General features: G+C 43.8%; 1 protein-coding gene across 1 annotated transcript; it reads right to left on the minus strand.

Moving 5' to 3' along the window:
- Positions 1 to 12,608: 12,608 nt before the first annotated feature.
- On the minus strand, positions 12,609 to 59,030 carry LOC147609527 (uncharacterized). Its single transcript, XM_086787929.1, has 11 exons — positions 58,889 to 59,030; positions 41,268 to 41,324; positions 40,300 to 40,441; positions 37,587 to 37,826; positions 35,884 to 36,969; positions 33,488 to 35,386; positions 15,407 to 16,621; positions 15,109 to 15,213; positions 14,492 to 14,581; positions 14,225 to 14,335; positions 12,609 to 14,004 (listed from the first exon to the last, which is right to left on the minus strand). The coding sequence occupies exons 2-11, from the start codon at positions 41,294 to 41,296 to the stop codon at positions 13,153 to 13,155; spliced, it is 5,769 nt and encodes a 1,922-aa protein (XP_086644055.1). The 5' UTR covers positions 41,297 to 41,324; positions 58,889 to 59,030; the 3' UTR covers positions 12,609 to 13,152.
- Positions 59,031 to 72,089: the final 13,059 nt, after the last annotated feature.

Here is a 72,089-nt window from a genome sequence, read left to right on the forward strand (position 1 = left end):
TGCATGCATGTAGGCCTAGTATCTTGATATCTTATCTCTTAAATGCCTAGCTAGAGAAGCATCAAAACCATGAAAGTTGATGTGCTACAGTCACAAATTTGATTGAGATTCAAAAGGCTCAAGTTTTGGAAACAGAGATTTGTAGGTGGTGTCTATGTTGTCTTTATGTTAGAAAAATAGCTTATTTGTCGAGACAGAGAAGCCATCAAGTAATGCTATAAAATTTTAATTTAAAAATTAGCCTTTTTAAAACAAAATTGCAACGCTTTGTTACAAATGGGTTTACATGTTCGAAAAAGTGGCCATTTTCTAAGTTGTTATGAAATTTTGGATGAGCCCTTGCAAATAACAACTCACGGCTCGCGCTATTTTTTTATGACTTGGTGTTCCTACACTCAACCTTAACATAGCATATCTTGGACCATCCACACAATCCACTTCTCGACAACAACTTCACCACTGATTCGGGTGATGTGAGGATGCAGTCATACCATTAAGAAAGGGGATATGTTAATCACTCCCCGTAGGTTAACGTGGTTTTGTAATGCTAAATAGGGACGTGACTAACTTCATGTACAAACTCGCTTTTGACTAGAACTAGTGGTCGAGGACTATTTTAGAGTTTTGTCTAATCTAATGTGAAAGCTAGTCACTTGTATATAAGTTATTTTTGGCATTAAGCAATACAAATTTATTACCTTGTAAAATAGCATCTTGTAATGCTATATAGGGACGTGACTAACTTCATGTACAAACTTGCTTTTGACTAGAACTAGTGGTCAAGGACTATTTTAGAGTTTTGTCTAATCTAATGTGAAAGCTAGTCACTTGTATATAAGTTATTTTTGGCATTAAGCAATACAAATTTATTACCTTGTAAAATAGCATCTTGTAATCTCTTCGCTTCTAGTCTTGATTTCTTGTGCTCTATTGGTGGATCTAGATGGTTGCTTGTGTTTGATTATAGATTAATTTCTCATTATTAGATTCTTCTCCATCCACCTTTTTTTAGAGAGAACTTACCCACGAAGGCTAATCTCGTCTTTCCTCATTTCAGTTGCCTTCTTTCTTCTCTTGTACTTTTTTATCCTTCCTTTTATTTTATTTTATTTTTATGCTTTCTTCTTTTTTACTTTTTTATTCTTCTTTTTATTTCTTAGCTTTCCCATTTTTTAGCCTTGTTTTTATTTTACTTTTTTCTTCTTCCAGACCCCCCTTATTTTAAATTTAAATGAATAAATATAGGAGACCCCCTAGTTCTTTTTTATTCCTACTTTTTTTCCTTTCCTTTTTTAAATATTTTATTTTATTTTTAACCCCTCCTTTTTGCTTTTTTAATACTTTTTTGTTTTCTAATTTCAAAAAAAACTCCTAATCGATTTTTTCCCCTTTCAATACACCCAAAAAAACCATAATTTTTTTATTTTTATCTTTTAATTTTTTTTTCATGTGGTTTTTAATTGGATTCAATTTAATTTTATATATATATATATATATATATATATATATATATATATATATATATATATATATATATGTATGTATGTATGTATGTATGTATGTATGTATGTATGTATATCTCTCTAAAAAAAACAAGGGGCCCTCCTTTTTGGATTACTTTTTTCCAAATTAAATATTTTAAAAATCCCTTTTTTTAATTGTGTAAATATATTATGTAACCCAGAAAAATCATTTTTCAATATATTCTTTAAAAAAAACTACGCCCACGGTATAAAAAAACCCAAAATGCCCAGCCGGACCACTTGTGCCACCACATGTGTCATGTTGCCCCCTGCACCATCCAGCTTCACCCCACAACTTCAACCCTAGATCCAGCCCCTTCAACTTCTGTCGTGCGTAGTACCTCTCCCACTATCGCACATAGGATAGCAAGATGACACATGTTTAATAAAGCACATTCATGATGTAATAGTCATTGTGCAGTGGTACAAGGCTCAAGATTTTACAAGACTAAAAGATATCTGCCACCTAGGACTCTTCACCAACATAAACCCCAGCCTCTTCAACTTCAAGGCACGGACACACCCACCATCGGCAAAGTTACACATCCCCCTATAGGAAAACCACAACGCCAGCATGTCAACCTTAAAGCCGGTGTGCAACCGTAAGTGACCAACTGGCACACTAACATCGACACCAACAATAAGGTGAAACCACCACCGGCAAGAAGCCACCAGTGAGAAGATTACCGTATATGATCCCTACTATCATTCTCGCCCAATGCAATGCCGACATCCATGTCCACTCAGTGTACATGACCACTTCACCCTCCTTATACTGCTTAAATTGGCTCCCCATTGAGTGGGTAGAGCACTCCCCATAAAGGGTAGAGCTGGTACGGCTGGTTATTTGCAAGTACTCTCCCGGAAAGTCCAAGTGCATCCTTCTTTTGGCCAGATGGATTCATACAGCGACGGCCACACTACTTATAATGACAAGTCACATGCCCAGACAATCCAAAACACCTTCCGTGATAACTGCATCACAATTGTGTACTTACCCAAAACCTAAGGGCTTAATCCATTACACACAAGGAACCTTTGTACACATCACGATAAACAATGCCACATCCTTTTGCCACAGGCACTTTCGCACATAGGCCCAAATAGTCCTCCCTACCTTGTGGTCATTTCGGCACCAACCCATGCACCCCTGCCTTCTAATCACCCCCAATGGTCTAAAGTACACCTTATCAATGCACTCCGACATTGGATCCCATTCTTGCATGCAACATCCATGCCTTGTGCCAACACTTTGTATGATTGTCTTCGATCCAATTGTCTTGTCTCGTCTTCATTCATTAAGTCTTGTCTTGCTCAGTCTAGCCCTTTATCCATCCATGAATCACAATTTCAACATATGCATACTCACAAGGACTACTAGCCTTCCATCCACGCTTGGCAAGTTGGGATTTTGTAACGTTATTACCACCGTGTAATCCTCCGTCTTACATAATCACATGGGTATCCCAATCAAAATCCATGATGCCATCTGGATCCATGAACACAAATAACGATCTTTACACAACCGATCAATGCCACACCGTATATCCAAGGTCGATATTTGTTGAGATATCAAGCTCAACTAGTGCTATGTGGCGGACATTGATGACCCACCTGGGTGATAGCTTCCGTACTTATATCAATGGCATGTTTAGTGCGATTATGGTTGATATGCCGTCAATGGATGACAGCCTGTGTGACAGCCACTTTAGAGTACTAGAGTTATGGCATAGTTATAGTGCCAGCTCATATAGTCGGGTTCACACTATAGATCGACCACTTTGTATGTTGTTGTAGGAGAGTACTTTCCCTTTATGTATATACTCTTATCTTTTAGTTATATGGTTGTAGAGAAGAGAAGAAGGTAGAAAGAAATTCAACCATCCATCTCTCTGTGTTGTGTCTTGCACTCTCTTGTGTATTTGTGTGTTTGCTTTGCAAGGAACTCAAGCTCTCTCTCTCCCCCACATTCTCTTTATGGTATCAGAGCCCAATTCATGTGAGAGCTAAGGAGGCAAGCAAGAGGCAAGAACAAGCAAGTAAGGAAGCGGTACATGGTTAAGAGTATAATCATCTTTTTCCCTTCTTGGTTTAGGTATAACACCCCTCAGTAGCTCCGGGAGCTACAGATCTCTAATTGAGGAGCTATCTTCGCATGCTTGGACATGCTTGTGTGGTACTAAGTACTAAAGTTTTGCGGCTGCGTTTCGGTCTCCGTTCTGCAAGGTATTTTTTACAGTTTCGGGAAGTTCTGGTTGAGAACTGTCTCTAGTCGAAATCTGGTTGTTGCAGTGCAACAGTGCATTTTAGAAGTGCAGACAGTGTTTGCACATGTATTGTTGACATTGGGTGTATGTACATGTACTTTGGTCAGATCTGGTGACCTACAAGTTGTGCTGAAGTACCGCTGCAATAGTCACAGAAGATATTGCTGAGTTACATATTGCATATAAAAATTGTATGTTGTAATTTTTTATTGTTGTGCAGGAAAACATGTCTCATACGGAATCAATCGGATTGTCAGTGAGAAGCTGGACAAGAACAACTTCTATGCCTGGAAATTCAGAATGACCAATTTCTTTATGGGTAAAGGATTTTGGGACTATGTCAAAGGAGACAATGAGGAGCCTCTTGAGTTGTCTGAAGAGAATGCCACTCCAACAGACATAAAGGCATTTAAGGATTGAAACCAAGGTGCAAGGAAAGTCATATATTGGCTTTCAATTAGTGTCACAGACACGATGATAGGACACATACAGGATGCCAACACTCCAGCAGTTGCATGGCAAAATCTAGTGCAGATTGTCTAGACCAACACAAAGGCATGGAAATTGCAGCTAAAGCAAGAGTTTCATACTGTGAAAAAGAAAAGCATGTCTATCAATGAGTATGCTTTAAAGATCAAGGGCATTGTTGAATCCCTTGTGTCCAGTGGGAAGATGATGATTTGGTGAGTGTCTATTTGAATGGGCTTGGCAAAGCATACAAGCCATTCAAGACCTCCATTTTGCAGTCAAGGAGAATAATTTAGAGGCAGGGGAACCAAAGAGGCCGAGGTGGTTGGCAAAGAAATCAGAATATAACTAGCATAAAGTGCTATTATTGTAGCAAACCAGAGCATATAGCAAAGGACTGCTATAAAAAGCAGAATGCCATTAAAAGTGAAAAGTTACAACAAGGGAACTATGCATCATCTAGTAAACAGGGAGGTGATGAGACAGAAGTGAGCAGCTAATGTGATCCACATGCTCAGTTAACAGGAGATGTGGATCTCAAGATACATGGTATGTGGATTATGGCGCCTCTAAGCACATGACCAGTCATGCTGAGTGGTTTAGAGACATGCAGAAAATGAAAAAAAGTTATGTAGAAACAGGAAATGATAGTGTGCATCCAATTGTGCATGTTGGTAAAGAGCCATTGTCTATGCAAGATGGCAAAATAAAGTACTTGGCAGATGTACTTCATGTTCCAAATATTACAAAGAATTTGGTTTCTATTGGACAGATGGCTGAGCAAGGTCTCTGCAAGTGAGGTTTAATCCTCAAGGATGTTTTGTAGAAGACTTCAAAAATCAGTGTCGCTTGGTTGCAAAGAGTAACAGAAATGGTAGGATGCTTACCTTGGATTGGAGTTCATGTGAATGTATAGCGCGACTGAAGTCTATGCAGGCCCAAAATATTGTTGTAGGTTTGCCAAAGTTTAAGGTTGATGGTATGCACAAAGTATGTGAAGCATGCCAGCTTGGTAAGCAGGCCAAGCATGCTTTCCCAAATGAAATGCATGTCATTGCAAAGCCATCAGATGTCATACATTCAAATGTATGGGAACTAACCAAGGCTGCAACAATTGCAAGTTGCAGGTATTATGTTACATTCATTGATGACCACACTAGGAAAGTGTGGGTTTACTTTCATGGAGAAAAGTGAGGTGTTTGCTCACTTTCAGAGATTTAAAGCCTTGGTCAAGAAGGAAAAAGGCATGCAAGGTATTATGTTACATTCATTGATGACCACACTACGAAAGTGTGGGTTTACTTCATGAAGGAGAAAAGTGAGGTGTTTGCTCACTTTCAGAGATTTAAAAACTTGGTCAAGAAGGAAAAAGGCATGCAAATAAAATTCCTGAGATCAGATGGTGGGAGAGAATATTTCTCCAATGAGTTCAGTAATTTTCTGAGGAAGCAGGGAATCAAGAGACAGTTTACATGTAGGTACACTCCACAACAGAATGGTGTTATAGAAAGAAAAAACAGGCACATTGCAAAAGTGGCACATACCTTGATAGCTGAAAAGAATATGCCACATTATTTTTGGGCAGAGCAATAGCAATTGTTGTGTACATTATGAACAGGACACCCATTGCAGCTATTCATGGTATGATGCCGGAACAGAAGTTTACAAGCATAAGACCGGATGTGTCTCACTTGAAAGTGTTTGGGTATATTGCATATGTGCATGTTCTTAATAAAGTGAGAACAAAGTTGGATCCAAAGGCAAAGAAATGCATCTTTATTGGTTATGCTATGGAGCAAAAATGTTATAGATGTTATAATCCTACCACTCATGAGATGCGAGTAAGCAAAGATGTTGTCTTTGACAACGAGATGAGTAGGTATGCACCAGTAGATAGTAGTGAAGGCAATAGAAGATGTAGATGTAAGAAGTGCTGATACTGCACCACATGTAGAGCAGTAATCATACGACTTAGTGGACCTGGAGAGTCCTCTAGCAGTGGATCCAATGTTAGCCCATGGTCAGGAAAGTTGAGAACAGATGTAGGTACACATGTATCACGCATAGGGAAGAAAAAGGTAGATTAACCTTTTGTGCCTGATCTATCAGCAGGTCACTCATATGTGGGTGGTGACTCTAGTGGTTGAGCAGAGCCTTGATGAGGAGCTTGGAATTCCATCTATGGTTACTCTTGGTGTAAGGAGAACAAGGGCTGTTTTGAGGACACTTGGCAGTGATCCAGGTGTACGCAGGTCTACGAGCGTTAGGTACCCTATTGACAGGTTAAGATATGATGGATATGCATCCCATCATTATGCTTACATGGTTAAAGCAATACAAGAATTGGAGCTCACTTGTTTTGAGCAGACACTTGAAAATAAGAAATGGGAAGATGCCATGAATGAGGAGATGGTAGCATTGGATTCAAATGCAACATGGAAATTAGTGCCTTTGCCTAAGGAAAAGAAGGCAATTGGATGTAAGTGGGTGTATAAAGTCAAGCATAACGCTGATGGTTTAGTGAGCAGGTATAAGGCAAGATTGGTGGCCAAAGGCTATGCGAGCATTGACTATGAAGAGACATTTAGCATGGTTGCAAGAATGGAAACCATGAGAGCTGTCATTGCTATGGCTGCAGCAAAGGGTTGGATTTTACATCATATGGATGTAAAGAATGCCTTCTTGCATGGTGATTTGCAAGAAGAAGTTTACATGATGCAGCCACCAAGTTATGAGAGTGATGCACACCCATATTTTGTGTGCAGGTTACGCAAAGCCCTGTATAGCTTAAAGCAGGCACCCATAGCATGGCGGCCAAACAAGATCAGGGAGTATATTGTTACCATTGGATTTCAGATATCCAATGCAAATTTTTTACGTGAAAAAGACAGATAGAGGGATCATGCTATTAGTCATCTATCTGGATGACTTGATTATCACTGGTGATAGTGATGTTGACATACAGGATGTTAGGAGGCTTATGAAGAAAAAGTTTGAGATGAAGGATTTGGGTGAGCTGCAATATTTTTTGGGCATAGAGGTGGTGAGATCACCTCATGGCATTCTGTTATTGCAGAGGCAATATGGCTTGGACATGTTGTCCAAGTATGGTACGACAAGCTATAAGCATATTTCAGTGCCATTGGAGTAGAACGCAAAGCTTTCCTCGCAGACACGGGTGAGCTTTTGGAGGACCCCACTATATACAGGTGCATAGTGTGAGTAGCTTGATCTACATGACCATTACTAAGCCTGACTTGAGTTATGATGTTGGACTTGTGAGCCAGTTTATGCAGGGCCCTAGGAAGCCACACTTGGATGTGGCTAGACGGATTCTCAGGTACATAAAGTCCACAGTTGATTGTGGACTTTTCTATGAGGCTGGTATAGAGATACAGCTACATGGGAACATAGATGCTGATTGGGCTAGAGGTGTATGGTTTTATGTTCTCATTTGGGAGTGCTACTATGAGTTGGAGCAACAAGAAGCAGCCAACAGTTGCCTTGTTGAGTACAGAGAGGCAGAGTACATGGGTGGTGCTATGACAGCTTGTGAGGTAGCTTGGTTTCAGAAGCTACTTGGTGATATGGGTGAGCCCGTGGATAGGGAAGTTGTCATTTATTATGACAACATGAGTAGCATACAGTTGGCTAGTAACCCAGTATACCATGCTAGAACGAAGCACATTAAGGTGCATTATCACTTTGTGAGAGAGAAAGTTCTAGCATAGATCTGGTATATGTCAGCACACAGAGGATCAAGTGGCTGACATCTTCATGAAGGCATTGGGCACAAAGAAGCTCCACGGGTTTAGGAGCTTACTTGGAGTGAAGTGTGTGGAGTTGAGCTTGAGGGGAAGTGTTGAGATATCAAGCTCAACTAGTGCTATGGGCGGACATTGATGACCCACCTGGGTGATACCTTCCGCACTTATGTCACTGGCACGGTTGGTGCCATTATGGTTGGTATGCCGCCAGTGGATGACAGGCTGTGTGACAGCCACTTTGGAGTACTAGAGTTATAGCATAGTTATAGCGCCAGCTCATATAGTCGGGTTCACACCACTTTGTATGTTATTGTAGGAGAGTACTTTCCCTTTATGTATGTACTCTTATCTTTTAGTTATATGGTCGTAGAGAAGAGAAGAAGATAGAAGAAACTTGAGTCATCCATCTCTTTCTTGTATCTTGCACTCTCTTGTGTATGTATGTGTTTGCTTGCAAGAAACTCAAGAAGCTCTCACTCTCCCCCACATTCTCTTTACAGTGTCCGGCATTCCCAATTTTCACCCCCAAGTCCTGGAAGCACTTTACTACTTCTCTTCTTTCTGCCAACATTTCCATGCTTCAAGCACCACAATGAAGACCTAGCATGAAGCACCTCTATATTACCTATCCCTTTTCATGCCACCTTGGTAAACTACCTACCATCAGGGCTACCCAAACCTTCCCATCACTTTGCCCTACCTCTGGCTATGGATTGGTCTCGAACCAACCACTTGACCTCGGCCGCCAACTCCATGGCATATCCTAGACCATCCACACCATCCACTTCTCGAAAGTAGCTTCACCATCAACTTGGTTGACATGAGGACGTGGTCATGGGGATATGTAAACACTCCACAAGCTAACATGGCTTTGTCCGCTTGACCTACCTAAGGCGCTTTGCCATCTTACCTGTGCGAGAACGGGCACAACTTTTGTGAGACAGCGTTGGAACATGTAAATCAACCTTACCATGAGCTTAATGTAAACACTCCACAAGCTAACATGGCTTTGTCCGCTTGACCTACCTAAGGCGCTTTGCCATCTTACCTGTGCGAGAACGGACACAACTTTTGTGAGACAGCGTTGGAACATGTAAATCAACCTTACCTGTGCGAGAACGGACACAACTTTTGTAAGACAGTGTTGGAACATGTAAATCAACCTTACCATGAGCTTAAAGAGGAAAAGTCTACAGACTTAGTGTATATACTTGCTTACGACTAGTAATAGAGGCCTGACCATTTTTTAGTTTAGCCGGTCTAGTGTGAAAATTAGTCACGCTTATACGCTAGCTTGTTCGTCATGTCCTCACTCCATTGTCACACCGGAATGCTTCTTGCAAAAGGGATAAAGGGAGAGTAATTAGTGCCTAGATGGAGGCAAGAAGAGATGGTCCTTCGTGATGGTTCTCTCTCACAAAGATGGGGGAAGAAGAAGAGGCTGTTGCAAGAAGAAAACCTACTAGCGCACCCTACAATGGGAAGTTGTAGTTACAACTCAAAGAAAGCAAGATCCAACGACACATGCTTCGACAAGGCTAAGGTAAGCTCTCGACTTGAACAGGATGAATGCATGTGTGTGGAGGGGGAGGGGTGTGTGTGTGTGTGTGTGTGTGTGTGTGTGTGTGTGTGTGTGTGTGTGGTTTCTAAAATATGCATGTGTGTGTGTGGTTTCTAAAATATATTTCACAACAAATAATAAGGCTTCAATTAAAATGGATCATGATCTTTTTTAGGTTATGCATGGGTCCAAATGGTACCTCCTTGCCTAAGCATCACACAGAGCTTCTCTCTCTCTCTCTCTCTCTCTCTCTCTCTCTCTCTCTCTCTCTCTCTCTCTCTATATATATATATATATATATATATATATATATATATACACACACACACACACACACACACACACACACACACACACACACGAGAGAGAGAGAGAGAGAGAGAGAGAGAGAGTGTTGGGAGAGAGAAAATAGCCACGTGTGATGCTTAGGCAATATCCAAATCCATAGGATTTTTTTATAGAGTTTTGGACCATGGCCATGTTGATTTGATCAATCTTCCCCATCATGTACCTCCATTCTTCTAAAATTTTTCCCAAAAAAATCATTGACTGAGATCTCTTGTACTTGCTCAACATTAGTATCTACTCCTTGAGTGAAAAAAGTACCTTCCATATAAATACATTGCATTGTAAACTTTGTACTACCATGTATTAAAACTAAAATTTAATAAAATGAATCCTCACCAGAGAACATAAAAATGTGAACCTAAAATAGCAATACGGTTAGCATTTACTTACATACAAGTAGCATCCCCTCATATACCACCACTCCTCTTGGATGGCACCATCTCATATTTTCTAATATTTGGAAACAATTGACTAAGAGAAGAGATGGCATGGAAGAACTTAAAGTATGCTAACCCACTTTGAGTTAAGTAGAGAGTAAATGGCCAAGGGAATTGAAGAAGAAGGTGGTGGTTTACCTAATGCAACTACAAGATTGACAAGAAAGAAAGATTATTAGGCACATCCTTCACCCTCTTTTACAATTCCCCATCACCCATGTGATATTTATGCCTTCAACACTCTTCCATCAAACATGAAGAGAAGTGATGTGGAATCATTAACAGACTTTCATACCATCTTGGAAACCAAGAATTGCAAATACACATGACGTAGACCAAGAACATACTACAAAACCATTTGGAGGCCAACTAACGTGTACCCCGTTTGCCCCCACCACCAAGGACTACTAGAATCCTAAGGCTCACACATCTACATGCGCTATTGGGAGGGGCTAGTGTTGATAAAAGATTGCCTTTCCACCTAACCAACCATCCCTTCATCTACAAAAACAAGCTTGGGGAAGATGAGGATATGAGAGCTTATATACTTTCATCTTCCACACGTCCTTTGCATGTAAGATTACTAGACACATCCTTCACCCTCTTACAGACCCCTATTACCCATGTGGGATTTGCACCTCCAACATAATACAGGAAATACAGTAAAATTGATATTGAGGATTGTAAATGATGACACTTGAAACAATTAAAAAGAACTCATTCCAAATACAAATCTTTTTTTTTTGGTCTTTTTCTAAACTCTATAATGTTACTTATGGCGAGAGAGGCAAATGTAATCACTTCCAAAAATGAGTCCTTTCATCCTATATAATTAAACATAATTATAAGGTAGGCCTCTACTCTTGTTTTTAGCAACTACTCGTTCTGTTCAAAAAAGCCATTGCAAGGTTCTTAAATGTAAGTACAAAGTGTTTTTGGGTGGCTGTAATTTCTTAATCTTGTCAAAGAAGCTTTAAGTTACCAACCATCAATCAATGTTTGATGGATTAGTTATCATCACAAAATGAATCCACCGACCTCAATGCATAGTTATCCTACACATATCTATAGCATGCAATCCCATGCATTCTCCCTGTTTCATTACAATTCCAATCTACATGATTACTCACTTCTTATCAATCACCTATTTGTACTAAGAACAAAATAGGGAGAGGGAGAGAAAACACAGTGAGGAGACCAATAAAGCCACAGATTCTTCAAATCCCCTTATGACACCTTTCACTTTTTCCTCTCTTTTTGCCGCTATCAGGAATCTTGCAGTCAAAACCGATTTTCATACTAATTTTTGGACAAGCTGATTGATCATCATTGACATTAAAAAATCAGGAGGCCTATCATCAGAAACGTCTGCATTGTTTCCATCTGCCATCGATTTTAAAGGGCAATGGTGGACGTCAAAAAAACCCTTTCCGCAAAACATCTTGGAAATAGGTTATGAGTCCACCCTTTGCCTCCACTTCTCTAAAACAGGAGCATCGTAAGTGATCTCTAAACTCTACTAAGTAGGGAGGGGAAAATCGCCATGTGTGTGCATACAAAGAGAGTTCTATATACTCACATAGCATCTGTTCCAACAGTTGACATGCTCTATTACTTAGAAACCAATACTCTCAATGGGAGCTTCACAATGCCATGATCATCTGGCTTTGTGCTGGTTCTGAACTCTCATTATTTATAGCCTCTCTTACTACTCTATCACCTTCTTCATGTCACCCTCCTCTTCTACCTCTCTCCCATCCTTGACCTCTCAACTCCATCATGATGCCAAAAGCACAACCCTACTTGCACTTCATGCACTCTTAGTAGAGCCTCGCTTCTCACTTTGTATGAAGCCTGCCCTCCCTTAACCACTACCACCACCCCCACACACAACACCACAGATCCGTCATACACGGGGAAATGTATATCCAAATCAGCTATTTATATACACATGCAATCCCACACTAGTGAAATTTTAAAAACTACATATGCTTGGCTATGTCCCCACATTTTAATTTAAACCATCAAATTGTGGTCAAAACATGGCTTTGAGAAAAACCACATCTTTACAGATACCTTAAATATAGTGAGTTTTTTTGGTGCATCTAAGCGGTAAATTATTGAGCATACCTTTAAAACATTGTGTGGATGACTAGTTACCATTGCACGTGGGGTAGCCTTTTTACTGTCATATTAGAATGGTTTTCTCGACTCCATGATAGTATGTATACTCAAAAAGCTGCAAATCATGAACTCCATTATGCATTAAGTGCTATGACATTCCCACTCACATCATGACACGAGTGACTGCACATTCATGCATAATCGAAATTTGTCTAACAGCCCTCCAAAACCCAGCAAGAGAATGTTGGCAGGACTTGAACCCTTACTACCAACAAAACCCACACCAAAGAGGGATTGGCCCACTCCACTGGTTGGGGGTGCCGGGAGAGAGGAGGGGCAGGTTTTCTATTTATTTCTGTTCCTTTTATAGGTGGTGATTGTTCAGGTGTTTCTTTTTGTGCGGATGTGGGGGGGTTCACATCAACAGGCAGAATGCAGGTGCACAGGACTAGCTGGTATTCCCTCTCTCCTTGCATGCATTCAACTATTCCTTGTGCAAATTGTTCACATGTTGTCCATGGTATGGATGTAAGTCCTCTGCAGCCGCCTCCTTTTGACAAAAAGAAAACCGGCAACTCACTGAACTGATCCCCGGTGCCAACCCAAGTCTCATTCCTCCTTATTCATTGCCCAGCAACACTAATACCAAACCCTCTTTCACAGTACGGCAGAGAAGAAATCTTGAGCCATATCAAGGAGACAAGCAGGAAACCGATTCTGCAGCAACAAGTCAGGGCGAAGACACCCATTGGGTTCAGGTGGATCTGCAGATATCAATGCACGATCTGCACTCCCTTGATAATCACAAGGGCCTGCAACAGGTTGCCGTTTGTTGAAAACCAGACCTGTATTAGGATTGCAAATTTTAGCAGAGAAGTCAAAACCGGATCCTTTAACTTTCCGCAATTGAGAAGAGGCATTCTCTGTGCTAGCAGACAAGGTATGCCCTCTAGCATGATTCTTGCTCATGGCACCTCTCCCCCCCATTAATTCTTTGCCAGCAGAGGGCTCCCCTTCAGTTGTAGCACCAGCTTTGGGAGCTGCTTTGCTTAGTCTCCTGCTTGGGGAAGGGACAAAATCGGAATTTGAAGACCTCCCGAAACTCAACCGTGGTACAGCCTGTTGCTGAGTATTAGAATTAATTTCACTATCTGAGCCAGTAGTGTCTTCAATCATCCTCTTTATCTCCTCCTTCACAGGTATACTGTCTTCCACTAGCACAAGTGGAGTTTCTGCTTTCCACTCGTTCAGGGCAGCATTTATTTGAGAGCTCTGGCTCGTGGTAAGATTAAGCTCAATAACTGCTCGAGCATCCTCCACGGTCCTATCCTTGTCTCCCAATACTTCAGTTCTTGAAGACTTGAGCAAAGAAAGCAGCATTTCCATGCTAAGTTCTTCTCTAACCACATCACGATTTTGTTCACTCCCATAACATATTGCCAATAAGGTCCCGACCAACACTGGCATCAACAAAGGATCACTAAAGAACGCAAACGGGAGGTCGCATATCTGCAAGCACAAGTAGTTTCAAAGTCATGCTTTCATACAGTGTAACCACAAGCAAACTGCCTATGCTCCACAAGGTGGAGTACTCCCTGCCTACACCATATGCGGCACCACATCATAATAAGCTGTGAGCAGCAACAGGCTTGGCAAGCTGGCCTACATCTCCATTACATGCACAGGAAGCCAACAACAAATACAGACTCTGAACTGTTGAGAGTATAACCTTATGTAAGATGGTGGGACTTTTGCCCCACCGAAGAACTGCTTGGTTGCCGGGGTGCAATAATGCAAAGTACCCCAGCAATAGAAGCGTTTCTAGCAACAATGATGCCACCTGTAGACCCAAAAAAAAAGTCAAAAATCAAAAGCAAAGTGGAGGATCTGCCCAAAGATCACTTTACACAGAATTAGTCAAATCGTCTTCTTCCTTATCCAGAAATTAAAAAAGAAAGCGTTACACAAAAACATGAAGTACTTCATCCTTCCACACCTGATCCGTAGAGTTATTCCATTTGCATGTACAGTGCGACAGAAGGAAACTGACCAGATGAAAGAACTCCATCTGGAGATCTGGCATAGCCTGCTCATCATAATTATCAGGAGTGGGTCATACAATCAAGTGCAACACATAATATACAGAACACAGAAGAAAAGCATGCAAACATCCATCATGCTTGGTACCGAAAAAATCCTTTTTAATCGAGACAACTTGCCACTTGCACAAACTAAGCATTAGCGCAACAAGGGCATGTCATGACCTCTGCGGTCACACTGTAAGGGTTGTATATTTTAGCTTCAGACAGTACAGATCTTGACAATTCAAGGTGAGAAGGCTCGAGCGCCTTCAATTGTCATGCAGGGTTAAGTTTTAGGTAAGAAGGATCACAGTGGTAGTGGCTCACAGGCTCATCATATAGGTGAGCTTCACACATGACAGCACGGATCTTGACAATTGAAGGTGAGGAGGCTCGCATGGCCATACAGGCTCAAATGGCATTTCTCTAGTTGTCCAAAACAAGCCTCATAATTTTTATCATACTAGTTCACATCCTAAAACGTGAACTCCAACTACTGAAGATATCTGTACTCAGATGATTCAAACCGTACCAATAAGCTCTGGACCAATCCCAAATCCAAACGGGCAAGGTTATTGAGAACCTTCAGAACGCACGTTGCCACTTCCTCAAAGTTAGATGGAAGGACAGCCGCAGCCTGCACAGTTGACAGCCTATCATCAGTATATCAAGAATCATGAAAAAGAGTTGGTACGTTAGCACAAACAAAGGAACAAGAAACATGAAGCATTCATTGGCCTCACAAGTATCATAATGAAGCCTCCTTTGGGCATGGGCATGCATATGTGAGGAAGTACACAAGAACCCATGCGTAAGGAAAATCACAGTACCTGTTCTGGAGTTGAGCGAGGGTTGGTTTGCAATAAAACTGCTGTGAGCACTGATGGAAGACCAACCAGTCCAGTCTCAGTAATTGCAGACACTAGGAAACTGACAGAGCGGCATACAGGCAAAGAGCTTTGCCGCATTTGACCCTTTTCATTACGGAGTTCCATTGTTTTCACTTCAGCACCAGTAACATTTGAAGACTCTTGAGATGATCCATTCGTTTTCCCAACAGCATCTATGCTCTTCTTAACTGTCTCCCCTGTTTTAGAAGCTTCTGCCACACCCTCATGGAGCAATTCTTCCACAGCAAAATTTCCAGGACTAACCTCTGATTTATCAGCTATAATTACTTCTAGAGCAGTACAAGCTCCGTCTTGGCCTTCACCTGCAGCTTGAGGACCTTTATCTTGCTGGTCCTCATTTTCTGATGAAGAATTAGTGTGTTTCTTTGCCTTGATATCTCCTCTTGTATTAAGAGATGGCTTAGCTGATTCCACCAAACCTGCTTCATTCTGAGGTAGCACAATGGTGCTGACGGCACAACCCTGTGCATTACCACCAATGAAAGAAGCCCCTCCAGCCTCTCGCCTTTCAAGCATCATATTGAGTAGAGCATCATAAGGTAATCCAACCGACTTACCTCTAGGACCTGTAAGGGCCTGTAAAAGATTGAGGCCCAAAAGTACAGAAGCCGGAAAGGGGGCCCCTTCTACCTGTGGCCTGTCAAACAAGGAGAACAAGTCGCGGAGATGATGGATGACTTCACAAGCAATGACAAGCTCCACTAGATCATCCTTCATGGAAACCAGCCGCTCATCTGTACCACTGTGGTTCATGATCAGTGTCACACACTCCAGGAGGCCATTAAGGACTTCCCCAACAGCATCCAGTTTCTCATCATTCAGTACCTTATCGGCAGAACCAAAAAGAGAGCCTACATTGGCAGTACCAGTGGTCACACTGACCAAGTCTTGACTGCTGAAGTTTTCTAAAGCTGTAGATAGCATAGGAATTAGAGGGGGCAACAGGTTTCTTGATATGAAATAGCTTCTATTAGCAGGCAGAGCCAGTAAGACCTTAAGTATGCGAAGCAGAGAAAGGGTTGTTTGAGATGCTTCTGCTTTTGAAGAATGGGAAGCAGGAAGCGCTGTGGCAATGAAGTCAACCAGACCTGCCTGCCGTGCTGCATGAAGTTCTGCTTCTTTTCCATCAAAATACTGCATTAAAAACACACACGAACATTAATGAGATTGCACAGATAAAGTCGATATAATGCAGGTTAGTTTTTCTCAAAATTCGAAAATGGATTTGAAAATCAATTTATAATATTCCAGGGGCAGCTAAAGTGGACGAATTCTGAGATTTTACAAATTTGAATAAATAGGTGCTGACTGCATAAACCAGGCCAGACTTAAAACCATATCCTGATGCTTCAAGGGCATTCTAGTAGTTAACCTTTGTCCCATCCCCTCTGCCTTTCCATCTTGGTCTTGGATCTTGGTCTCCATGCAATTGCCCTGTCCCCCACACCACACATGCAATCTCCTTCCTGATCCAAGAATCCTCTTCTAAGGGGTGAACAAAAGTGGGCCCTGCGTCTCCCCCACCCCCCAAAAGAAGTGAGTATGCTTCCCCACTACGCCACACCCGAAAGTAAACAAGCAAGGCAGTTCTACATCAAGGCTGTCGTAGGTGCTCTTCTGACAAGTGGGGCTCAACTTGTAGAAGATTGAGCTGGAGCTTTTGCAAGGCACCAAACAAGCTAGCTGCAAGCACAAAGATGGGGAATCAGGTTGTTGCAGCTCCCCCCCTTTCTTCACTCCCCCCCCCCCCCCCCCCCCCCAAAAAAAAAAAAGGGGAAACTTGTAAGCATTATCAAAATCCAAATTGACAGCCAACTCCTGCTTGGTGACCTCTGCAAAGGCCGAGAATATTCTTATCGTGGACTAAATATCATTTGAGTGTTGTAGATGAGGTTCAAGGTTTAGGGCTGAAGACAGTTTCTGGCCTTCGTCAGGGCTTTGTAAGCAATTGCCCAAAGGGTAAGTCCTCCGGTGTTGGATGTCTCAAGGGTCAACCCCTTTCTTGGGGGCGAGACAAATGAGGCACTCCGAGAGCCTCTCTTTTTTTTCCATAAGGTCTTATTCCATTCCTAGTCACACACGGGAATTTCACCCGGCTACACACACACCCAAGTACCACAAGGGGGTACCACCCTTTCCAAATATTGGCCACTTTATAGGCAGTGGACAAGCCGCGGGAAGAACCCCACAAGTTAGTCGCTCGGCCGATTGGAGTGAACTCCCTGCACAGCTTTGTGGTATAACTGGACGTTGGAAGTTGAGTCACAATCTTTGATGTCCATGGCAACCATCGTCCGTGATCCAGAGCGTGAGCTTGAAGGGCAAGCATTGCACACTATTGTCGCCGCAGGATCTCCGAAGAGGAAGGTGGTGTCAAAATGCACAGCGGAAATGAAGACAACTGCTGTAGAGAGCAAAACGTAGGAGAGAGAGAGAGAGAGAGAGAGAGATATTAAGCGTCTATAAAGACCCAATGGGCCTATGAGACCAAAGTGGTACAATAATGTCCATGGCATATCTCATCATGGAATGGAAAATAAAACAGAATGAAAACATAAATATAGCTATCTCATTGGGGTTATACAAAACTGTCCATGGAAACTCGTCATGGAAAACTAAGAACATAAAAACATGGGACCAACATCAGCTCCGAGTAGATGGTATACCACTCTCCAAAATGTCAAGCATGGGGTGGACAAGTATGGCCGAGAGGTCTCCCTCAGCTATGTCACGTGGAAAGGTAGCTCGATGGCGGTGGAGCATGTCGTGGATCTGGAGCTGATGAGGTGATCATGGTGGCTGACGGGGGGGGGGGGGGGGGGTCAAGGGTGTCGGGCACGCTGGAGTGCAGAGGCTCGGTCAGAGGTAACTTCTCTCGGGCGAGGTAGGTCCAGAGCAGCTCGTAGAGGGTCCACAAGATCCACTATGTCGGTTTCCTCCACCTCCTGGGTTCGGAAGAAACTGGTGATGGTTGGCTGCTGAGGGAGGGGGCGGGGTGGCTGGGGCCTGTGTCTCAAGAAGGTGTCCCTGTGTCTACGGAGCTCAAGCAGGAAGAGGCCCAGGCAACGCTGGTCCTGGAAGTCAATGATCCTGGAGAGTGGACCGAATCCCTCACGAAATAGACAGTGAAACCTCTTGCGGATCTCATAGTATACTGGGCAGCGGCATATGTAATGCTCCTCCGTCTCAACCTCTGTGTGGCATAGTCGGAAGATCCTCTCCTCTCTGGGTGTCAGTACGAGCTTCTCGCCTCTGAAGATGCGCTCAGCTCTACCTGTCTCCACTCTGAGGCGATGGGAAGAAACCCGTATCTGGCCAATCGCAATCCGCATGGCATGGGACATGTGAACACTCGAATAGCCCAGCTGCTGGATAAATCCATCCTCAGTGAGTGTGAGGAAGTGGTCTGTGTAAAAGTGCATCTTCGTGGGGATCTCCCGGGGTGTGATCCATGTGCAATGTGTGTAGAGGCTAAGAAGATCTGACCGGATAACCCAGTTGGTATCCTCGTTAGACAACCGAAAAAAAGGGGAGTCCAAACTGTACTGAAGGGGGGGTAGGCGGTCCATGCAGAGCCCGTATGCTGAGAACCAAGTGGAAACCAGTGCATACCATACTCCAGAGTGCCCCTCAAGTGCTAGCTGTCTGGAGGACTCCACGGCAAGCCTCGGGTACCTGTCGGGATCCATGTGACTGATGCGATGAAGGTACGTGACTATATGGAAGAGTGCCTCCACTATCATCGAGGCTACAGCATATTCTCTGCCTGGATAATCTAGTGTGGGACTGATGGTTTGTTGCGGATCATACAGGAGAACATCATGACCTGGGGCCTCTCAACTCGCTGCCAATCCTCCTCGGATAAATCTGGCCCCCAGAAAGCTGCTCCATACATCAAGGCTAGTGTGACGAGGGTGTCAAAAAGCCAGCCCTTCATCCTAGGCTCCTGGAAATGTGCCTGGAAGCACTGCCGCTCAAGTAAGCTCAAGGCTGCATATCCCCGCGTCACTCTGGCATGTGCTGCGGAAAGCATAGTAAAGCGTGGGCCACCGAAAGTGACACCAAGGTAGACATAGGATGAGAGAATCTCAACAGGATCTCCTCTATATGTGAAGCTCAATCTGGATGTGACGGGGCGGGAGGTATTGAAGACCATTACCTTGGTTTTACCAAGGTTAACAGAGAGGTCCCGCTGAGTGCAAAAGTCATGTAAGGCATCCAGTAAATCCTCTGGTGCCGTGCTCTACCCTCCTCGATGATGGCACGGAGGGTGAAGATGTGGTCAAGGGTAGAGCAGCTCCTTCGAAAGCCAACCTGTCCTAAGGCTCTCCATCTCTGGCTCTCTGCAAATGAACTGAGCTCCGCCTCTAGCACTAATCCATAGAGCTTGGCCAATGTGTGGCCAATCATGATCGTCCTGTAGTTATTAGGATCAAGTGGATCTCCGGCTTTGAGGATGGGGGTGATGGTGTTGGTGTTGGTGGACCGTTGAAATCCTTCACAAAGGGCTCTATTGAACATGTAGGCTAGTAGGGGCGCTAGGGTATCATGGGCATGCGAGATGTACTCGGCAGTGAGTCCCTCATGATCTTGGGCTCGCCCATTGCGTAGTCTACGAATGGCCTTGAGGACCATGCCCTTTGTGAAGAAGGTGGAGGTGGTGGGGCGGGGGTCTGGTGGTGTGGGTAGGGGTGGCTAATGGGGGATATGATAGAGGGAGCATGCATAGGAGTGCCATGTGTCCGGGCAGGTGATAGAGGGAGCATGCATAGGAGTGCCATGTGTCTGGGCAGGTGATAGGTGTGGGAGGGCGATGTTCTCAGAGTTTCCTCCATGCCTCTTTGCAGTTCGGCCCTAAGAAAAGTCGGTATAACTCATCATCTTTCGCATATGAAAGAAGCTGTGGCGGATGTGTGGAGTATGGCGGTGAGTTGTGTTGTGAGGGTGGATAGGGGGACAGTAGGTTCCACATCCTGGAGTTGGCGGTAGATGTGGTTGGAGTAAACAAGGTCAAGCTCGTGATCAAAGAGGACCTGAGTGTAATGTGAGATGGGGGAAGGTGGTGGAGGGACGGATGGTGTGCAGGTAAGAGTGAAAGAGAGGTAGGCATGGTCAGCTTCAAAAGGGGGTGGCGGAATGGAGAAGTTGGGGATAAGGTGTGCCAAAGCCAGAGATCCCATAAGGTAGTCCACAATGCTATAAACACTAGATAATCCCGGAATGATACAAGAGAAGTGTGGGGGGCAAGGCCAATATATATGGCCCCAGGCTGCTGGTCGGCCAGCCCAAAAACAGCCGACAGCAGCCAAAGATGCTCACAACCAGCAAACAAGTCACTCGGCCAAGAGAAAGGTAGTCAGCCAGCACTGAGGAAGAAGTCAAGTAGCACCAGTCCAGTCGGCCAGTAGTAGACACAGCCGACAGCCCTTCCACAGCTAGCAAAAATGGGAAAATACTCTGGAAAGTGAGGAAAAATGGAGGAACACCTAAAATGGGTAGGCACACCCACAACAGAGGCCCTGGTGTTATACTATACAGATAGGAGATGACTACTAACACCCCCTCTCAGCTCTTGGATGTGGAACCAACCCCAGTGAGCTGGAGTGCTGCCAAAGCATAGCCTGAGGTAGAGACTTCGTGAAGAGGTCCGCCGCATTGTCCTCCATCGAACAATAAACAAGCAAGATGTCACCAGCCTCGGAACCAACTCCCAAGTTTTATTCTTCTCTAAGTTGTCTTTAAGACCAAGTATACGTCTGATGGGTCGGTGGACAAGCACTTGACTGACTGTTTTGACGGCCTCGGAACCAACTCCCAAGTTTTATTCTTCTCTATGACATCCAGTTCCAATTGCATGGCTTTCCTCCAAGTATCCTAAGAAAGAGCTTCCTTCACAAAAGTGGGCTCTTTGTCCCGCATGATACGAGACATCAAAGCATAGTTTACCTGTAAGTGTTGGGTATGGGGGGAGAAGCCTACACACAGACACACACACACAGCTGCAAGAGAGAGAAAACGAGTGAAGCTCAAGGGTGCTGGAAAAGATGTACACGATAATGATATGAAAATGAGAGTACAATACTAAAAGGCCTAGGGCAAAGTGCCCAACACACATAAGTGTGTTCACACGGGAAAAAACCTGTGTCCAGTCACAGGGAAAAAGTGCCCGTGACTAAGCTGTGTTCACACCTGAACTAGCCGGGAGTGGTCATGACCAACAAACCCCCCTCAAGTGAATGGTGTGAACGGGAGCAGGGTGTAGCAGACTACCCTGGAAGAGGCTGTAAGCTTAAAGCTTCACGGAAAGCTTCAAACTTTTCCCTCGAAAGAGGCTTTGTAAACCCATCTGCTATATTGGCATGTGTAGACACATAAGCCAAGTCAATCTCTCCTGCATGGAGCCTTTCCCTGACATAGTGATAGTGAACCTCAATATACTTTGTGCGGGCATGAAATACTGGGTTTTGTGCAACTGCCAAAGCACTCTGACTGTCAGTGTAAATGGTGGTAGGGATCGTAGCCAAACACATTCCACAGTAGCTGTAAAGGCTGCCCTGTATTCAGCTTCACAACTAGAAGTGGCCACTGTTGGCTGCTTCTTACTGAGCCATGAGATGCATGAGTCACCAAGAAGAAAACAGTTACCACTGGTTGACACTCGTGTGTCATAGCAACCTGCCCAATCACTGTCTGTAAATGCAAGCAAGCATAGTGTAGAAGAACTGCCATAAAACAAGGCAAAGTTTGCAGTGCCTTTGAGATAGCGAAAGACACACTTGCCAATGCATAGTGCTCAGACAATGCATAGTTGTCAAATCCCCACGGATCTCCTCGTGATCGATCTTGGTTCGAGACTCGAATCCTGCAAACAAACAAATAAACAAACAACAAGGGGGTGCAGGCCTGACTCACCTCCCAACCATGACAGCCGTGGGCAAGCCCACAGTCTTGCCTGTCCCCACCGAGCCACGAGCTGAGCTAACTAGGATGACGTACCGACCAATCTCCTCCTCGCGACGTCCCATACCGCCACGAAGCTGCCCTTGCAGGCCTCGAGATTGCTGCCGGCCTCGGCTGCGTAAAGCAGGTGCACGTCTGCACTAGATCCAGGCTCCAAGACCATAGAGCTCTCACAAACTCACGAGACTCTCTATATCCCAATAACTAACCTTGGCCACCCTTTTATAGGCTCTTGGGCGTCCACACTTGGGTGCCCGCCCGTCCATACTTGGGTGCCCGCCCGATAGTATATCCCTAATTCAGCTCGCCAATGAGCCTGCCTAGTTCCACGCTTCCCCAAGCCTCGAAACTAGTCTTGCGTGCGTGTAGCACACGGTAGATACACACTGTGCACATGACATACTCCCCTTCCTATATCCCTAATTCAGCTCGCCAATCAGCCTGCCTAGTTCCAAGCTTCCCCAAGCCTCGAAACTAGTCTTGCGTGCGTGTAGCACACGGTAGATAATACACTGTGCACATGACAATAGTGCTCAGACAATGCATGAATCTGCTCAACTGGGAAACAGCATACTGTCCAAACGAGTAGAGCATAAGTAGATAAGGCATCCCACAGCTTGCTGATAGGTGGCAACATCAAAAGGCTCACCAGCATGCTCAAGTGACAGTTTTAGACCTGATTCCATAGGGGTTTACAATCTGTCATGTGAAAACGCTCAAGGAGCTGCTCAACATATCTGCACTGAGATAACATGATACCACCCTCAAAAGGTATAAACTGTATGCCCAAATAGTAATGTAAATGCCCCATGTCTGTGACATCAAATGCATGCTGCAAATCAGCTTTAAAAGCTAAAATATCACCCTCTTCAGGGCCAGTGACGAGCATGTCATCCACATAAAGAATAAGGATAAGAACATTGTTCCCAATGTGGCGTACATAAAGTGTACTCTCAGCTGAACTATTCTGAAATCCTTTGGCAGTCAAGTATGTATGAATTTTGTGGTACCAAGCATGAGGGGCCTGTTTAAGACCATACAATGCTTTATGTAAACGGCATACTTTATTTTCTGCACCTTTTTGAACAAAGCCAAGAGGCTGAGACACAAGCTTCCTCCTGCAAATCACCATTCAAAAAAGCAGTTTTAACATCCAACTGATGTACATGCCACTGCTTGTGGGCAGCCAATGCAATAACAGTACGTATGGTAGTCATACGTGAAGTGGGAACAAAGGTCTCCTCATAGTCAATGCCCTCACGTTGGGCATACCCTTTGGCGACCAAGCGAGCCTTATAGCGATCAACTAAACCATCAGGTTTACGCTTCAGTTTGAAAACCCATTTTGTGCCAATAGCACGCTTGCCCAGGGGCAAGTCACATAACTCCCAAGTACCGTTTTAAAACTTACTCGGCAGATCCTTGCTTTTGAGCATGCAACGTGCCATCTCCATGAGTGTACGATTACGTCTCTGCAACTCCATTTTGGTGAGGAGTATAGGGGGTAGTACACTGATGAGAAATACCATGTAACTGCATGTAAGCTGTGAGCTCATTTGACAAATATTCCCCCCCTCAATCTGTACGCAATGTGACAAGCTTGTGTCCACAAGCATTTTCAGCCATGGGACGGAAGTCTCTGAAAGCTGCAAAGGCACCTGACTTCATTTTTAAACCATACACCCAACAAAATCAAGTGTAGTGATCAATGAACGTGATGAAGTACAAGTGTCCTCCAAAAGATGGAGCCCTCATGGGGCCACAAAGATCACTATGAACAAGCTGTAATGGTCGGACAGCCCTCATAGCCCCATCTTTAGGAAAGGAATTCCTATGCATCTTTCCAAGGATGCATCCCTCACATACATGCTTGAAGGGAACCTCCATAGGAGGAAGCTCATGGACCATACCTTGCTTCTGCAAGTGTACAAGAGATGGGAAATTCAAGTGACCAAACCGAGCATGCCATAACTCAGTGTCACTCATCACACGGGATGTGGAGGCAATCATAGCATCATGAGAATAAGTACTCCTGTGATACATATCAAGCTTATACAAGCCACTGCATAATGTCCCAGAAAGCATAAGAGAAGCTGAATCTCTGCTGTCATACACTGAGCAACAATGATCAGAAAACTGAACCTTAAACCCAGATAATGCAAGGGCTGAAATAGAAATGAGATTCTTCTTAATGCCTGGTACATATAAAGTGTCACAAAGAGTAAAGCTATCCCCATCACATGCTGTTAGCTCCACATTGCCAATACCTTTAATGGAGTAAGTGGCATCATTGGCACACATAACTATGCCACCTGGAGGTGAATCCTGCAAATTGGCAAAGAGATCTCTGCAAGAAGTGATGTGCTTAGAAGCACCACTGTCAAAGTACCAATCTCCAGCTGAGATAGACATACAAGAAGCATGCAAACTGCATGTAACCACTAATGCATATCCCTCATGAGCAAAGTTTGCCTCTTCTTTAGTGTCCACAGTAGCAGCCAAACCTTGCTGCTTCTGTTTCTTTTCACTCTCAATGCGCTTCCTACATTCCTCAATAAGATGGCCAGGTTTTCTACAATAGTTGCATCTCTTCTTTTTCTTGTTGTCACCCTCTTTAGGCGAATCTGAATGGGCATGTGGTTTGCCCTTGGTTTACCACTAGATGAAGCCCCAGATTTACCTTTGTTTCGATCAAAGGCACCAAATGCTTGATCAGCAGAAAGCATAGTGGTCCTATTAGAACGAGACTCCTCCTCCTACAGTAAGAGAGTCACCAACTCATCAAAGGTATACAAGTTTGGATTACCCTTCATGAGTAGACGAAGAGTAGTAGCAAAACCCTGATAGGATTCTGGCAAACCCTGAAGCACTGTAGATACAAGTGAACCATCTGGAATGACCTCATCAATATTGATGAGCTGCTCTTGCAAATCCTTGATGCGGGTAAGGAACTTATCCATTGAGTCACCCTCATCCATATGCTTAGACTCAATCTTCTTGCGAAGATAGGCAACACGGGCCTCATTGCGAACCTGAAGCAAGTACATCCCATGCACCCTTAGAAGAGGTGCATGAACGAATGTGCGGTATGACCTGCCTTCTGCATGAGAGGGCAATCAAAGCATGTGCCTGAGCATCCTTGGCATCCCATCTGAGCTGTTCTGGAGTGGGTGGTAAAGGTGCAGAAGATGTAGCACCACCTGAAGATACATCATCACCTGCATCCATGGTTCCTAAAGTACTTGTTGCTCGTGCAAGAGCAATGGGCCTGACATCAACCCCTGATACATAAACCCACAAATTCTTTGCAACAAGTACATGTTTCATCATGTATGCCCACACAGGATAGTTGGTGCCATCCAACTTATCCTCAACGGAAAGCATACCAAATAAATCACAAGTATTCCCAGACATGGTAGTCACAAGTGTGTTCAAACAAGTAGTAATGCTGCAATAATGCTGTAACTCCCAAAAAATTTGGGAGAAATGCTCCAATGCCAACCAAATGTGCCTGCAATACCCAAAATTGCCTGCAAATAGTGCCAATTTCTGCAAAATCGAGTCAATTTCTGTAAAATCCCCTAATTTCTAGTGCAATTACGCACTGAATCAGGTAAAATCAGTGCCAATGTTGCAATTTTGAGCTCAATAGTGAAAAGCCCCAAAATTAATGCACTGTATTTGCTAGTTTTTAGCAATTTCTGAGTATTTGAAAAAATTACATAAATACCAATGTTATGGAGCAACTTCAATCGGGTAGACACAATAGTGCACACGATTTGTACCGCAAGTATAGTCGCTTCAGTCGATTGGGCGCACAAGTCAACAGGCGACTGTGTAGGTGCCACATATCAGCTGCGTAGGACAGCAGGTACAGTAGTACAGTCGGCGACAGTGTACGGAGCAGCAGCAGTCAACGGCGCAATACAGGCAGGTACACAAGGCGGGCGCAGTACGGGCGAGTACACAAGGCGGCGCAGCTGGTACAGTCGGGTGGCGGTGGCGCTTGTACGGCGCAGCTGGTACAGTCAACGACACTGGTACAGTCGTGCAGCGCAGGGCAGGGCGGCAGCTGCAAGTCGTGGACGGCGCAAAGCACTGGTCGACTAGCAGCAGGTACAGTCAACGGGCAGCATTTTGGGCGCTTCAGTGTATGGACAATAAGCTGAAGCTTTGACGGGTAGCAAGGGGTAACCCTAGCCAAGCTCTGATACCAATGTTGGGTATGGGGGGAGAAGCCTACACACAAACACACACACACACACACACACACAGCTGCAAGAGAGAGAAAACGAGTGAAGCTCAAGAGTGCTGGAAAAGATGTACACGATAATGATATGAAAATGAGAGTACAATACTAAAAGGCCTAGGGCAAAGTGCCCAACACACTAAGTGTGTTCACACGGGGAAAAAACCTGTGTCCAGTCACAGGGAAAAAGTGCTCGTGAGTAAGCTGTGTTCACGCCTGAACTAGCCGGGAGTGGTCATGACCAACAGTAAGAGCTCCGCTGAATGACTTTTGTCTCGAACTCTATGCGATCTTCAAGGCCCGTCCTCTGCGGTCCACTCGGAGGGAAGCTCCGTAACACCTAATTCCCGAAGGGTGTCTAACAACCACCTTGGTACTCGAACAGAACGCGGAGCCTCCTGCTACTGCGGGAGCTCATCTCCAGCCGCAGGCTCAACCTCAACAACTGACTGAGGCTGTCTAGCTGGAACAATAGACTGGGAATCATCCTCAAACTCATCTGGGTCTCCAAGAAGTGCCGGCTCATCAACAATGGAAGCTGGAACATGCTCATCAAAGACAACATCTCTACTGACAACAATTTGTTCCGCTCCGGGTCATACAACTTGTATCCTTTGAAAAGCGAGTTATATCCCACAAATACAAGCTTTTGGGACTTGGAGTCAAGCTTCCTTCTCTGCTTCTTTGGAATGTGAACATAGGCATCACTCCCAAACACAGAAATGGGAGACATCTGATTTCCTACCAAAATAAGCCTCATATGGAGTCATCTTTGGTATTGAAGTCATCGGTGATCGCCATCTCCACCACACTCCTGTTCTTTCGCTCAACCACTCCATTCTCTGAAGGCGAACCTGTATTGGCCAGCTCCCTCTTGATGCCATGTTCCGCACAGAACTGCACAAATGCATTAGAAGAGAACTCTCCTCCTTTGTCAGCCCGAACAATCTTTATCTGCAATCCAGACTCCTCCACCATAACATGCCACTCCTTGAACCAAGTAAAAGCTTGGTCCTTCTCGGAAAGGAAATAAACCCATGTGAATCTGCTACAATCATGAACAAGCAACATAAAGTACAAAGAACCTCCCAAGGATGGGGTCTGCATAGGTCCACGCAAGTCAATGTGTACCAACTCCAAAGGTTTCAAAGCCTGCCTAGAAGCCTGCTTTAGAAAAGATTCCCTATGCTGCTTACCACGAATGCAAGAACTACAACGTCCCTGCTTGCTACCAACATCTGGCAAGCCATCCACCAGCTGGTCTCGGAAAGCCTGCCGCAGCGCATCCACATTCAAGTGGCCAAAATGGAAGTGCCACAAGTCATCAATCTGAGTGCCTGTCAAAGAAGAGAGTGCTGAGAGTTTGTAAATACCGTTCTCCACTCCGCCTTCCCATACAACCTAGCCTGTTTCTCTATCCCGTAGAGCAACAGAATGCTCCTCAAACTCCACCCAGAAACCAGTCTTGCCAACCTCATACACTGACAATAGATGAAAACCGGTATAGTGGAATTGTCGCCAATGAAAATGCGACTTGACTGCCATTTAAGATCCTGTAAAAACTCTCGAGAAGGAGTCATGTGCCTGGAAGCACCACTATCGAGAATCCACTCCCGAGTATCCCTGGCGATGAAACCAACTGTCTCCTCGCTCGAAGCAGATGAAGCATCTGTGTCCAAAATCTCCAAGTACACAAAGACTAGAGTCTTTGCAGTTGAAGCCGAAAAATCAGCACTCTTCGTAGTACTCTGTAAACGGAAGGGCAACTCAACACGGAAAATCTAATCAATCATGAAATCTGAAAATACACATAAGCATGCCAGATAAAACAAGATGACAAATCTACACAGTACACCACACTAGGGGCCAGAAGATGGGTTGACCCCCAAAAAGGAGTCTGTTCCAATACAACTTTGCGGGTGCCCAGGGTTCACCACTAGCTGCACCTGTTTCTTCCAATACAATATGAAAACAAGAAAACATAACATAAACTGAATTTGCTGACGATTCTCAACACAAGTGAGCATTCCCAGCATCCAGCACATGCAGGACAACTAGGGACAGCCCATAGCACTCCCACATCAGCCCAGGACAACTCAACATCATCGTCTTCTTCCTGTCTCGCTCATAGAGCAAGTCGACCAGCCCTCAAAGGCTGTTTTCAGATTTTTATCTGGATTCAAGTCGGCCGCCCACTTTTCTTGATTGGTCTTATGGCTTTTTCGGCCGCAACCAATCTCTCATCACCCCCACTGGCCAGGAGAATCATCAATTTTTCACAAGTCGAGCTCACCTCTCTTCAGCACGACATTGACCTTGAGGTCCAGACTACCCTTGTTGCGAGAGTTTATGGTTCCCACCCTTCTCGTTCATAGGCCCGTGAATGGCTTCTAGCAGCTCTCCCTTCAGAGCTAATTGTGCACTTTCAGGATACTCGTTTACTTGGTCGAGGCTTCTTCCAGGTGGACTTTCATTCTTCAGAAGCTACTTCTCAGGCTTTGGCTAGCAACCCCTTTCCTCTTGGTCCTAGGAAGATTTTCTTCTTTCAGTACCAGGTGGGCTTTGTTCCAGTGGTGGAGGATCAGCGCCTTACCCCGGTCTCATTACGATTCCCTGCTCTTCCTCGGTCCTATTGGAAGCTTTTAGCTTCCATAGGGGCATCCTTTGGCCAAGTTCTAGAGTTACCAATCCTCCCAAGCTCTCCCGCCTCAACTTCCGCGGCCGTTACCGCCACTCTTGATGGCGTACCCCAGGTCCTTGTGCTTGTTCCTGATCCATCGATTACTGATGATCATGTTATGCTTCAGAGACCTGACGGATCTCATTTCCGCCAGAGGATGGAGATTGCAGGCAGACCTGACCAGTGTCGGATTTGTCGTCGACAGGGTCACATTGCTAGAGATTGTCCCAGATCGAGGGGCCATCCTAGGAGGCGGCGTGGTGCTACCCATCAGAGGCCTTCTGCAAATGCCGAGACTCCAGCTGCTCCTTTGCCACAGTAGACCACACAGCGTTGGGTTGTGGTTAGGGATGGCAGGCACCCTCGAACCCCCGTACCTGCCCCTTCACCCACACTCCCTACGGAGCACCCTAACCCCTATGCAGCTCTTGCCTCACAGGATGTTGATCCTTTTTTGGAGGATGAGGCCTTGCAGGCACATGATCTGGATCCCTCACAGGAGGATGCTGCATTACAGTTACAGGATGATTGCACCCTTGAGGATGATGTTGCACATTCGCATTGTCATGGTACCTCTCCAGTTCTGAGGACTAGCCTTGGCTTTTCCCCGGAGTGGGAGAGAGAGGTAAGGTTTACATCGTCAGATCTTCCCTCCCTTACCTATGCGAGACGTACTTCCGCCTCTAAAGGGGGTCCTTCGTCGACCACGAGATCGGGTCATTCCTACTCTGAGTCTTTATGAGGATTGTCTCTTGGAACATTCAGGGTCTTGGGGGTTTTTTTCTGCGTCGACGGAAACAAATTGTAAAAACCCAGCTTCATTGTGCAGTCACAGGTGGACCTATGGATATATTGCTCTTGCAAGAGTAAACTGGATGCTAGTCAGTGTGGGAGATCAGGCAAGCTTCTCTCAGGACACACCTTTTGGTCACCGGCTGTTGGTACCAAGGCTGGTGTTTGTATCTCTATTTCAGCTTTGATCTTGCCTTGCATCATTGGACATGGTGTCATTTTGCCTGCGAGAGAGCAGTGGATCCTTCTTATGCAGGGTACTACACGCATTGGTATTCTCAACCTCTATGCTCCTAACCATAGAGGTGAGAGGATTGCCTTTCGGAAATCTCTCACTACATTGATGCCTCTTGCCGACCATTGGATTATTGGTGGGGATTTTAACATGGTTGAGATGCCAACGGATAAAAGAGGTGGATATGAGGGCTTGGTGCATCCTCTTGAAAGAGCGTCTTGGGAGAGGTTTATACTCTCCATTCATGGTAGAGATTGTTGGCATGAGGATGACATTTTGAGGAGTCCATTCACTCTTCTTTATTCATAACAGGAGGAGATGTAGGATGTATCTATGCACGGTTAGACAGATTTTATGTGGATGATTGGGTGCTTGACAGAGGTGGCCATACTTTGATTGCTACAGGCACCTCCAAATCGGATCATTGCCCAGTGGTTTTATGTATTAGAGATCCGAATTGCCATGGATCAGCACCCCATGTATGCATCCCTGATCATTTGTTTTCAGATGCAGAACTATAGCGTTGTATGCTTGATATTTGGAGATCTCATGACTTCTTATAGGCCTCTCAAAGCCTGGCCTCTGCTCTCTGTGATATTAGTGACTTTTATCACACATGTGCCCTGTCTAAGAGGCAAGAGGCCTTGGACTTAGAAAGGGCTATTAGACGTAGATTGGCTGCCTTGCAGAAAGAGCACGAGAAACATCCTCATGCTCAATGGGTTGCAGATTCTTTATGTATTATTAGAACAAAACTTCATCACTCTCTTGAGCAGCGCGCGGAGTATCGTTTCCATGCCCAGGAATCCTTTTGGACACAGATGGGTGGCAGATGTAACAAACATTTCTTTGCTTCTCACGGTCCATCTCATGCCAGAGAGTGTGTCAGGCAGTTGCAAGATTCACATGGCACTCTTCACTCAGATCCTCTCATGGTCAGACAGATTGCCACCGATTTCTATCACCAGCTTCTTAGTACTGAGCCGCATTCTGATCTGAGACACAGGGCACAGAGGAAGGGTCGAAGGCATCAATCCACTCCCACTCTCCTGGATCCCACTGAAGATATTTGATAGGACTGCCACCATATAGCCACAAACACCAAGAGCCATGAGTCACTATCTGAGGAGAAGGGTCAATGAACCAGTGCTTCCACGAGCGACCAACAATCCTCACTGGACTAAGCCTAGTGTTTGGTATGATCTCCTCCATACTACATCTCCTCAATCTCCCACCAGGCATGATAGAATACATGAGGAAATCTGTATCCTCCTGGCCTGGCAGAGCAATGACCTGCAGAGGTATGTCTATCCTCAAAAAAACTCCCAGCCAACTCGGATGATAGTCTCCATGAAAGGTCCCAGAAAGCCACTCATGCGGAATAGTTGCATCAATCTGATCAATACGAATGCGAGAGCCCCTAAGATGCTGAGTGGATCCAACTCTCCGATCCTCCGGAAGACTTTTAAAGGTCTTCCAAGCAAGAACTGTGTATGCGCATCTCTCCCATCCTGACCATTGCATATAACGAGATGCACCAAGTGGCCAACCAGCCTCATCCCTAATGAACTCGTTCCACATAATAGGTTGTCGGTCGGCCTCGTCCAAAGACCTAGGAAGCCTTTGTCGCAAAAAATATCTCATGCTTCTCCATGCTCTGACAATGGCTGCAATAAGAGGGGAAGATGGTGCCCTAATATCAGCCTGTGTGAACAAAAAACGTGTGTTGGGCATCCAGTCTCTCCCGACCCTCGGTGTATTCTCAAAATCTAAGACAAGAAAAAATCCTTCCAAGGCTCAGTGCCTGGTAGGAAACCTCTGACCACAAGTTTGCAAAGCAACGCCCTGCATTGAACATCTAGATCAATAATATTCAAGCCCCCCTCTCTTTTGGGCTGAATAACTGTGAGCCAAGCAACCCTGGCACGATTGTCTGAGGTGCCATCCAAGCCCGACCAGAGAAAATTGCGGATCAATCTCCGCAATTGGCCAATGCACGCACGAGAGAAGCACCAACAAGAGGCAAGCAAAACCTGATTAGCCACCAAAGCAAACAAGTCACGACCAGCAAACAAGTCAGTCGGCCAGGAGAAAGGCAGTCGGCCAGCACTGAGGAAGAAGTTGGGTAGCACCAGTCCAGTTGGCCAACAGTAGACACACCCGACAGCCCTCCCACAATTAGCAAAAATGAGAAAATACTATGGAAAGTGAGGAAAAATGGGGGAACACCTAAAATGGGCGGGCAATCCCACAACAGAGGCCCTGGTGTATACTATACAGCAAGAGATGACTGCTAACAGGTGGAAGCAAGCGCCACGACGATCGAACAATGACACCCTAAGGAGTGCGGATGGCTGCCTACGTGCCCACCTGCACGCGAACACACCCTTGGTATAAGATGTCCCCAAGAGGATTTGAACCCTAGACCTCCCGTAGAAAGTCCAAAGTCTTATCCACTAGGTTACCGCCTTGGTGACAACCGAGAGCCTCTTTAAGATCTCACCTATCAGCATTATCTTGTTGAAGGCAGCTGTAAGGCAGTTTCAACAAGCTACCAGCAATGATGAAAGAAGACACTGAAAGGTCATCTTCTCCAACGCACTAAGTGCACAAGAAGCTACAGCAAGCTGCTCCTCTGTGAAGGCAGCCTCCAAAGCCTCCCTCGTCAACTGGATGTGTTATGCCAAACCTTCTGGTAGGTCATGTCTATGGTAGCCCAATCTGTATCGACTGTAGTTTGTGTGTTATCTTCCCTCTCACCAAGTTTATGGCTGGCCATAAGCACTAGATAGGATACAATCTTACTATGGATGCTTCATCTCTAAAAACTTACTGGGCTCCTAATCATATAACTTGGTACCAAGCCCCTAAATGCTTTCTCATGTCATGAAGGTGGAAAAGTTTGTTGAAGGAGAAAATAGCAGACTCCTCCCGCCCTTCCCTTTGTCCTTTCCGACCCTCCCTCTTCCCGATTTGTTCGACATGTGCACATGAGCTCATCATGGGCACATGCACAGGTGTGGTGCATGTGCATGTGCATGTAAGATCAAAACAATAAATGGGTGCACCAGCAAAGAAAACAACCTTTATCATCTCACTAACTATAAAGCCGACATCTGAAGTTCCTGCCTTTCTAGCCAGCTGGAATCTCTGTAGATCCTGCAGCCACCTGCCTATCTTGGACCTGGCAGCAGCTGCAACAGCCATAGAGCCAATTCCAGAACTTTCAACTCCTGCAGGGGGCTCCACAAACTCATACTTCTTAGCCATTAGCCTTTGACGTATTTTCTTTACCCTTTTCTTTAAAGCCTGATGTAGCAGAGCCATCTTAACTGATTTCAAAGCCGGCACTCCAGGCCCCAATTCAGGGTTACCCTTACTCCCACAGACTTGCCTTATGATTACAGACTCTTTGTCAATGAAACCATCACTTTCACTTAATCCTTGGTTGCTAACACTTCTAGGTTGCCCATCCCTGCTTAAAGAAAGACGTGTTGATGGAGAAGCCTGTTCTCTTGACTCCATGGCAGCCCTCTCCCGAATCTGCTCCAAATAGACTTTCCGACGAAGCTCACTCTCCCTGAGCTTCTCTGTTAGCTTCTGCGCCTGCAACTCAGTTACTTCTTGTTGTGCTTTAGCCCTCACTTCTTTCTTGCGAACTTGCTCGAAAGCCCTTGCTTCTCGGGCAGCACTGGCTGCTTTGCGCTCTTCATCCCTTCTTACTTTTGCTTCTTCCTTTTTGCGCTGTGCCTCAGCAAGCCGTTGCAGCCTCTCTGCCTCTATGATTCTTCTACGCTCTAACACTGCCTCCTCTCGTGCCACATCCTCTTTCTGCTTTATCTTGATGATTTGCAGTCTCTCTGCCCTTCGCAATTCTGAGTCTTGAAGCTTTTGTCTGAGTGAAAGCTTTTTATTCTCCTCGTTAAGAGATGTAATGAAGCGTACTTCACTCACCTTGCTACTCTCATCACTAGCACGCCTTGCTATCTCAGCAAGGTGGGCTTCATGACGGGACTCCCCTCTTTGTTGCCGGGCATGCATACCTTCCCTCAACTTGTTGCTTCTGACTGCTTGCAACTCACTGACACGATTCAGCTTGTCCGTTGTTCTTTGTAGACGCTGAACACGTTCGTTTTCAAGCTCTCGTCTGATCCTTGTGGCTCGAGCCTGCTTCTCATCAACCTCCTTCTTCATCTCCAAAGGGCTCTTTCTTTTCCTTTCAGGTGACATTAACTTATCATGCAGAACTTTGACCCTCTCTGTACTCTTCCATCCAGTGCAAGGGGACCTTGAAGCCCTATTTAAGTTCTTCAGAGGGGAAGATAACACATCTTCCCAATTCCTCTTCACTTTCCAAGCATCCATGGAGCTCCTGGTTTTTGGCATCTTCTTTTCTCTTTGGTTATAAACAATGGAGACGTGCTTCTCAGTAGACTTGTTGCTTCTCTCAACATTTGCTGCAACCACTGGACCTTTTTCGTCTTTTGACACTGATGAAGCTACCTTTTCAGGTATCACTTCACCCGTGACTTCACCCATGGCATTAGAACTCGAAAGGTGCAGAGAGGTGGTTTTACTGCATGCTTTTTCAATCAAAGGCACTTTTGAAGATGCAGAGCCTGTAGTTTGTCCATTGGAATCTGACTTACAAAGCTCTTTACTGTCTTTGATAACCTCAACGTGTATTTTTCCTCCCTTTTGTGTAGTTGAAACTGACAACCTGTTTGCCTTTGCTAGGGACTTTTGCTTATCCTCTACTTTAGCGGCAGCTTCTTTCATGTATGAGCTTGAGTTCACGGAGGAAAGTAGCTTTGAAGGAAAGGCAGCACAACCCTGCTCGATATCAAGCAATTTGGCAGCTTCACGCCTTTTAGGTTGTGAAACTAATTTCTTTTGTGCAGTTATTTGCTGAACCTTCTTGAAAGCCTCCAGAGAAGATGATAATATTTCTGCTCGATGTGGGGAACACGCCATGCGGCGAACCTGCCAAGGCAAATGCATCATTTAGACAGATAATACAGCAGAACAATCCAGACAATACACATAATTACAAGGGAAAAGAATTATTTAGAGAAAGGCAGGGAAAGAGAAAAATGTATGTATGTATATATCCATGTGCATGCCAACATACATAGATCATGCATGCATGCATGCATACACAGGCATACATGTAAACACACATATATTTACATACATACATACATGTGTGTGTACACACATGTATACATGCCTACACACACATGCATATCTAGGTGCACAAGTGCATGCATATATTGGTGTATATGTTTGTATGTACACATGCACACGCACACGCACACGCACATGCACCCCCCCCCCAAGAGGGAAGAGAGGGGGGGGCGGAGGGGGTGTTGGCATAAGGAAAGAACATACTTGTCAAGTGAGAATGACTCTGACTAAAAAACAACAAGCGTTTTCCCACAGAAAAGATCAGAGACTGCTGCATTACAAGAATGACTCACCTCCCAAGCAATGGCATGAGGCCGTCTATGCTCCACTTTACCGGGAAAAGTGCCTCCCAAGTTTCCCCCAAACAGAATCTGAGATGTGCAGGGGTGCTTTTTGACCTCCTCAAAATCCTTCACCCGAGACTTCAATTCACTAAAATCCAGACCTGCCTCTTTAAGCACAAGAAGCGCCTCTTGTATCTGTTCCATGTCACACTCCAGCTCGCATAAGAAATAAAGCTCATCGATTGCCCGGTTCAAATTCTCAAATAGATAACACCAAAGCCGTTGTCGAAACCTTTCTTTGCTTTCACCTGACTTGGTTTCCTCAAACTTCCCCATCAACATGCTGGCAGCTACACTGAACTCCATAGGCTGTTTATTTGCATCCCTCTCCCCCTCACTGCCTTGAGGGCAACCCAAATCACCCTCCACTGCTTGTTGACATTCCAAGAACTGTGTAGCTACAGAATCTAGACTGTCCATCGCATTTTCCTTCTTGAGGTTCAAATCACTTGTGATCTCCACTGAGGTTTCAGAAACCACGTTGCTTGAAGCCATGAAAACCATACCACTCTCCGACACCATTGGCTGCTTTGCACAGAGCTTGGTGGAGCTTCCAACCCCATCTGGAGATGGGTGCACCTCATCTACACGCAGTGCCATAGTAGGATTAGAATCTTTGGCTGTAAAAGTTGCCAAGCCTTTTGCAAACCCTTCCCCACAGTCATCCTTTGTGTGGTCACCTTTCTCACTACTTACAGTAAAGCTTGAGGCATGTGATACATATGAGATTTCTGGTGTGTGAGGGTAATCTGCTAATGCTTTCCCTGAATCTTCACTTTTTATACCATTTAATTCCTTTGTAGAGCTCTGCTTTCCTCCTTCCAGAGATATGGTCGAGTCTTCCCTCTTGGTCATTCCACTTTGATGATGGTTTAGGGGCAAGCTTTTTGTAATCTTCTCTAATCGATCCTCCACTGGTAGCTTTTGTGCCAGGTCTTCATCATCCAGGTTCCCCCATTTAAACTTTGGAGCATCTACTAGCTTTGTACTAAACTGGTGTCCTGACAACTCTCTAGGGCCCTTTCCAAGCTGCACCTGGTGCCAAATCAGTGAACAGAAAAACCCTTAATCAACCTGAAAAATGAAAGCAGGCACGTGCAGGCAAGTCAAGGGTTAGTGAAGTCTGAAAGGAAAAACTTAGATAAGTGAAAGCTGCGGAGGCGCATACATGCACTTCTACTCCCTTAATTTTGCTTGTGAATTGATCCAGTTGGCTTTGTGCTGTTGTTCTTGCAACTGTTGTGAGCTAAGAACTTGATGCCAACCCAAAAGCTAGGGGCTCAGTATTATGCCAACAAAGAAGCTAGGGGCCTAAACTTAGTGTTGCCGCAAGAGAATCAGAGCTTTCTGCATAATTTATTGTGCATCGATTCACCGGGTGGCAATTTTGACTCTCCTACAGCCCATAGCTAGGTTCCTATGTGGAGCACAAGGTTGGTATCAGCAACAAAGTCAGAAGACTAAAGGCTCATGAACATCTATTACCAAAGCTTTCCTCACATAGAAAAGGACTTATTGTAGCCGCACTATAAGGGCCACAAAGCCTTTGACTGAAAATTTCAGATTGCAAAGGGCTGAAGGGCCAAATGCACCAACTCGCACATAACACTGCACGTCAAATTTAACAAATAAGTCAAAACAACTACACATACCATTTGATCAGCTGATGGTGATACAGGCAACCTTTCAATGTTATCCACTACAGTAAACATACATCCAGCTCCATCTTTTGCATCCTGATAGCTACCCAAGATCTTCTGCTGTTCCGTGGATGGTAAGTCTTCTCTCCTATCCTGTCCTGTGTAAGCTCTGGCCTTCCCTGGTGGTTCAACTGGCTTTTTGCTGATAGGAGTAGACTTGTGCATAGAAGACTTTGTGCTGGACCTGCTTTTCTGCAAACAAAGAGTAAGCATTAATATTATGAGCTAAATCAAGTCTCCTTTTACTATTCTTCAACCACGTTCCTTTGTATCAGGCACCATACAAGGTAAATGCTTGAATGTATAGAAGTGTAAATAAGCAACGACAATTTACTGTCTGAAATTACATCTCAATAGACCACTATTTTGAGACCCCAAAAACACTTTCAGAAGGTGACCCATGCCTGAAGGTCCACGGCAGGTGAGGGGCACATGGCGCCTTTGTGGATGGTATATGGTTGGTATGGATGCATACACCACCCTATGAAAACAATGACAAGCTGTAGAGAAGTCCCAGAAAATGCTGCAACTGACTTGTAAGGCAGCCCAGCAACTATGGCATTGGGAAGCATGACTTATTGCTGCTGATTGCCATGGAAAATCCCATTGGCACCTGCCACCTACCCATCTTTAATTTGAATCCCAGTGGGAGGCCGCACATTCAAAGGGCCCACTGCACTGTGGTCACAGACCCTGATCTCCCCTTCCCCCGCCCTCCCCATTCCAATAGTATTAAGTTTCTATCTTGAGAGGCTTGATCCACACTCAAAGATGAGATGAGATGAGATGACTCTTCAACATCATAGGCAAGCCCACAGATCCCATACGACTGCACCAAATTGCAGAAAGGGGGACATGAACCCAGGATCTCTCAATTAGGAGCCCGATGCATAACCACTACACCCACAGTCCACAGAGAGAGAAGGAAGAAGAAAGAAAAGGTTCCGGGGGGGGGGGGGGGGGGGGGGGGGGGGGGGGGGGGGGGGGGGGGAAGTTACAGGGCGACTAGCTAAGCAAGGCTAGGGAGCGGGTTTCTATATTCCACGTAGCCACGATAGCATGTACTACATACAAGCTCTATCTTCTTGAGCAAAACAATTGACCGTAAAACACTTGGACTATTCAGATTGTTCATGCAATTTAACCTCGTATAATTTTTCCATGTTTGTCTCATGGGCCATGTCTGTGTATGCACATGCTGAGGGCTGCTGGCTGCTTTGGTGTAAAGTCCTCCACAAGATCTGCCCTAATCACAGCTGAAAGAGAGGTAATAGATTTCAAAGGAAAGGCAACTTAGGAACAAGTTGATCCCTGAATATAAGATTAAGTGGAAAGAGAGGGCAGAGGAGGACTCCGCTTGGGAGTCAGCAGCAGCTAGTTTGAATAAGTGCTTTCCTAAATTCATTTAAGAGTAAATGCTTGAAGAGGGGAAGTATGTTATGTACCTCAACACTAATTTACAGATTAGGGACCTAAACCTGTGGGGTTAGGTGGCCCCGGGATTAGGATTAACAAACAGATACTTAGCTAGGGTTCCTAGATTGATAAAACAAGCTTAATAGATGTGTATAGCAGGTTAGCGATTTATGGCGTAGTTGTCACTATATAAGTGAGGGCTTGAGTCAAAGTTGTGCGGATGCACCACTGAAGGTCTGGCTTGGACCAAGAGAGCAGACATGCTCATGACATGCACATGGCGAGTACATACGTTGGCGTGTCAAAGGCCTTTGGGCAGGCTTTGGTGGTATGGGACGTCGGAGTTAGACATAGGCCTATGGGATTGTGCAGCAACCCTACCCTTGCCTCGGGGGAGATCGGTGGATGCTGACCCGAGCTAACCTCCTATAAACAGCCAAGAAGGCTATTTTATCAATCCAAGAACCCTAGCTAAGTATCTGCCTGCTAATTCCCAATCCTAAGGCCCACTAGCCCCGTTGGATTAGGTCCGTAATCTGTAGATTAATGTCTACGTACGTAACATTTGGACTGAGCGAGGAGGCTGCTGCAAAACCTGGCGAACATAGGATTAATAATGGTTAAAGCACCCGTTGGGATTGGTAGTGATGGTTGTAAACAAAAGTTGTTGGTACAGACTGCCAGTTGGCCAACACTGGCAGGCCACCATAGCTGCTCCCCTGCCTTGTATAAAGGCTTGCTAGTCCAAAACCACTCCTCCAGGTTGGTACTTCTTCTGCCAAGTTCATGGCTGCATGCTCATTGATGTTGTGTATCCTGGCCGCATTCTTAATTTACTTTCCAACTTGCAACATGCAAACAGCTCTAATTGACAAACCCAATTTTGGTGCAGTAAGAAAGTGAGGGGCATCTATGTGGTCTTGTCATAGAAGCTGTCCCAAATTCTGAAGAAAAGAGATTCAACAACCGACCCTAGCAGATAAAGAAGCATTCACTACTAAAGAGTATGGATGCCAGCATACATTCACATTTCCACACAGAGACCAGCATGTCAAGCTTCTTTGACTGCACAAAAGACTCTGCTATAGGCTGTCATTAAAAACATGGGATCATTAAAAGCCACTCCATAACCTTAAGCAAAGCAACAATGTTATAAACCTACTTTTTCCAACTGTAAAGTATATGTTCACATTATGCCTACAAGCCTCGTAATCCAGTGACAAGGCCAAGTGACCTTTCAAAATCATACCTTCTTGACTTCAAACCAGCCTGAATTTTGATCATTCTGGCCATCTTTTGCAGCATCCCCGTCAGTTAAATAATCAGTCTGAACAGCAGGCAGATTTTGAAGTCGGACAGTTTCATTAGACTGGACCTCAGAAGCATCATTGCTGGAAGAATCAATAAAAAATGAAAAAAGTTAGAGCGCACAGCAAATTAATCTGAGACGGCCAAGACATGCTGACCTCAAGCATATCAAAAATAGAATTCTCAGTTATCTGACAATCACACTGAATTGAAAAAGATGCCATGCAAATGCTTTCACTTTCATATGCACAGCCTCCTGCTCCTGCCCAATGGTCGCCTGCCACTTCTGAGCTTCTTCTATTTAAAAAGGATAAGTGCAGCTCCTTTAACATGTTCGAGATAAAAGCATGTGCAAAGTCCAATCAATACATCTCAAGCAGTTCCATGCACAAATCCATCGACACCACGGTCCCTCCTACTTTTCCAAGCATTGACCAGGGAGTTAATTAGTACAAACATGGTACCCAAAAATATGCATTTTACCTTCTTTGAGGCTCACATAGAGAACTTCTCTCTACATTGGGTTCTGCTGTGGAAAATTTGCCTGCATAGGCCTACAAATCTAGAGAGCCTCCGAAGAAGTAACTCACTCTCTCCCCCCTATTTTGCAACCACTTCACATTATCTCGTGGATTGTGGTTTTTTTTTTCCGCAAACTGGCTTTACCATTGATGATTTTTGTTATCAAAAAGTCACTCTTTTCACAGCCATGTGCCACTTTATCTGTACAGGAAAGATGCCCCCTGAAACTAGGCAGCTATCTTTTGTGGCCCTCGAAAAAGCCTATGATCAATCTAACTTTAGTCTTTGAAAGGTTTACCTCAGAGACTTCAACCATGAAACCATAATTAAATTTTAAAGACAGACCCTCTTTTAGAGTGTTTCCAGGCAGGATTATGGATATTATACCTTTTTCTGGATCCTTCCAACGGATGCATTGTTTGTCTCCCTTCACTTTAATGAGACCTGCATGGATTGTCAAAGAAATCAGTGGAGCTTTTACCTTGCCACTATTCTAAACTTTAGAGTCAAACCTTATCAGTGGATCACATACTACTTCAGTCAATTATATACTCTTGAAGTCTCCTTCATTGGAAAGGGTGGACCAGCTTGTAATTTCTTGTTTTTTTTGTGGGATTTTCAGGCTAGAGCCTGATCTCGCTATTCAACATGTCCACCAGCTGCAGTGAGCAGGAAAGCAGACCCACAATGTCATGCTTGGGACTCCGCAACTCAGCTTGTAATTCTTGTTTTTGTCACTCTTTGCAAACCAAAAGCCAATATTGCATTGCAAAGCTGGACCATCAACAGTGCCATCTTTACATGTGCCCTATGCCTAACGGCCTATATCCTTTCCAACAACGCCATAAAAAAGACAGTCTTTAACTATTGATTGTACCACTGAACAAATGCCCCTATGAAAAAACTCATGCACCTACAAAAACAACCTCCACCTTGGGGATCAAAATTGTTCAAAACCCTTACTGTTCATACATTTCAGAACTTCTGTACAAACATGTGGAAATTCTCACACAAGATAGTGTTTTGGTTATCCTTGTGAGAAATCTTGTCATATCTAGGACATCAAGCTGTAAAGTGCGTGTAGAGGGGGGACGACAGACACAGATTACTACATTTTTTCAGAGATCCATCCCACTCCCAGCCCCTACACGGCAGGGAATTACTCTCCAGAGAGCAGAGACACTCAGAGCCCGCAGGAGACAGAGGGCACCTGGCTTTCGGACACCACGCCTATACCAGAGAGAGATGACAGAGATCAGAGCTCAGTTTCACAGAGAGGGTGCGGAGCGACTGGCTCGCTTCAGAGCACACCCAGGCATGTTCTTCAGGGAGCTGTGGACACCCCCTTCATTGATGTATACCATTTTATACCCCCAGTATGGTACAGGATGGAGCTAGCTAGGTTGCATATCATGATTGTATACTCCATGCATATAGCTTTGCATTCTCCTAGTAGTAGAGCTCCATCCCCTCCCCCCACTCATTGTACTCATTGCACACCCAGATTCAGCTTTTTAGTTCAGTACTTTTTCATTTTGTTGGGATGACAGAGGTTACCCCATTCAGGTACACCCATTTGTCTCATAGGCCGAGTTCGGTCTTTTGGAAGACATTAATAAAATCAATCTTTCTTTCTTTCTTTCTCTCCCAAGTCCTCAGGTTTGGAATGAGTGGCAGTCTGGTAATGGCCACTTAAGTGTGGATATGCTGCAGGTGCAGGCTTTCCAGGACCAGATGGAGGATAGCTTGCCAGTCAATGGCAGCAGTTGGCAGGAACTTTCCAGTACTGATGTTGGTGGTTCTTGTGTTCGTCAGTCAGAGGAAACTGAACACGTAACTTATGCTCTGATGTCTCGTAGTATTCGGGACAAAGAAATTCGTGTAGATGAGGATGTTCTTTCCACGGGAACCTCTCGAAAGCCAGGCAGGTGGCAGTTGATTACTTGCAGAAGGAGGTGGATTCTCCAAGCTTTGTGGTTCCAGATTCAGAGGGGGTGGTTGGCAAGTTCCAGAAGGCCTTGCGTGGTCTTCAGCAGGTTTCCAGGACTTGGCTTTGCACCATAACAGGTGTTGATCCTTGTGAGGAGTGTGATGCCTCTTTGACTCGGAAGCAGAATGGTTCATTGATTTGGTTGATGGACACCAGATTGGATGGGAGCTTCCTGATGAGGCAGTTGAGCTCATGGTTACAGATGACTCTTTGGGAGGCAGGATTGCGTATCTTGTGGTTTCTGCAGCATGCAAAGGATCATGGACTCTTTTACACAGGAGGGGGATTGATTGATGGAGTCCGACTCCACGGTTGGAGTGACTCAGATTGGGGAGGAGATCCGGACACGAGGAGATCTACTTCAGGCCCAGGAGGAGTTTTATGGAGTAGTAAGAGGCAGTCATCTTTTGCCTTGTCGACGACAGAGGCACAGTACCGGGCTGCTTGTGATGCTGCTTGTGAGGTGGTGAGGTGAGATTGCATGGCAAGATTGGGCTTCCACTAAAGGAGCCCACGGTCATCCAAAGGCACTTTGTTCGTGAATAGTTCGTTGCTAATGATATCTTGCTAGAGTTCTGTTCGACGGAGTACAATACGGTGGACCTCTTCACGAAGTCACTATCTCACGATTTGCTCAGGCGGCACCCCAGCTCCCTGTGGTTGGTTTCACAACCAGGAGCTGAGAGGGGATGTTAGAAGTCATCTCCTGTCTTTCTCTAGACACCAGGGCCTTTTTTGTGGGTGTGCCCGCCCTTGAAGGTGTTGTTCTCATTTTTGCAGTGTTGGGGCCATATAAAATGGCCCCATAGCCCCCTTGTCATCTTGTATCATATTCGGGATCTTCATTGTGTATATAGAGCAATGTTACACGCCTCTATCTCTCTCTCTCTCTTGCGTTTATTGCGTTGTTTTTCTGCATTGCGTTTGCTCGTGTGTTCCCAGATTTGGTCATCATCTCCGCTGCGTATTCTGACAGGCAAGCGATGCCCAAAGTTGTCTTTCAAGAGCTTCGGACCTTTTCCTATCATGAAAAAGATTAATGAGGTGTCTATGCAATTAAAGTTACCTCCGAGTTGGACTATGCACGATGTGTTTCACGTCAGTTGGTTAAAGCCATATGCAGGTCCAATCTCTTCAAAAGTCAAAGAGGAGGCGGAACCAGATATTGTTGATGAAGCAGAAGTTATGGTTCCAGAACAGATCCTTTTGCACCGTTTCAAGCATGTCTCAGGCCGAAGACAAAGACAGTTCCTCATGAAGTTTCAAGACCTAGGGACCCACGAAGCGGTATGGCTTGACAAAAAGTTTTTCGAGGACTATCCGGCGTTATTGACGGATTATTTGGAGGCTACGTAGCTTCCGTTAAGTTAAGCAGAAGGGGATGTCACGTGCATCCCGCACTTGGATGCCACGTAGACATATCTGTACAGAAGGTGCAGGACCTGGGATGGTAAACTGGTCCCATGTGAGCCCAGTCCGGGACGAGTCAGCCAGGGATTCATCTCAGTCGTCCGAGGTCAGGTGTGCATTGTCCTGCACACGAGTCCAAGGTCAGGTGTGCACTGTCCTACACATGAAACAGTGCCAGTCCGCGCTGTGAGTCTCCCTCTGGAATGATGTCAGTGATTCTGTGTATCTGGTATGGTACCGGATGCCAGATCATTGTGTAGATAGTTAGGGTTTGCTTTTAGGAATAGGGGCCAGCCCATAGGGCTACCCCAAGTCTTAGTGTGGGCATGGGGATAGTGTGAAACCACCCCCATGAGGGCCAGGAAGGCCCTGGCTGAACCCACCAGCCATGGAGGGGCTGTAGGATAGCCCCAGGGGCATGCCAAGGGCAGCCGACAATACATTAAGCATTTATATGGCTGTAGGGCATGTATGGGGCAGCCCATACAGGCTGCCCAGCCCACAGACTGCCTGCAGAACAGTGTCCAGCCCCTATAGATTCAGGCGCATGATGCTCAGCCTGCCATGAAGTGATGCGCAGCATTTTCTATGATTTATTCAGCATTTAATGCTGATTTTCAGTCGTGGACAGAAATCAGTGCTCGCCGCCTGGATATGATGCTGGTCAACTGCTTATTAGAAGTAGTATAAATAGGTGAGCCATAAATCATTTGTGTGATCTCATCATTCACCAAGTGCTCAAGCAAACCAGGGCTAAGACAACCAAGAAGTTGCTAAAGCAAAGGGATGGAGGACTGCAGGTCAAGGGCAGAGATTTCTCAGCCAAGAAAGATCAAGATTTCTGTATTTTCTTTTCAAATTTACATCATTCTATTAAAGCAAATACACCATTCGTGGTGGGGACCCTACATAGGGTATTTGGGACCCAATATTGTGTCCTCTCCTCTCTCCCTCTCTCTCTCTCTATTTTCTACACATCTTCATTCAGTTTGTGCGTTAATTCCATCCCAAAAAGTGTGCAGATTTTTCTGAGCATTGAAGTTACCGATCTTCTCCGAAGCTTCCGCATGTTACACCGTGATACTTATGCATTGTTTAATTTATTTTTTTTAGAATTTAGAGTCCTTAGGTGACTTTCTTACCAAGCAAGAGGAAAAAAACTATAGTTAAATTCAAATCTATTGGTCAAGATAGTTCAATGATTTCTCTCTCTCTCTCTCTCTTGTGCTGTTATTTTCTGCATTGCGTTCTGCTCTTGTGTTCCCAAATCTGGTCATCATCTCCGCTGCGTATTCTAACATGGTATCAGAGCCTAGGCTCTAGATAGTTCTTGGGATTTGTGTGAGCAAGAGGGGGACTGTTGTGTTGCTAATTGGTGGACTGTACGGGACTGTTTGGGAAGAGGAGAAGCAAGAGGACGGCGGGCTGATTTGCTGGACAGCCACTTTTGCAGGTGTAAGTTCTTCTTTGTTCCCACCCACCCACCCTTTTTTAGAGTACATCCCCGCAATGGCAGATCTGTTAGAGATGGCCGAGAGACATGTGAAGATTCCTACACTCCCCACGTTCCCGATGGACCGTGAGTTGGACGGGAACAACTACGGCATATGGAAGGTTATGATGGAATCTGTTCTGGAGTCTTACGACCTCGCTGATTTCGTCGTTGTTGGGGTTCCACGGCCGGAGTAGAGGAAGGGGAGTTACCATTGATCCGAAAGGACCGGGAGGCACAGGCACAGATGTGGGATCGTGTCAACGCCAGGGTCCGTTCGTTTATCTTCCTCAACTGCACACCGCAGGTAATCAATCATGTAAAGCATGTGACGCTGGCCAGAGGTATATGGCAGCATTTGGCTTCTCTTTACAACAAGGTATCGCCCATGAAGAGGATTTCCTTGGAAGTACAGATGCGGGTTATGAGCCCTGCAAAGTCGTTGACCATTATGCTCTTATGTCTACAATAATTAATGGTCCTTCTGATCCCACTTCTGTAGACGAGGCTCTTTCACATGAGCCTTGGCGTCATGCTATGCGAGCAGAGCTGGATGCTATCGAACAAAATGGCACTTGGATTTTGGTGCCTCAGCCACTGCAGCGTAAGGTGATTTGTGTGCATTGGATTTTCAAATCAAAGTTCCGAGCTGATGGCAGCTTGGACAAGCACAAGGCGAGGTTGGTTGCCAAGGGTAATGCTCAGCGCCCTGGTGTCGACTTCGATGAGACCTTCGCTCCGAAGGCCCGGATGACTACCATTCGCACCGTTCTTGCACTTGCAGGACATCATGGACGTCAAGTCGGCTTTCCTGAATGGAGAGCTTACACAGGAAGTTTATATTGATCAACCGCCGCCAAGATTTGTTGTTCCGGGCAAAGAGGATCATGTGTACCGACTGAAGCAGGCTCCGCGGGCTTGTGGATTGATGAGTTCTTTCAAAAGCTCGACCTGCGTCGTTCTCATGCAGATTTGAACCATTATATCCTCCTTAAGAGGGGGTTGATTGTTATCATTGTGGTCTATGTTGTTACCTCATCTTTACAGGTTCTTATTCTATGCGGATCCGTTCTGTTATGGATGCTTTCGTGACAGAGTTTGAGATGACGGATCTTGGCCTCTTGCATTATTTTCTTGGCTTTGAGATTTGGCAGACCTCGAAGGGCATTTTCTTCTCTCAACAGAAGTACACTCGGGAGATTCTCAACAAATTTCACATGACTGGGTGCAAACCAGTATCTTCTCCTATGGATATTGGTGAGAAGCTTTCTTCACTTGATGCTTCTCCAGGAACTGATCAGGGACAGTATCGGGTTCTCGTAGGTTGTTTGGTATGGTTGACCTACTCCCGATCAGACATATGCTTCGAAGTCAGTTTATTGAGTTTCTTCTCATCCAAACCCCGTCAACAGCATTGGCGGTGTGCTCTCAGAGTTCTTCGGTACTTGCATGGCACTCTGGATTTTGGCATCTTTTACGGCCAAGGCACTCTTGTTGGATGGTCTGACTCAAACTGGGTTGGAGACCCAGATACACGGCGTTCGACCACTGGTTGTGTTTTTTCACTTGGGTCAGGAGCCATTTCTTGGAGCAGTAAAAAGTAGCCTTCTGCGGCGCTTTCCTCTACCGAGGCGGAGTACCGTGCAGTTTGTTATGCTGCATGTGAGGCAATATGGTTGCGGAGATTATTGGAGGAGCTCGCTGTCCTCCTCTCGGATCTACTCTTCTTTGGTGTGACAATCAGAGTTGCATCACCATCGCCAAGAACCCTGTGTTTCATGCTCGTACGAAACACATTGAGATTCAATATCACCTAGAGATTTGCGTTTGGAGTATTGTCCTTCCACGGAGAATGCTGCAGATTTGTTCACCAAGCCGGTTTCTCAGGCTTCCTTGGCTCCTCATCTTCGGATTCTCGTAGTTTGTTCAGCATCTCGTGCTGAGAGGGGGTGCTGGCACATTCATCCCCAGATTCTGCTCTTTTATGGTGCCCATTTGGTCCCTTTTGCATGGCCCTTGCTTGTGGGCTTGAGATTGAGTCCAAGCTTTTGTGATGGCTGCACCGACTTCTCTTCATATGTTTGCTGAGTCTGCCAAGTTGGATGATTCCAACTACACCCTATGGAAGGTGAAGGTGAAATCGGCCTTGCGTGGCGTGGATCTTTGGGATTGGCTTGTTACACCAGCCAATGCCACCCCTTCCACCCTTGCTTTCGGTGGTGCGACTCAGGCACATATTGATATTTGGCAGTCGAATGATCGACGCGTTTTCTCCTTCCTGATGTTGAACTGTCAGGATGCTTTTCTCTCTCATGTTTGTACAGCAGATGCTGCACATGAAGTTTTGAAGGCTTTTGCAGATCTCTATGAGATTAAGTCCCAGGTCGGATTTTGGCGTTGGAAAAGCAACTTATGAACTTATCAGTTTCTGCGTTTCCATCTTTATCTGCTTTCATCTCGAAGATGAAAGATCTCCAGGACGAGCTTGCTGTTTGTGGCAAGGACATCTCCACAGAGGATATGGCTATTCGGCTGCTCTCCAAACTTCCAGAGAGGTTTGATGCATACTTTCAGTCTCTGTTTCTTCTCCTCGTCCTATTCCAGTTACTTGGGAGGAAGTTCTCCCCTCCGTTATGCAGATTGAGTCTCGCTTTGAGGAGAAGACTGGCACTTCTGGTGGCCCTCATGGAGCTTTGGCAACACGAGATAAAGGAAAGACTCAACAAAAGAAAGGAAAAGGGGGTTCTGACAAGAACTCCAAGGATTCCGACAAGGATAAAGACAACAAATCTTCAAAGAATAAGAACATTGAATGTCATTATTGTGGCAAGAAGGGTCATAAGTCACCCCAATGTCACAAGAAGAAGCGTGATGAAGCCGCAAAGAACTCTTCCTCGACGGCGGTGTCTCAACCCAAGAAGGATGATGGCATTCTTCTCTTAGCAGGTACTCGGCGTATACTTGCTCTTGTGACTTCTCAGTCATGGTCTTGGATTGTTGGTAGCGGTACTACTGCTCATATGACACCCCATCGAGATTGATTGGAGGACTTCACTGCCAGATCAGGCGAGAACACTCTGGGTGATTCTTCTTCTGTGCCAGTGCATGGACATGGCACTATCCCCATCTTCCGTTCTGACGAGGACAAGAGGTACTTCTCTGACCTTCTGTATATTCCAGATTTGGCTTTTAACCTTTTGTCAGTGAGTGCCCTTACAACTCAGGGTGCGGAGGTGATCTTTTCTTATTATGAGATTACCATTCGTGATAAAGCGACTGGTAGCATCTTGGCTCAAGGAGTCCAAGATAGTGGTCTCTACAAGTTGACCGCTCTGCTTTCTTGTGGTGCTTCTTCTGCTCTTTGGCATGCTCGGTTTGGCTATTTGAGCTATCAGCTTCTGCAGCGAGCTTCGAAGGATGGGTTGGTTGAGGGATTACCGACCTTCAAAGCTCCGTCTTCTACTTGTTCCTCTTGTTTACAGTGGAAGCAACACCGAGCCGTGTCACATGCACTCTGCACTCAGTGCATGGTGACAAGATGGCTCATCATCAGCAATGCAACAGTTGTACATTATTAGAACCCAGTAGGATGATAATTGTCGTACGCCGTGACCCCATTGTACATCCTCAGTCCAGGATAAGTCAGGCACGAGCTACGTAGGTCATTCCTCAACCTCAGCGAGTCAGTCAATCAGTCAAGTCCCTTAACCCACTTGGAGAGAATCATTCATGCATGTAGAGTCAGTAGAAGCCTTAGGGTTTGCATCAGAAAGCACTCTACATCCCGCATAATATGCATTCATATGCCTGTGCATCATTTAGAACATCCCAGAAGCCTTAAGGAATTTACTAGGATTTATCTGGTATTTTTCCCATATTTTTTGGTATTTATTTAGCATTTATTGTCATTTATAAATATAAACTTTATTAAATAAATGACCAGCCTCTAGTTAGTATAAATAGGCTTGCATAGGGCTTAGTTCCTCATTCAGTCTTCAGTGTGCTAAGAGCTTTCCTCCTCAGCCCTAGGAGTTCCATTGCCTTCAGCCCTAGACTAATCCCGCCCTATTGGAGCTTCTGCGTTTGCTTCTCCAGCCAAGAGACCTTGCGTTTTGCTTCCAATCAGCCTCTACAGTTCAACGCAGCCCTTCAGACCCGAGGCACCTGCATCCAGCATCTATTCAGGTCCAAATCAGCAGGCAGATCTGTGTTTTCCTGCATAGGGCAGATTCAGTCCTACACAGTCCCAAAACAGCACATCAGTCTGCGTTTTTCTGTCCAGCATCAGCCCAGCCATGCGTTGACAGTTCTACAGCAGTTGTTCCATGTGTTTTCAGTCCTACAGCAGTTTACATCATTAACCAGCCTTCAGTACATCATCCAGGCATACACCAACCCTCTGGTAAAGGTAACCAAGCATTCATAAGCATTTACAGCATTCTAACATAGCTTAGAACAGTCCACCGCCTTCTTTTCTCAGCCTCAGGTGTGCAGCCCTTCCTCATGCCCTTGGGAAGAGTGCATAGGCTCGAGATCAGTTCATCGAGGTGTTTCTACAGCCGTGTACAGTTCAGCCAAGCTTCCGATCCTCCGAGATCTTGTGTCTGGCTTATCTACAGTCCAGAGTCATTCTCTCTAAAGAAATAAAGCAAATACTATCTCGTTATCGAGATAGGGGGCCCTTCAGTGGGTAATTTGAGACCCAATCTGGTGTACAGTTCTCATATATATCTCTCTCATCTCTTTAAAGTTTGAAGTATTAAAGTGGATTGCTAAACTCACGAAACTCAAAATACAGAAGACGGTGTGAGTATTTGTGTGACAGGATCTTCCAATACAAAGACTTCCGCTGCATATCACAAGCCGCCTTTCCGAAGGAGGCGACACACAGATCTTCGACATAACTTGCTCTCATTCATGCAGACTTATGTGGTCCTATGAGTACCGCGTCTTTGAGTAAGGCGTTGTACATGCTCGTGATGGTGGATGATTTTACCAGATATACTTGGGTTTTCTTTCTGAAGACCAAGGATGAGACTCTTCATCACTTCTGTGATTGGAAAGCTGAGGTGGAAAAAGAGACTGGTCACTCGGTCAAGGCTCTCAGGACCGACGGAGGGGGTGAGTTCACATCCCAGGAGTTTCAGCAATATTGCAGGACACATGGCATTCGGAGACAGCTTACTACATCATATACCCCATCACAGAATGGAATTGCCGAGAGGAAGAATAGGACCATTACGGAGATGGCCCGTGCTATGCTTGAGCATTCTTCATTACCTCGACGTTTCTGGGCTGAGGCGGCTTCCACTGCTGTCTACATTCAAAATAGGTCTCCTACTGCTGCTCTTCCCGACAAAACTCCATATGAGGCTTTCCATGGTGAGAAGCCCTCCGTTGTTCATTTCCGGATATTTGGGTGTACGGCGTATGTTCATGTGCCTAAGGAGCACCGCTCCAAGTTGGACTCGAAGTCTCAGCGCATGACTTTTCTCAGATACAGCACTGTGTCCAAGGCATATCGTCTTTCTGATCCTCAGGCCGGTAAAGTTGTTGTGAGCCGTGATGTGGTGTTCGACGAGACTCCTACATCTTCAGAGGGGGGTGGTGAGCTTCTTCTTCCTGCACCACCTTATCCTCCTGCTGCTGCTCCCGCTGTTACTGTAACACCTCGAGCTGAGGATACTCAGTCAGATGATGATGACCCTACTCCTCCTCCGGCAAGTTCGAGCATATCTGTACCTGGTTGGTGTTATCAGACAGTTCGTGATTCTTGGTTGCATGAGCTTCCTTCTGCTCCTCTGCCTGGTTCTCTTCGGCGTTCTTCCAGAGTTACAGGGAAACAAATTCATGACGGCAACATGTTTGTTAATTATGCTCTTATGTCTACAATTATAAATGGTCCTTCTGATCCCACTTCTGTAGACGAGGCTCTTTCACATGAGCCTTGGCGTCATGCTATGCAGGCAGAGCTGGATGCTATCGAACGGAATGGCACTTGTATTTTGGTGCCTCGGCCCCTGTAGCGTAAGGTGATTGGTGTGCGTTGGATTTTCAAATCAAAGTTCCGAGCTGATGGCAGCTTGGACAAGCACAAGGCGAGGTTGGTTGCCAAGGGTAATGCTCAGCGCCCTGGTGTCGACTTCCATGAGACCTTCGCTCCGACGGCCCGGATGACTACCATTCGCACCGTTCTTGCACTTGCAGGACATCATAGATGGACTCTTTTCCAAATGGACGTCAAGTCGGCTTTCCTAAATGGAGAGCTTACACAGGAAGTTTATATTGTGATCAGTCGCCAGGATTTATTGTTTCGGGTAAACAGGATCATGTGTACCGACTGAAGAAGGCTTTATATGGTCTAAAGCAGGCTCCGCGGGCTTGGTACCAACAGATTGATGAGTTCTTTCAGAAGCTCGGCCTGCGCCGTTCTCATGCAGATTCGAACCTTTATATCCTCCTTGAGAGGGGGTTGATTTTTATCATTGTGGTCTATGTTGATGACCTCATCTTTACAGGTTCTTATTCTGTGCGGATCCGTTCTATTATGGATGCTTTGGAGACAGAGTTTGAGATGACGGATCTTGGCCTCTTGCATTATTTTCTTGGCTTTGAGATTTGGCAGACCTCGAAGGGCATTTTCTTCTCTCAACAGAAGTACACTCGGGAGATTCTCGACAGATTTCACATGACTGGGTGCAAACCAGTATCTTTTCCTATGGATACTGGTGAGAAGCTTTCTTCACTTGATGCTTCTCCAGGGACTGATCAGGGACAGTATCGGGTTCTCGTAGGTTGTTTGGTATGGTTGACTTACTCCCGATTGGACATATGCTTCGAAGCCAGTTTATTGAGTTTCTTCTCATCCAAACCCCGTCAACAGCATTGGCGGTGTGCTCTCACAATTCTTCGGTACTTGCGTGGCACTCTGGATTTTGGCATCTTTTATGGCCAAGGACGCACTCTTGTTGGATGGTCTGACTCAAACTGGGTGGGAGACCCAGATACACGGCGTTCAACCACTGGTTGTGTTTTTTCACTTGGGTCAGGAGCCATTTCTTGGAGAAGTAAAAAGCAGCCTACTGTGGCGCTTTCCTCTACCGAGGCGGAGTACCGTGCAATTTGTTATGCTACATGTGAGGCAATATGGTTGCGGAGATTATTGGAGGAGCTCGGCTGTCCTCCTCTCGGATCTACTCTTCTTTGGTGTGACAATCAAAGTTGTATCGCCATCGCCAAGAACCTTGTGTTTCATGCTCGTATGAAACACATTGAGATTCAGTATCACCTAGAGATTTGCGTTTGGAGTATTGTCCTTCCACGGAGAATGCTGCAGATTTGTTCACCAAGCCGGTTTCTCAGGCTTCCTTGGCTCCTCATCTTCGGATTCTCGTAGTTTGTTCAGCATCTGGTGCTGAGAGGGGGTGTTAGCACATTCATCCCCAGATTCTGCTCTTTTATGGTGCCCATTTGGTCCCTTTTGCATGGCCCTTGCTTGTGGGCTGGCCACCCCTTTTTTTACAATTTTTTTGAGATTTTTCCCAGCCTTTCTGGCATTTACCAGTCGGCCATGTCCATTAGCTCCAGTCGGCCTGTTTATCAACTCCAGTCGGCCAGCATTCCCTTACTATAAATAGTGGGTGCTGGCCTCTCTTGTCTCATTCACTCTTGTACATATTTTGCTCCCTCACTTATGAGACTATCGGTGTCTCTTGCTTGGGACTGTTTTGCTTCAGTATACTCAGCATAGTTCTCTCCATATCTTTCTCTCTCTCTTGCACTCTCTATTCAGCACATTCTAGTGCCACCCTGCTTCCGCTCTGTGCACTCTTTCACTTGTGAGGTGGTGTGGATGCAGAGGTTGCATTGCAGGATTGGGCTTCCACTTGAGGAACCCATGGTCATCCAGAGGCACTTTGTTCGTGAACAGATCGTTGCTGATGACATCTTGCTAGAGTTCTGTTCGACGGAGGACAGTACACGAAGTTGCTATCTCAGGATTTGCTCAGGCGGCACCCCAGCTCCCTGTGGTTGGTTTCAAAGCCAAGAGTTGAGGAGGGGTGTTAGAAGTCATCTCCTATCTATTTATATACACCATGGCCTCTGTTGTGGGTGTGCCTGCCGTTTGTAGGTGTCTTATCATTTTTCCTCACTCCCCGTATTTTTTCCCATTTTTCCCTATTCTTCTGTGGCTTGGGTGGCAGCCCCGTGGTGGAAGGTGGACCTCTGAAGCTCGCCGACTGCATCTAACATGCTGCTGCTGGCTGTTTGTGTTGCTTCAAGTCCACGACCCCCCAGATGAGCTAGCCGACACCATGCTGCTGGCCGACTAGTCCTCATGGCTGGCCGTGGAGCTTCAGGCTCTGTCGGCTGCCCTACAGCAAGCCGACTGCTGTAGGGGGGCCATATAAAATGGCCCCTAGTCCCTGGCCACATTTTGTATCATTCCGGGATTCTTCTTGTGTATATAGAGCAGAGTTACACACCTCTCTCTCTCTCTCTCTTGTGCTGTTATTTTCTGCATTGCGTTTTGCTCTCGTGTTTCCAAATCTGGTCATCATCTCGCTGCGTATTCTGACAAGTAAATGATCTCCATGTGTCAGAATTATTTTTGTGAGTGATTCCATAGTAGTTGTGATCTAACATTGTGGACTATGTTGAGTATAGATCATGAGTTCGGAACAACCAAGGTGGACATTAAACGAGATTATCTAGCCGAGCACATATGTGCTAAATATTTGATTTTGTATGGTTCGGCCCATTGTACATATGTTGGGCAAGGTTTATTTTTTATGAGATACTTTAAAAGCATTCTCCCAATCTTATGATCTTTGATCTTTATGCTCTTGAATTAGGCTATGGTGATTATGGTTTAGTTCTTCTGTCAGAATACGCAGCGGAGATGATGACCAAATTTGGGAACACGAGAGCAAACGCAATGCAGAAAAACAGCACGAGAGAGAGAGAGAGAGAGAGGCCTGTAACTCTGCTCTATATACACAAAGAAGATCCCGAATACAAGACAAGAATGGCAAGGCACTGTGGGGCCATTTTATATGGCGTGGCAGTCGGCCAGCTCCAAAGACAGCCGACTGGACCATATATCCCACGACCAGCAGAAATCACCTCCCAGGTCCCCATGGAAAGAACATCCTCATCTACATGAGTTTCTTTGTCCCAAATACTACGAGACATCAGAGCATAAGTTACCTGTTCAGTTTCCTCTGATTGACGAGCACAAGAACCACCAAAATCGGTACTAGAAAGTTCTTGCCAATTGCTGCCATCAACTGGCAAGCTATCCACCATCTCGTCCCGGAAAGCCTACACCTGCAGCATATCCACACTTAAGTGGTCATTACCAGACTGCCACTCATCACAAAACTGAGGACCTGGGAGAGAGAGTGCTGAAAATTTGTAAACTCCATTCTCCACTCCGCCTCCCCAAACCACCTGGCCTGTTGCCTTGTCCCGGAGAGCAACAAAATGCTCATCAAAATCCACCCGTATGCCAGTCTTGCAAACCTGATGCACTGACAACAGATGAAAACCAAGGGATAGAACATACAACACCTGGGAGGAATGCTTCCCCCCTCTGCCACCATCGGGAACTATCTCCAACCTGCCCTCACTATGAACTGGGATAGTGGATGTATCCCCAGTAAGAATGTGACCAGAATACCTGCAGAGATCCTGTAAAGCCGAACGAGAAGGAGTCATGTGCCTGGAAGCACCACTGTATAGAATCCACTCCCGAGTATCCGTTGCGGAGAGTCCTCCAACCTCCTCCCTGCCTGAAGAAAATGAAACATCGGTGTCCATCACCTCCAAGTGCACAAAAGCCGGAGTCTTCATGATTGCTACTGAGGAATTTCACCCTTCTCGGTCTTCTACTTGGGACACTGCCTCCAATAGTGGCCTTTCTCGCCACAATCATTACAGGTCCTATCTGCCCTTAGTTTCTCGCTGTCAGCGTCGGACTTCTTCTCATAAGACTTCTCCGATGAAGCCTTCCCTTTGCCCGAGTTACGGCCTTTCGACCGTTGGCCAGTTAAGGCCTCCGAACCTCCGCCCTATGGAGGGTTCGTGAATCGTTCCTCCTGGTCCAAGACCATGGGCACAAGCTCCTCCCGAGTGATGGTGCTGAGCCTGCCCCCACTGGTAATCAAAGACGAGTAAAATGCTGAGTACTGAGAGGGCAAGTGCAACAGTAACGTTATGGCCATGTCCTCTGACGATATCTCCTTCCTAGCCTGAAGAACTTCCTGCTGAAGAGCCTGCAGCTTGTTAATATGCCCCCGCATCATCGACGACTTTGCAAGGCTCATAACCCGCATATGTACTTCCAAGGAAATCCTCTTCATGGGCGATACCCTGTTGTAAAGAGAAGCCAAATGCTGGCATATACCTCTAGCTTGCGTCATATGCTTTACATGATTGATTACCTGCGGTGTGCAGTTGAGGAAGATAAATGAACGGACCCTGGCGTTGACACGATCCCACAACTGTGCCTGTGCCTCGCGGTCCTTTCGGGTTGACGGTAACTCCCCTTCCTCTACTTCCGGCCATGGAACCCCAACAACGATGAAATCAGCAAGGTGGGAGCACAAGAGCAAACGCAATGTAGAAAAACAGCACGAGAGAGAGAGAGAGAGAGAGAGAGAGAGAGAGAGAGAGAGAGAGGCGTGTAACTCTGCTCTATATACACAAAAAAGATCCCGAATACAAGAGAAGAATGGCAAGGGGCTGTGGGGCCATTTTATATGGCCCCCAAGTGAATTCGGCCTGCTCCAAACGTAGCCGACTGGACCATATATCCCACAACCAGCAGAATAACCAGTCGGCCAGCATCTGAAAACGGTCCACGACCTATCCAAGACGGTCGACCACCTCCAACATAAACAAATGCAATCAGCCAGCATCATCAGAGATCCACCTGCCACCATAGGACTGTCCCCCAAGCCACATAAAAAATGAAAAAAATATGGGAAAAAATACGGGGAGTGAGGAAAAATGAGAACAACACCTACAAGGACGGGCACACCCACAACAGAGGCCCTGGTGTCTCAGTAAAGACAGGAGATGACTTCTAACATCTTCTAGTATTCAATTTGTGGAATATTTTAATCTCCATGTACCATGGTCCTGTAACACAAACAAAGAGCAAATGGTGGTGCAGCTCTGTCGGCTAGCGCATACATCGCTGGCTCAAGCAGCGCTTAATAGGTTGGGCGGCAGAGCTAGCTGAAGCTGGGGGCAACGCTCACCAAAGCTGACACAGATGGTGGTTCTGGAGGCAACAGCCAAGCAGCTGCAGCAACGACACCAACAGCCAAGCAGGTGCAACAACGACACTAGATAGCGATCAAGCAACGAGTGGCTTGGCGGCAGTGTTGAAGCGCAAAGATGGGTAGCGCAGATATTCAGGAAAACGGTTAGCAACCGGTGATGTTGATGATGGCGATGATGAAGATGATCTTTTCGCACACTCTCACATTCTCGATGATGATGTTAATGAAGGTGAGGATAAACTCCAAGCTTCCATGGAGAGAACTCTTCCTTGATACTCAAGAAGGGCACAAGCTAGATTTATACTAGAGGTGAGCCCTCCTTAAATAGTACCTGAACCTTTTACTAGGCACTTTGCATCGTTGCCCATTGCCACCATGATGTCATCTTCCATAGGCTTTAGGGAGGAATACCAATCCTTACGACTAGTCATGTGCCTAGAAGCTCCACTGTCGATGATCCAAGAATCATCATGTGTCGCAACATTAACTGTCTTTCTTAGAGCACACTTCTTCAATGGCAACAAACAACTATTTCTGCAACATGACTAGATTCTTCCTTGGTCTTTAGAGTGCCATTCTTGGCATTTGCGTGCTTTTTCCCGCATTCTTTGGCTATGTGCTATGGGACAAGGCTGCTGCAGGCAGCTGAAAAAAAGGCTGATGTGCAGACAAACATAAGGATCATTTAGAAGCTATAAGGCCCCAATAGCCCTTTTGTCTCTTTGACCCTTGACATATTGACCCAATTACATCACTGCTTGCATGCAATATGGCATGTTCATATGACTTCACTAATACAAACCTGATTGGGGATTATTTCTAACGCCTTCAATCTAGCACAAAATCCTCAGGGGTGGGGGAACAAAATCCGCACGCGGGGGGGGGGGGGGGGGGCGCACTGGGGGGAACGCACAGAAAAACCAGAATGTAAAAAGTTGATGAGAAAATCTGTGACTGATTCGCTAGGCTTAAGCAGATAGACTATAGCTATGAGGTCTCAGTCGCCTCTGGTCTTTCAAGAGAGCCACCCTCAAAGTCTATTAGGATAAGCCATGCATTCTTCTGGTGTTTCCTAGACCCCCATAGATAACTCACCCGCTAGATTTTTGATACAGTGACCTGATTACAAAAGGTCAGCAAAAGCACGTCAGCCTGAGTAAAAGAGCCCTTTTGCACAGCAGAAGGCCTCATACAGCTCTGAAACAGCTGAAAATCAGCCTAAGCATCCCAAAGAGCAGCCGGCCCAAAGAAGCAAGCGCAGTCTTGATGTCATCAAAGCCTAATCGAAAGGCATCAAACAATCAACTTTAAACCCATGGCCATGCCATCGATGCCTGAAGACATGTCTATCTTATGTGTAGCATTCCTGCCCATCACATTAGTGCCTAACATACCGAGAAGGGTAGGTGTAGGATCCTTCTAACATCCACGCCACAGGACGTCACTGATGCTCAGGAGATGTATAAAAGTACATCATGTGTAAGCTACAGGACATCACCGACGCTCAGGAGATGTATGTAGGATCCATGCAGCATCCACATGTTTTGCATTATGGAATGCAGGCAATGTCAAAAAGATGTATCAAGGCCTGTCTGCCTTATTATATTAAGGGCTACAAAAAAAACAGCATTAAGGCATATCTACCATAACAAAACCCAAAAAAATAATTGCATCAACACACACACACACACACATATATGGAAATCTACCATAAGAAAACCCATTAAAAAAAGAATTGTGTACGAGGGCGCCATTATGATACCACAAATTGCTTCAAAAGAAACCCTCAAAAAAATGGTTTTTTGTTTATAATGGTGGCACTCGCCTGCGGGATGCATCGGCAAGCTTCGCCTCAGAGAGCTCCATGGTTGACGCAAAGAAGGGGTCCCCGCCTGCATTGTGCAAAAGGATGCCCGCCATAGCCCAACGAGGCGAAAAGAAATACCATAACCAACTCACAATAGCATATGATATGTTATTTCCGTATTAAAATATTATAAAATGCCTTGGAATAAGCACCCGAAATATTTTTTGGATTAATTAATTAGTTAAACCTTGGACACTTAAAGGAATAGGGCACCCTGGAATTACTTGACCTCCATTTTTTATTGCTTTTTTTAGAATGCATGGACTTGCACACTTTCACACACTCTCTCTCAAAGGGCCACGATCGTAAGTCATCTCTCTCTCTCTCTCTCTCTGAGTTCTCTCTTTTGTTACTGGGGAGTAAGACGAGGAGCTAGTGTGGTTCTGGTGTTTGTTGTTGTTGGGCCATTGAGTAGGGGGCGCTACTCTTTCTGAGGAGGAGGAAGGGTGGAGTAGAAGGAGGGGCGGTAGACTTCATTTTAAGGAGGAGGAAGGGTGGAGTAGGAGGAGGAGGGGCGGTCGACTTCTTTCTGAGGAGAAGGAAGGGTGGAGTAGGAGGAGGAGGTTGGTAACATTGTTTCATAGCGGGCATTAATTAATACAACATTAATAAAAGTATTAATTAACATTGTGTTAATTAATGTATTATTTGCCTAGAGAATTAGAGAATATTTTTTTTGTACCGAAAGATTAAATATTGTGTGTCTATATACATGAATTAGTACCATGACTTTATGCATTAGGAGGGCACGTTAAGGTTATACAATGTGGACTTATGAGAGAGAGAGAGAGAGAGAGAGAGAGAGAGAGAGAGAGAAAGAGAGAGAACTGAAACAAAAGAACCACTAAAAAAAAGGAGTAGATTTGAGAATTGAAAAAAAATATTGTACTTCAGCTAGAAAAAGAAATGCAGAAAAAAACTGAGTGAAAATTTTGTATACTCAATGCAATGAAAATAGTTCCAAAAATCAATGCTAATACTTCAGAAGTAGAGTCTCTATATGTGCCGCTATCCAAACCAACACAAGAGTCTGTAATAGTAAAGGGAAGGCAGGAGTTTTCAAGATTCTACACATGTTATTAATGTCATGAAAGCATGGCATAAGAGAGAATGGGTTTGTTAGATTGTAGTAATTAAGATATATTGCATCAATAGGGTAAGTTAGCAATTGTATCACTTAGAAACCTAAAAAAATACAACACAACTAGCATATTTGAATAACCCAAGTAATTAGTCGAGTGAGGGATTTTGTATGTGTGTGCGCATGTGCATATGTATGTGCATACATGTCCTATGCATGTGTATATGCATACATGCCATGTGGCATGTATGTGTACACGTACGTGTGCACACATATGTGTGAGTGCATGCACGTATGCTCATGTTTGTTTGTGTGTGTGTGCGCGCGCGCGCAAGGGCACGAGAGAGAGAGAGAGAGAGAGAGAGAGAGAGAGAGAGAGAGAGAGAGAGAGAGAGAGAGAGAGAGAGAGAGAGAGAGAGAGAGAGAGAGAGAGGACTTTAATGGCTCTTTTTTATAAAATCCTAGCTTTCAACATTGATGATGATATTAACATTGATGGATAATAACACATTTATGCCCAAAAAAATAAAATAAAAAAGTCTATAGATTTGGATTTTTTAGATGAGATGTCTTACAAGATGCCTTTGTTTACAAGAAGACTCATAATTGTTGAATGGGATGTATGTTAGTAGGGTCTCTAAGGCTTTTGAGATCTATGAGGCAAGGTTGTCCTCTAGCCCTCCTCTTTAGTTGTAATTTCTCATCCTGTATTATTGGCTTTGAAGTGGGAGCCTTTGAGAAATACGCACTAGGCCTACATATTAGTAGTGAAAAATTAAAGAATGATTTCCTCTCACTATTGGAAGCCTCAAATGAAAATGTAAGAAAGACCTTGGGTATAGTACTTTAATAATGCATATAAATCTAAGTGCAATATATTCAACTCCATACTAATTTGGTTGATAGAGGATTAGCCTTCTGATGTGACTAGATTGGGGTGTGGAGTTATAAATAAAGGACATATGTTCAAGCACTTGGGATGCTTTATGGGAGTGTGAGTGTTTAGGAAAGATGTAGTATATTGGCTACTAATGAAGCTGGTAAAAATAAAATCAAAAAATGGGATAGTGTACAATTGCTTTCTCATTTTAAAATCATAATTGTAAAGATTGCAAAAAGATTTAGGGCCTTTTTATCAAGAAACAAACAAGGCAAGAGACCCTCCTCCTTTCTAACTTGGGTCAAGGTGTGCATACATAAGAAGATGTGAGGATTAGGAATTTTGGATGTGAAAGCCCGTGCAAAGATGAGGCAGGTTAAAAAAGCAATACCTTTGTTGGTCAAGCCCATCCATGGACATGGATGTTGTAATGCTCCTTGCATTATAAGCTTGAGGACTTGTAAGACTAGTACTTTGATTCTCCACCCAACCATATCCCAAATGGACCCTAAACTCATGGTTATATAAGCCTAAGTGGTGCATGATCTTCCAGCTTCAGCCCATTGACCTTTCATTGGCTAGACATTGCCTTTTCATTAACTAATGCCTCTTCAACTACTCCTAGAAGGGGGCGCCCTCTTCTGTGTCCCTTGGGCTTCCATTGTGCACCATTTACCTCCTATTTTACTTTAACTTTAATGCCTATTAACCATTGCTTAGGCATCTTCTATTTGAAATCCCCTGAACCTTATTTATATGAAAACCTTTTATATATAAATAATCTTTCTTAGTCTTATCTTTTAGTGTTTCCTGTCAGTCTCATAACATTTCTTTCCCCTTGAAAGAAAAGTTTTCGTCCTCGAAAACAAACTCAAGAAACCTTTTCTTCAGTGTAGCCACTCTTTCCCAAGTTGATCCTTCTTTTGGTCTATCTTTCCACGTTACTAAACATTCTTTAAACACAGAATGTCTAGTTTTCTTTTCTCGATATTCGGTCGAGAATCTTTTCAGGTTCATGTGGAAGCCTCAGGTGGTTTTATAAAATCCACTATTGCTTCTTTTCCAATGACGTTGTCATTGTTTTCCATCTTGCATTTCAGTCTACTAACATGAAAGACAAGATGTACTCTGGAACCTTCAGGTAAAGCTACCTTATAAGCTACACTTCCAATTTTTTTAATTATTGTATAAGGACTACAATACCTTGGACTTAACTTTGGAACTTTTCCACTTTTTAAAGTTTCTGACTTTTTAGAAATTTTTACATAAACTAAATCACCTTCCTCAAAATTTATTGGTCTTCTTTTACCTTTCTCATAACTAATAGAAAGATCATGTACTCTCTTAACGTTGCTTCTTGCAATGTTTAACATGTCTTGTAGCATGTCTTTGAGAAAGTCTTTTACACTCTGCAATTTTTCTTTTTGTAACCCAACTACTATGGGTGCTCTACGGTGAAATACATACAGTAGCATGAATTGACTAAAACTAGTAAGCAGAATGTTTAACACTATTATAAGCAAATTCTAATAATGGAAGATACTCATCCCAATTATTTTTGCTTATGGTTAACATATGCTCGAAGTATATCTTCTAGGACTTGGTTAAAGTCTGTCCATTGCTTTGTGGATGTTTACATGTACTCATACGAAGTTTGGTGTCTAATTTTTTAAACACTTCTTTCAAAAAAAATGGCCTATAAATTTTGTATCTTAGTCGCTTACTATATTTGCTGGCAATCCATACAATCTGTATAGATAATGAATACACATTATAGCCAATTTTGGTGTTTTTACTTCTTTTTTAGTTGGTATAAATTTTACCGACTTGGTTAACGTATCCACTACTACCCACACTAAATCATGCCCTCTACTTGTTCGGGGTAGTCCCAGTATGAAATCCATAGAAATACTTTCCCACTTACCCTCAAGTATTAGTAGTGGTTGTAATATTCCACCTACTTTTAGGTGCTCATCTTTATTGACTTGGCACTTGGGCCATTTTATAACATAATTCTAGACGTCCTTCTTTAAACCTACCCAATAAAATTATCTTTTAACAAGTGCATGGGTCTTAGAAATTTTTGGATGTCCTGCACTTGGATTGTCATGACATTCTATTAAAATATTCTTACGAATATTTTCTTCTTTAGGTACACAAATGCGACCTTTATATAACAAGTACCCATTATCGATGAATTTTTTTTTCCAATAATCTTTTTCACTTATTGATTTTTCTTTAAGTGATTCGTTTGAACCACTATCTTTTTTAAGTGACACCTTTATATCACGAGCAACTGCATTTTCTTTACTCTCTATTTAAGAGTTATCTTTTTTAATCAAGTAATTCCAAACTACTTGATAGGTAGGGTCATTAGTACATTTTCCTTTTAAGTGAGCCAGCAATTCACTTTCTAGTTGAGTAAAACTAATCTCATTTATCATGGGTGCTCGAGTTAGAGCATCTACCACGACATTAAATTTTCCTTTTCTATATCTAATTTGAAAATCAAACTCTTGTAAGATTTCAGCCCATCTAGCCTTCCTACCTCTTAAGTCCTTTTGAGTATTTAACCATTTAAGACTTTCATGGTTAGATAATACTTCAAAATTGGCACCATACAAATAATGACTCCACTTTTTAAGATCATGCACAATTGCAAATAGTTCTTTTTCATAAGTTGAATGGTTACTTTGAGCTTTGTCCAACTTTTTACTTTCAGATGTAACTTGCCTTCCCTTCTGTAATAATACTACTCCTACATCAAAATTACTAGCATCCTTTTTCAATATAAATGGTTCATTTGGATCCACTATTTGCAAAATAGGAGTAGTAGCTATTGCTACTTTCAATTTTTCAAAACTACTTTGTTGATCATGAGTTCAACTAAATTGTTTTCCTTTTCCTTTAAGCTGATTCGTCATTGGAACAACTATCTTAGCATAATTCCTTATAAACTTTTAATAGAACCCTCCAAGTCTTAAAAAGGTTTGTAACTCATCTATATTAGATGGGGCCTTCCATCTCAATATAGCTTCAACTTTATCAAGATCCATACAACTCCCTTCCTCAGACATTATGTGTTCAAGATATTGGACTTCTTCTTTGAAAAAATCAAATTTAGATTTTTTAGCAAATAATTTATTTTTTCTCAATGATTGAAATACTTTCTAAGGTGCTCAATCTTTTCTTGTTTATTTTGACTAAAGACTAGTATATCACCAATAAAAACCACCATAAATTTTCCTAAATAAGGATGAAGTGGTGATATAAAAACCACCACAAATTTCCCTAAATAAGGATGAAGTATAGTGTTCATCATAGTCATAAAAGTAGCAGAAACATTAGTTAGACCAAAAGGCATAACTAAAAACTCATAATGCCCAAAAGATGTCCCAAATGCTATTTTTGGCACATCCTCGATTCTAATTCTTACTTGATGATATCCAGACCTTAAATCTATCTTACTAAAATATTTAGCACCTTTACGTTGATCAAACAACTCATCTATCTTGGGAATAGGATTTTTTTTAAAAATTGCATTCAATCTACGATAATCTATGCACAAGCGCATAGATCCATCTTTTTTCTTCACCAATAATATTGGTGAAGCACAAGGAGACTTACTTGGCCTAATAAAACCTTGTTCTAAATATTCAGCCAATTGTTTTTCAACTTCTTGTATTTCAGTTAAACTTACTCTATACGGTGGCTTACTAATTGACTTTGAATCCCTGAAAACTTCTATGGGATGATTTATCCCTCTGTCCGGAGGTAAAACTTTTGGCAATGTTTCTAGAAAAACATCTTTAAATTCTTCTAATAAGTTGTTCAAAGAAGAATTAACTACTTCACAAAAAATACTTGAATCAAACTTTTCACAATGGTTTTTTTCTTTTTCCGAGATTCACAATGGTTTTTAAATTGAGGCATTGCATAACACAAAAATATTTGTTCTATTTCATTATCTTGATAAAGATTTTGGAGCTCAATATTACATATCAAAGGAGAAGACGGTACATTGTGCTCTCCTTGCAATGTAATAAATTTTCCTTTATGCTCAAATGTTAGTGTATTATGCGAATAGCTTCTTGAAAGTGTTTCCCCCTAGTGAAAATAACCATTCTTTCCGAAGAATTATATATGCGGTCGACAGACACATCACTTGAAAATCTAAAAGTGCTTCATACTCTTGAATCTTTATCCCAACTTGGTTTACCATAGTATCCCACTCATATTTATCATAGCCATTGGCTAATGATACTATATACTTATGAGAACTTGGGATTTGAGGCAACTTAAGTTTCTTAACCAAGTTGTAATTTAAAAAGTTTGTGTGCCCATATCATCTATGAGGATTCTAACTTTTTATCTTTAATATTTCTATGTACTCGAAGCAAATCATGTGGTCCAAATGGTAGTTTCCACATAGATTTTTCCACCATACAACCAATGCTTTTCATCAAAATGACAAACCTCGACCGATTTATATTTAGGAGAATCCTTAAGTGTCAACACTTGAATAGTGTGCACTGATTTTCCTTTAGGTTTATCATTACCATTCCCACTAAGTTCTTGACCTTGGGACTTAGGACAATGCTTTTTATCATGTCTCGGCTCAAGACCAGAGAAATAAAGTTTTTCTTTAACCGCTCTCCCAAAATCTTACTTTTTAAAAAAAACTTTCTAGGATTGGATTTTTGCTTTTTTGAAGGTTCTTCTTTTTAAAAAAAACTTTCTAGGATTGGATTTTTGCTTTTTTGAAGGTTCTTCCTTTTTAAAGAAAAAACCCTTTCTTTTTTTTAGAGCCAAAATTTTCTCCATGAAGTTTATATAAAGAAAATTATCTTTTGCTTTATGATTACCATTACCCATGGTATCGTCAAATTTTTTTACAAATCTTATAGCATCATCTAAGTTTTTTAGCTCTTTGGAGCGAACTTCCTTCTTGTACTCCCTTTTCACGCTTTTAATGAAGCCTCTTACTTTTTGAAAGTTGTCTATTCCTTTAAGCTTTAAGATAATTTCTCTATACCAAGCTATATATTGAGTGAGATTTAATTTTTTTTTTTGTTTCATAGAACAATCATCCCACTCCTCCCAATTTTGGTCTTCTTCATTTTCAGGGAGATATTCCTTTAAGAATAATTCCTTGAATGAATTCCAAGAATCAGGTACTTGCCTAGCTTCCGCTAAACCCATCCACCACTTATAAGCTTTGGCTTGTTAGGATAGGCTAGCTTCAATGGGGCGGTTATGATCAGGTATATTTCTAAAAAGATGCAAACCTTGCTATTTTTGTAGAAAAATATGGACCACATCTTTATTTCTCTCCTAGTAGGTGCCTTTAAATCTTTGATTGAATACCATACCCTAGTCTTTAGCTTTGGGACCCTCTTCAATTATGGTTTCATTCAATCCTTTTTCTATAGTTTTTTCCCTTCCCTCACTAATGTTACTTTTAGATATATCTTTTACTCCCAATTCTTCCCCTCCCATCAAGGAGCTAAGAAGACCCATCATTTTCTCAAGTTTGTTTTCTATACTATATATTTTTTGTTTCATCTCCTTCATTTCTATATCCTCATAATCATTAAAGTCTAAATCTTGCATATACTTGGTATTTATATGTAAAAGGTTTGCATATAAATAAGGTTCAGGGGATTTCAAATAGGAAATACTTAAGTAATGTACTTATTAAGGTTTCTCTCAAGCATATCTAGGTTTTGCCTATCAACACAAACTTTAATACTGATGACTAGATCAAGGATTGGGTCTAGGTTGGTGGGGGCCCACTAGCCTCTCTTAATATTACTTATTATATGGTTAGGATGAAGGTATGTGATCATATGGTCGTCATGTTTTAGGTTATTAGATTTAATAAGAAGGTACTTAAGAGATTTCTCTCAAGAAGGAGGTCTAGGTTTTGCCTATCAACACACCTACTTCAATGATGATAATTGGATCAAGGATTGGGTCTAGGATGTGATGGGGGCCCACTAGCCTCTTGTATCATTACTATATTATATAGGTAGTTATGTTATCAAGTTATGTTGGAGAGTTCATTTGAGTTACAAAGGATGGTAAATAAGATGAATGGCTCTCTAGGACTCTAATCCACCAATGCATAAAATGGTATTCCTTTGGGAAGTGATAGTTAAGAAATAAGTTAGTAACCAAAGGGATGACAATAGACAGATGTTCTATGTGTGAAGGACCAATTTGGAAGGATTTTGGCATGGATTTCAGGGTTGTCTTGCTTTGAGACCTATGTGTGCACAAACATTTAAATGGTGCAAGAATACTTTTAGCACTTAAATACCATGGTCTAAATTCAACAGAACCACATCACTCAAAATAACATAAATGCGTGTTTTTCTTTGAGAGATCAATTATACGTGGATGCTAAGGTTTTAATCTTAGACCTATGTGTCTACAAACCAAAGCAGTAGCACTAAAGCTAGAGCCCATTGGCTTGACAAACACAATGTAATTAAATCATGAGCATACATAGGCAGTACCACAATATAATAAAATCATGAGCATACATAAATGTGCTCAATGACAAACAAATAATTATATGACATTATGATTACACATGTACCAATTTTGGATAAGAAGCAACCACATTAAACCACAAGGAATTTTATGATTGGTGAGAATATACATCTCTTTTTTGGTATGCTTTGTGAAAAGTAAGTATAGCACAATAAACCAAAAATAGCATTGATTTATTTTGATTAGAGTTGCTTCGGCTATTTTCATGGCCATAATCAACGCTCTGCAAAACCACGAGAGTCTCTCTCTCTCTCTCTCTCTCTCTCTCTCTCTCTCTCTCTCTCTCTCTCTCTCTCTCTCTCTCTCTCTCTCTCTCTCTCTCTCTCACACACACACACACACACACACACACACACACACACACAAATTTTGCCGTGTTAACATAATTGACTCAAGAAATTTTTTAATATAACCATTATCAAGGGCTTTTAACTTGGCTACAATAACTTTGGCTTTATTACCATAATGAGGGTTGCACACCTTTGGCTATTACATTGGCTACTCTGGCTATGTGCATAATTGCTCTGAACATGCCGATTCTTCATGAAAGCTCATGGCGGTAGTAGTTGGCACCCTCTGCTTGGCCTTGACTATAAAATGGACACCATATGGGGTGAGTTACACAAACTCACTTAGCTTGTATTGTGCATTATTGGTTTTCCTCCAGCCATGTCCATCGTTCTTGCTTCGGTTTTGGGAGCTCATCCTCTAAGTACTTACTATTCTGTAAGGGTTTGATGTATTTTCTATGCTATCAATGATGGCAGTCTTATCGCATGGGATAATGATTACTTGAATCCCTTTTTGCTGATTACAAGAACGAAGGCTTTGTGATTTTTGGACATATGCATCTTGTTGCCGCATGACCCATATATATTTTGGTTATGTTCTTATGTCTTTGAATATTGCTACTGTTTGCCCTAGCATATGTATGACATGCAAAGGATTATTAAAATCAATGATTAACGGTACCTGATGATATTTTTTAAATTTTCTCTTTGATGTTAGGGCATACACATCTTGTTGTTGCATGCCCCATATAGACTCTGGTTTCGGTCGTATTTCTTTGAATATTGCATCAGTAACGCATTGGCATGTCATGCAAAGGGATCTTAACACCTGTGATTAATGGAACCCTTCGATTTCTAATATATACGTATTTTGCTCATGAAGCTCGGGTGCTTATGGGATAATGATTTTATGAATCCCATCTAAAAGGTTTTTCTTGGGGTATTAATACGCTGGCATGCGTATCCTATTATTTGCATGCCACGTATATATATTCTGGAAAAAAACTTTTGATTTTGCTCCTCTGATTTTTGCGAATGTCAGCCCTAATGCATGTTAGGCAATGGACCTTTAATATCGGCTACTTGTGGGGACTTGTCATGTGGTTGTTTTTGAAATTATGTCCCATGCTTTAAACCTTGTATTATGATGTCTCTTGAATGGGTACATGTGCTATGTATTCTCTTGAATTAATGATTAAATGATGTATTAATTGTATATGAGGTTGGCTTCTGAGACAAGCGTGACAGTGAGTAGTCCATATATATATATATATATATATATATATATATATATATATATATATATATATATATATATATTGTTGGTTAGGTTCAGTGCATGCCCTTTGGGTTTTATATATTGTATCTCTAATAATAGTTAGCACCCTTGATTAAGTCTGACTTCTCTATGGAGGCATTGCTTTGTCATCTGTGATAAATGGTTGACTATCTCGCATAGCCATCTAAATCTCGCATAGCCATCTTAATCTCAGACTCTCCTTTTTATAGAATATTAACTGCCTTATCCGCCCTAATCACATAGCAGCACACAAGCGGCACATGGTTGTCTTCACTAGAGCTCACTATGAAACCCTAGTTCTACAGAGGATGGATTTGTTGTGAGCCCCAGCTATTTTCAAGTACATGCCACATGTGTGCATATCGCCATTGGAAAGGTAAGAGTATCATTACATTTGGCCAACTATAAGTATCATCCCATTACATATCGCCATTGGAAAGGTACGAGTATCATTACATTTGGCCAACTATAAGTATCATCCCATTACTTGTAAATTGATTCCAATAAATTAGATTGCACTCCTCATAAGGCATGGTAGATATGCAGGGTATGCATGATAGAAGAGGTCGAAAGGGAGAAGCATTACATGTTCAAATGCCCATCTTACTACTATGAGATTCGGGGATATTTTGAATTGTCTCTTCTGAGATGTATTTGACCCTCTCTCATGGTTTATACACTATGAAGATGAGATTCTTGGATTTGTACCTACTAGAGCTTTGCAAACATCAAGAGACCATGCTTAGACAACACCTAGGGAGTTAGAGAGAGACATGCCTCTTTGACATCCATTATATACTTCTTTAGATTTCATTCACCCATTCTAGAGAGTACTATATCTACACTTTCCAAGGTCTAATAAGGGATACAAGACTACTTCCCACCTGCCATTGTGGGATTGTATGCCTCATGCATAGGTGGCATCACTAGTGAGAGAGCGTGATCCCTAAAATGCCACCCATTGCTCTCTTCCCAGGAAGTAGTCTCCAACTTGCTTATGGAGGAGAATGGTACTATCATTGTGTTACTATCATTGTAAGAGGAGACTCGGGTATTTCTAGCCATATCTTTCTTTGGGATTTTTAGTGCCACAAGTACATTGGAGGCCTACATAACATGAGGCAAAGTTATACCAACTCTTCTTGAGTGTGGATAGCTCCGATGGGTGGCACTTTTTCAAATGAAACAATCCACCCATCATTGTCGATCCCGCTAAAGTGGTAAGCTTATTCTTGACATCTCTATGATGTGCCAAATCAGCCCACATACACTACACACCACTTTAGCCCATCTTTTAAACACTACTTATGTCACTAGGGCTTTGTTAAAGTTGCATACTGGTTGGGGGAACACTTCACACATGGTCACAAAATCTAGCCCCCTTCTTACATAACTTTTTAATAGGGACTTATGTGAAGGCTTCCCCCCTTCTTGGTGGGGACAACACATAATATCTATCATCTTAAAGCTAGAGACTCCACCGATCTCGAAAACTATAAGACCATTATGATAGGGCCATATGATGGTGGGCAAGATCTATTGGGTAGTTTTGAAGGTTGAGATCAATATTTAGATTGAGACACATGAATAGAGAGCCATAAGCACACATGCTTAGGGAGAAAGTACTTTACTCTAGATCACATCTTAACTCTTCAAGCCACCATTGAGGAGATGAGGGCATGGACGCAGCATGCACATTACTATTTTGTGGACTTTTGTAAGGCCCCTTTGACTCTAACTTCTAAAATGCATAAGAACTTTGGTTTCCATCAAATGTAGTATGGGGAGTGATTGCTTTATACGAGATCATGATTGGTAGTCTGGGTGCCCAAATCTCTCATGAGAGGGCTTTATAAGAGACCGTGATTGGTAGAGTCTGGGTAGTATTAGGAGTCCAGGTGCCCAAAGGTCTCTCATGAGAGGGCTTTATAAAAGACCGTGATTTATAGAATTTGGGTGTGCTAGGACAGCTCTCATGAGAAATCCACAAAACAATTAGGGTCAAGCATGGTTGCCCATTGTCTATCCTACAATGTTTTGGAATATATATGGAGATCACATAATTTGTGGATAGTTTTTGAGGGAAAGGCTCATGGTTAGCCCATACAATCAATGGTGCTCATCTTACTATATGTAGATAACATAGTCTTGATTTTTAATTATGCTACAGAGACATCTAGATGCATTGCATGGATTTTTTAATGAGAGAGACCACATGGTTATTAATCTTGGTAAAATCAAGGTCATGGTCTAACCTTCTATGGAGTGCAGGCTAGTCAATTCTCTAGGTGGATGTGTCTCATCTTAGGTACCTTCACATGCTTGACCTTCTCCATGGTATCAACTACCCACGCATGCCTTGCAAGAGGCCCTAAACATCCCTAGCATGTTTGGAGAGATAATGTTTCCAAGGTCAATTCTAAGAGCAACAAGTGTTGGTTGTTTGTGACACTTTGTGGTATACCCTATAGCGATGTTGTAGGGTGCCGCTTTTTAGGTCCAGAAGTTAGTGTGAATGATTGGAAAAGTATAGAGAGACTGTAAGTGATGATGTTCTCCTCACATATAATTCGGTAAATTGAGGCATCAATATGTATGAGATCATCTTAGCTAACTTTGGAGCATCCCCCCATCATAGATGTACTCTTTTAGACCACCATCACTTACAACATATATATACAATGGCTGCATATCATCTCCCACATGTGGCTCTTGAGTCTTCCATGTAGCTTATGTGAGAGAGCTTACCTAAGAGGGGAAAAGTGTGTCTTAGTATTCATGGCTGGTTAACTAGTTTGATAGTAGGGAAGGCCTTAAGATGGACCACCTCCCCCCTTTGAGTGTAGCATTATATGGTAGTGATGTGTGTGAACACACTTAGGACCGCTGGGGCACTTTTTCCCTCACTAGGAGGTTTTTTCCCCCGTGCGTATGTACACCCTCTTATCTACTCATTTTGGGGTATGTACTTATCTTTTGTATCTGGCACACATTTGTTCATTCTAATCTAGTGAGTTTGTGTGCTTTCAAGCTTCTCTATCTTGTGTGTG

Source organism: Cibotium barometz, chromosome 51, assembly GCF_041138505.1.
Source record: "Cibotium barometz isolate CiBa-2024 chromosome 51, ASM4113850v1, whole genome shotgun sequence".
NCBI classification, from domain to species: Eukaryota; Viridiplantae; Streptophyta; class Polypodiopsida; order Cyatheales; family Cibotiaceae; genus Cibotium; species Cibotium barometz.

What these genes read in the sequence shown, in the direction of transcription:
- LOC147609527 (XM_086787929.1), bottom strand. Translation starts at nt 41,296, where the DNA reads ATGCATCCGTTGGAAGGATCCAGAAAAAG. An exon ending in CACCATCAGCTGATCAAATG is followed by an intron (nt 36,970 to 37,586) that starts GTATGTGTAGTT and finishes ATTTGGCACCAG; the next exon opens with GTGCAGCTTGGAAAGGGCCC. An exon ending in CTCGCTCAACTCCAGAACAG is followed by an intron (nt 15,214 to 15,406) that starts GTACTGTGATTT and finishes TCAACTGTGCAG; the next exon opens with GCTGCGGCTGTCCTTCCATC.